General features: G+C 48.8%; 3 protein-coding genes across 3 annotated transcripts in view; all 3 read right to left on the bottom strand.

The window, feature by feature from the left end:
* Window positions 1–2,269: 2,269 nt before the first annotated feature.
* Window positions 2,270–21,852, bottom strand: LOC137306231 (uncharacterized). Its single transcript, XM_067975358.1, has 7 exons — window positions 21,300–21,852; window positions 18,783–18,854; window positions 15,979–16,032; window positions 10,246–10,266; window positions 9,411–9,494; window positions 8,115–8,235; window positions 2,270–2,528 (listed from the first exon to the last, which is right to left on the bottom strand). Exons 1-7 carry the CDS (start codon window positions 21,493–21,495, stop codon window positions 2,411–2,413), a joined length of 666 nt encoding a protein of 221 aa, XP_067831459.1. The 5' UTR covers window positions 21,496–21,852; the 3' UTR covers window positions 2,270–2,410.
* Window positions 21,853–29,583: 7,731 nt separating this feature from the next.
* On the bottom strand, window positions 29,584–36,791 carry LOC137306301 (sialoadhesin-like). Its single transcript, XM_067975469.1, has 4 exons — window positions 36,715–36,791; window positions 35,626–35,991; window positions 31,118–31,414; window positions 29,584–29,705 (listed from the first exon to the last, which is right to left on the bottom strand). Exons 1-4 carry the CDS (start codon window positions 36,764–36,766, stop codon window positions 29,584–29,586), a joined length of 837 nt encoding a protein of 278 aa, XP_067831570.1. The 5' UTR covers window positions 36,767–36,791.
* A 3,065-nt stretch (window positions 36,792–39,856) lies between these two features.
* LOC137306153 (sialoadhesin-like) overlaps window positions 39,857–60,948 on the bottom strand; it is a 49,521-nt gene continuing 28,429 nt past the window's right edge. Inside the window, exons 12-21 of the mRNA XM_067975212.1 lie at window positions 58,595–58,778; window positions 53,106–53,153; window positions 50,095–50,463; window positions 49,455–49,748; window positions 48,454–48,735; window positions 47,590–47,865; window positions 46,558–46,851; window positions 45,378–45,474; window positions 44,307–44,388; window positions 39,857–40,121 (exon numbers count right to left, since the gene is read on the bottom strand). Coding sequence (XP_067831313.1) covers window positions 39,873–40,121; window positions 44,307–44,388; window positions 45,378–45,474; window positions 46,558–46,851; window positions 47,590–47,865; window positions 48,454–48,735; window positions 49,455–49,748; window positions 50,095–50,463; window positions 53,106–53,153; window positions 58,595–58,778 — 2,175 coding nt within the window. The 3' untranslated portion in view covers window positions 39,857–39,872. The remainder of the gene's footprint in view (window positions 40,122–44,306; window positions 44,389–45,377; window positions 45,475–46,557; window positions 46,852–47,589; window positions 47,866–48,453; window positions 48,736–49,454; window positions 49,749–50,094; window positions 50,464–53,105; window positions 53,154–58,594; window positions 58,779–60,948) is intronic.

Here is a 60,948-nt window from a genome sequence, read left to right as displayed (position 1 = left end):
GATATTTTGGACTCTCGGGGAATCAAGGGATATGGGGATCGGGCGGGAAAGTGGAGTTGAGGTTGAAGATCAGCCATGATCTGATTGAATGGCGAAGCAGGCTCGAGGGGCCGAATGGCCGACTCCTGCTCCTATTTCTTATGTTCTTATTAAGAAAGAACTTGCATTTCTATCGCGCCTTTTACGACCTCAGGACGTCACAAAGCACTTTACAGCCAATGAAGTACTTTTTGAAGTGTGGTCACTGTTGTAATGTCCGAAAATAGGCAGCCAACCTGTGCACAGCAAGATCCCACAAACAGCAATGTGATATTGATCAGATCATCTGTTTTTTAGTGATGTTGGTTGAGGGATAAATATTGGCCCCAGGACACCGGGGAGAACTCCCCCTGCTCTTCTTCGAAATAGTGGCCGTGGGATCGAAAGACGACACCTCCGACAGTGCAGCGCTCCCTCAGTACTGACCCTCCGACAGTGCGGCGCTCCCTCGGTACTGACCCTCCGACAGTGCGGCGCTCCCTCGGTACTGACCCTCCGACAGTGCGGCGCTCCCTCGGTACTGACCCTCCGACAGTGCGACGCTCCCTCGGTACTGACCCTCCGACAGTGCGGCGCTCCCTCGGTACTGACCCTCCGACAGTGCGGCGCTCCCTCGGTACTGACCCTCAGACAGTGCAGCGCTCCCTCAGTACTGACGCTGGGGAGTGTCGACCTGGATTATGGGGCTAAAGTCTCTGGAGTGGGGGCTCGAACCCATACCCTTTTAAGGGAAAACTGAGGGAGGAGAGGTGTCCCACAATCTGAAGGTTCTGGGAAAGAATGGGTTAAAGTAGGAGATGGTGCAATGAGTCTCAGTTGTGAAACAGGGAGGATGAAGGCGATGTAGGACCAGAAACTTAACTGGACCAGCCATATAAATACTGTGGCTACAACAGCAGGTCAGAGGCTGGGTATTCTGCGGCGAGTGACTCACCTCCTGACTCCCCAAAGCCTTTCCACCATCTACAAGGCACAAGTCAGGAGTGTGATGGAATACTCTCCACTTGCCTGGATGAGTGCAGCTCCAACAACACTCAAAAAGCTTGACACCATCCAAGATAAAGCAGCCCGCTTGATTGGCACCCCATCCACCACCCGAAACATTCACTCCCTTCACCACCGGTGCACTGTGGCTGCAGTGTGTACCATCCACAGGATGCACTGCAGCAACTCGCCAAGGCTTCTTCGACAGCACCTCCCAAACCCGCGACCTCTACCACCTAGAAGGACAAGAGCAGCAGGCACATGGGAACAACACCACCTGCACGTTCCCCTCCAAGTCACACACCATCCCGACTTGGAAATATATCGGCCGTTCCTTCATCGTCACTGGGTCAAAATCCTGGAACTCCCTTCCTAACAGCACTGTGGGAGAACCTTCACCACACGGACTGCAGCGGTTCAAGAAGGCGGCTCACCACCACCTTCTCAAGGGCAATTAGGGATGGGCAATCAATGCCAGCCTCGCCAGCGATGCCCACATCCTATGAACGAATAAAAAAAGGACAGGGTAAAGCTGACAACCCTGGCTCAGTGGATCTCTCTCTCTCTCTCTTGCCTCTGTGTCAGAAGGTCGTGGGTTCGAGCCCCCACTCCAGAGACTCGAGCCCCATAATCCAGGCCGACACTCCCCAGTGCCAGTACTGCACTGTCGGAGGGTCAGTACTGAGGGAGCGCTGCACTGTCGGAGGGTCAGTACTGAGGGAGCGCTGCATTGTCGGAGGTGCTGTCTTTCGCATGAGATGTTAAACTGAGGCCCCCGTCTGCCCTCTCGGGTGGATGCGAAAGATCCCACAGCCACATTTTCGAAGAAGAGCAGGGGGGAGTTCTCCCCGGTGTCCTGGGGCCAATATTTATCCCTCAACCAACATCACTAAAGAACAGATGCTCTGGTCATTTATCACATCGCTGTTTGTGGGATCTTGCTGTGCGCAAATTGGCTGCTGCGTTTCCTACATTACAACAGTGACCACACTTCAACAAAAGTACTTCACTGGCTGTAAAGCGCTTTGGGACGTCCTGAGGTGGTGAAAGGCACGATAGAAATGCGAGTTCTTTCTTTCCTTCCCTCCAATTCTCAAACCTGTGGACTCCTCACAGTTACTGACTGATCCAATCTTGCCTCTTTGTTGAATCTCAGTGTTATCCCATCCCATGGGCTTGGGGAAACCTTTCCCTGAAATTTCACAATGACCATTTGAAGCGTTCATCTTCTTTTGATGTGTGTGCGATTTTATTTATTATCCTTAGAATTCTTTCTGGCGCTCGGAATCGGTCGAAACACTGGTTCCCTTTGTCCGGTCTGGGCTGCGGACGTTCGATTTGGGGCTGTGACTCCGACCGATTCCTGTCGTCGATTCGAGGTCAATAGTTAATATGTCGGAACCACAGTCTCATCTTCCTTGCGGTAGCGAAATCCAAGGCTGCATTTTGCCAAATTCTCCCGGGACTGTTTCATCCAAAGCAAGATAATTACCAACACGGCCACCCTGTAAAATTGTTATAAGATGTACACAGGACTGTTAAATCTGTGAAATCCCAGCCTATCACTGCAGGCACCACTGTACATTTCACATCATATACACTGCATATCATATACACATGTTCTCTAAATGCATGTTCTATACAACCTGCGTTTCTAGCACCTTTAACGCAGTAAAACATCCCAAGGCGCCTCACAGGAGCGATTATCAAACAAAAATTTGACTCCGAGCCACGTAAGGAGATATTAGGACAGGTGACCAAAAGCTTGGTCAAAGAGGGAGGTTTTAAGGAGCGTCTTAAAGGAGGGGAGAGAGAGGCGGAGAGGTTTAGGGAGGGAATTCCAGAGCTCAGGGCCCGGGTGGCTGAAGGCACGGCCGCCAATGGCATGCGCCAAGTATTATTCTGCTGCTAAGGGCACAAGTCTAATCGCAGAGATCAAAGCTTTAACTGGAGATTGGTGGTCGGCAGGGTTGCGGGGGAGCTTGTTAATTTTAGGCTCTGCATCAACGACAGAGAGAGAGAAAAAGAATATTTCGCATTTGTAGTCACGATGAAAGACACAATCCAATTATATCATATCAGCAGACCTCTGGTCAAATCACTCTAGAGGTATCAAAGGTCCGTTGCCTATCAGTGCATGGCAAATGTTTTATGCAGTGCGACACCCCCGCCTGGTGACAGCAATGTGTTTTTACAGCTTCAAACCTCATACTTTCAATTGCCAAATGTGTTTGCCTTTCTATAAAGGTGGGAGAGCAGTGATGTCTTGCTGGTTTCTCCTGACTTGTAGCCTGATCTCTACAAGCACCGCACCTCAGGAAGGATATATTGGCCTTGGAGGGGGTGCAGCGCAGATTCACCAGAATGATACCGGGGCTAAAAGGGTTAAATTACGAGGACGGGTCGCACAGACTAGGCTTGTATTCCCTCGAGTGTAGAAGATTAAGGGGTGATCTAATCGAGGGGTTTAAGATGATTAAAGGATTCGATAGGGTCGATAGAGAGAAACTATTTCCTCTGGTGGGGGGAGTCCAGAACAAGGGGGCAGAACCTTAAAATTAGAGCCAGGCCGTTCAGGGGTGATGTCGGGAAGCACTTCTTCACACAAAGGGGAGTGGGAATCTGGAACTCTCTCCCCCAAAAAGCTGTTGAGGCCGGGGGTCAATTGGAAATTTCAAAACTGAGATTGATTTTTTTGGGTGAGGGGATTAAGGGTTACAGAACCAAGGCGGGTAGATGCGACTGAGTTATAGATCAGCCATGATCTAATTGAATGGCGAAACAGGTTCGAGGGGCTGAATGGCCTCCTCCTGATTCCGATGTAACAGGATCGAGGGGCAGAATGGCCTCTTCCTGATTCCTATGTAACAGGATCGAGGGGCAGAATGGCCTCTTCCTGATTCCTATGTAACAGGATCGAGGGGTTGAATGGCCTCCCCCTGTTCCTATGTGACAGGATCGAGGGGCAGAATGGCCTCCTCCTGACTCCTATGTAACAGGATCGAGGGGCAGAATGGCCTCCTCCTGACTCCTGGATTCCTTTGTTCCGCCTGCCAATCGGCAACGGTTCCCTCTCCAGCACCACCAAACTCCCTTCGACCTCAGCACCTCTCCGGTACAGTCGGTGACAGCCCCTACCGACCGGGTCGGTTTTAAACGCAGCCGCGGTGAGCAGCAGAATAATACACGGCTGGACGGGCGTCAGAAACGACGAGGGTTGAGGAGGGCGTCGGGGTTTGTCCGCACGTCAAACGAAAAGACCGAACAAGACGGAAACCATTCCGGGGTGTGGGAGCAGGGCAATTGAAACCGAGCCCCTCCCTCCCCCGGAGGGACGCAGAGGGGATCGGGAAGGCCTCGGGAATACGGCAGCGGTTCGATCGCTGGACTAATAATCCGGAGAACGAGAGTTCAAATCCCCACCCGTGGGCAGATTTGAGAAATTAAATTAAAAAAAAAACAATCTGGGAATAAAAAAATCTGGTCTCAGTAAAAGTGACCCTGAAGCTGTCAGATTGTAAAAACCCAACTGGTTCACTGATGTCCCTTTCGGGACCTGCCGTCCTTACCCGGTCTGGGCCTACACGTGACTCCAGTCCCCGCACTGACCTGGTTGACTCTTAACTGCCCTCTGACGTGGGTCCCAGCGAGTCACTCGTTTGCATCAAAAAGGAAAAAAAATGAGGCAACCCCATTTATAACCGCACCCTTCACGGCCTCAGGATTACCACAAATTAAGTACTTTTTTTTTTGAAGTGCGGTCACTGTTGTAATGTAGGAAACGCGGCAGCCAATTTGCGCACAGCAAGATCCCACAAACAGCGAGGTGATAACGACCAGATCATCTGTTTTACTGGCACTGGCGGAAGGATAAACATTGGCCCCGGGACACCGGGGAGAACTCCCCTCCTCTTAGAATCACAGAAAGGTTACAGCACGGAAGGAGGCCATTCGGCCCGTCGAGGCCGAGCCGGCTCTATGCAACAGCAATCCAGCTGGTCCAACTCCCGCGCCCTATCCCCGTAGCCCTGCACATTTTTTCCCTTCAAGTACTTATCCAGTTCCCTTTTGAAGGCCATGATTGAATCTGCCTCCACCACCCCCTCGGGCAGTGCATTCCAGATCATAACCACTCGCTGGGTAAAAAAGTTTTTCCTCATGTCGCCTTTGGTTCTTTTGCCAATCACCTTAAATCTGTGTCCTCTGCTTCTTGACCCTTCCACCAATGGGAACAGTTTCTCTCTATCTACTCTGTCTGGACCCTTCATGATTTTGAACACCTCGATCAAATCTCCTCGCGACCGTCTCTGTTCCAAGGAGAACAATCCCAGCTTCTCCAGTCTATCCACGTAACTAAAGTCCCTCATCCCTGGAACCATTCTAGTAAATCTCTTCTGCACCCTCTCTAAGGCCTTGACATCTTTCCTAAAGTGCGGTGCCCAGAATTGGACACAATACTCCAGTTGTGGCCAAACCAGTGTTTTATAAAGGTGCAACATAACTTCCCTGCTTTTGTACTCTATGCCTCTATTTATAAAGCCCAGGACCCCGTATGCTTTTTTAACCACTTTCTCAACCTGTCCTGCCACCTTCAAAGATTTGTGCACATATACCCCCAGGTCTCCTTATTCCTGCACCCCCTTTAGAATTTTGCCCTCTAGTTTATATCGCCTCTCCTCATTCTTCCTACCGAAATGTATCACTTCGCATTTTTCTGTGTTAAATTTCATCTGCCACGTGTCCGCCCATTCCACCAGCCTGTCTATATCCTCTTGAAGTCTATCACTATCCTCCTCACTGTTCTCAACCCTTCCAAGTTTTGTGTCATCTGCAAATTTTGAGATTGTGCCCTGTACACCCAAGTCCAAGTCATTAATATATATCAAGAAAAGCAGTGATCCCAGCACTGACCCCTGGGGAACACCACTGTACACCTCCCTCCAGTCCGAAAAACAACCGTTCACCACTACTCTCCGTTTCCTGTCACTTAGCCAATTTTGTATCCATGCTGCCACTGCCCCTTTTATTCCATGGGCTTCAATTTTGATGACAAGCCTATTATGCGGCACTTTATCAAACGCCTTTTGAAAGTCCATATACACATCAACCACATTGCCCTCATCGACCCTCTCTGTTACCGCATCAAAAAACTCTATCAGGTTAGTTAAACACAATTTGCCTTTAACAAATCCGTGCTGACTTTCCTTTATTAATCCACTTGTCCAAGTGACAATTAATTCTGTCCCGGATTATCGTTTCTAAAAGCTTCCCCACCACCGAGGTTAAACTGACTGGCCTGTAGTTGCTGGGTTTATCCTTACACCCTTTTTTGAACAAGGGTGTAACATTTGCAATTCTCCAGCCCTCTGGCACCATCCCCATATCTACGGATGTTTGGAAGATTATGGCCAGTCACTCCGCAATTTCCACCCTTACTTCCCTCAGCAACCGAGGATGCATCCCATCCGGACCGGGTGATTTATCTACTTTAAGTACAGCCAGCCTTTCTAGAACCTCCTCCATCAATTTTTAGCCCATCCAGTATCTCAACTACCTCCTCTTTTACTGTGACTTTGGCAGCATCTTCTTCCTTGGTAAAGACAGATGCAAAGTTCTCATTTAGTACCTCGGCCATGCCCTCTGGCTCCATGCGTAGATCTCCTTTTTGGTCCCAAATCGGCCCCACCCTTCCTCTTACTACCCGTTTACTATTTATAAGCCTAGAGAAGACTTTTGGATTCCCTTTTATGTTGGCCACCAGTCTATTCTCATACTCTCTCTTTGTCCCTCTTATTTCCTTTTTCACTTCTCCTCTGTACTTTCTATGTTCAGCCTGGTTCTCACTTGTATTATCAACCTGACATCTCTCATACGCCCCCTTTTTCTGTTTCATCTTACTCTATCTCTTTCGTCATCCAGGGAGCTCTGGCTTTAGTTGCCCTATCTTTCCCCCTCGTGGGAATGTCCCTGGACTGTACCCGAACCATCTCCTTGTTAAAGGCTGTCCATTGCTTGGTTACAGTTTTGCCAATCTTTGATTCCAATTTACCCGGGCCAGATCCGTTCTCAACCCACTGAAATTGGCCCTCCTCCAATTGAGTATTTTTACTCTAGTTTGCTCCTTGTCCTTTTCCATAACTAATCTAAACCTTATGACACTATGATCACTGTTCCCTAAATATTCCCCCATTAACACTTGCTCCACTTGGCCCACCTCATTCCCCAGAACCAGATCCAGCAATTCTTCGAAAATAGTGGCTGTGGGATCTTTTACGTCCAGCTCAGGGGGCAGACGGGGCCTAGTTTAACGTCTCATCCGAAAGATGACACCTCCGACAGTGCAGCGCTCCCTCAGCACTGGCCCTCCGACAGTGCAGCGCTCCCTCAGCACTGGCCCTCCGACAGTGCAGCGCTCCCTCAGCACTGGCACTGGGAGTGTCGCCCTGGATTGTGGGGCTCGCATAAATGCATATCTGTGTTCTCTTTGCTCTGCATGTCTGTGCGTTTGTTGGCACACACGCGTGTTTGGATCTGTGTCTGCACTTAGAGTAGAATGGGCTTATACTCTCTGGAGTTTAGAAGAATGAGAGGTGATCTCATTGAAACACATAAGATTCTGAGGGGGCTTGACAGGGTAGATGCTGAGAGGATGTTTCCCCTGGCTGGAGAGTCTAGAACTAGGGGGCATAGTCTCAGGATAAGGGGTCGGCCATTTAAGACTGAGATGAGGAGGAATTTCTTCACTCAGAGGGTTGTGAATCTTTGGAATTCTCTACCCCAGAGGGCTGTGGATGCTCAGTCGTTGAGTATATTCAAGATTGAGATCGATAGACTTTTGGACTCTAGGGGAATCAAGGGATATGGAGATCGGGCGGGAAAGTGGAGTTGAGGTCGAAGATCAGCCACGATCTGATTGAATGGGGGGGCGGGCTCGAGGGGCCGAATGGCCTTCTCCTGGCCCTGTTTCTTACGCGCTCAGATGCACTGATCACCTGTGTGTGCACTGACGTCTGTTGATCCGAAATCCCTCACTGTCCCTGTCAACACACCGACGCCGATCGACAGAACAAACTGACACAGCATCAACTTACAGCATGATCAAGAGGATCGCAATCATCGGAAACATGATCATCTCTGCCAGCCTCCACTTCTCGGCGACTTGGGGGTCACTGCCCTCGACAGACCTCCTCTTCCTCTTCCTCCTCTCCAAGTCTGGAAGACACGAAGCGCGGGTGAAACACGGCAGCGAGGAGTGACTCCGGGTTAGGCCTTATCTGGAACTACCAGGGTCCGCTTTCGGCCTCCGCACCACTGATGGGGTGGAGGGATGGGCAATAAATGCCGGCCTTGCCAGCTACGCCCACATCCCCCAGAATGAATAGAAAGAAGACGGTGCATTTTAAAATCGGGCAGGGTGTAAATTCGGCAGCGCTGGAAAGGAAAAGGAAGGCAGGAAAGGGAGAAAGAAAAAGGAAGGAGAGAAAAAGGAAAGAGAGAGAGAGATTTGCATTTATATGGCGCCTTGGGTGATGTCGGAAGCCCTGGGAAAGGTCCAACAGGCGACCCACCAGAATGGGACCTCGTCACGCGCCATCCCGACTTGGAAATATATCGGCCGTTCCTTCATCGTCACTGGGTCAAAATCCTGGAACTCCCTCCCTAACAGCACTGTGGGAGAACCGTCACCACACGGACTGCAGCGTCACGGGGCTGGGAGTATTTGAGGGGAAACTCCGGACTATATATATTAGATTTATTCTGAATCAGGTTGTTCAAATCATTGATACAAGTAAGAACAGGGGAGTCTCTGTTTAGTACAGAGCTCTGGTCAGATCCCCATCTGGAGAGACTGCGTTCAGTTCTGGGCACCGCACCTCAGGAAGGATATATTGGCCTTGGAGGGGGTGCAGCGCAGATTCACCAGAATGATACCGGGGCTAAAAGGGTTAAATTACGAGGACAGGTCGCACAGACTGGGCTTGTATTCCCTCGAGTGTAGGAGATTAAGGGGTGATCTAATCGAGGGGTTTAAGATGATTAAAGGTTTCGATAGGGTCGATAGAGAGAAACTATTTCCTCTGGTGGGGGGAGTCCAGAACAAGGGGGGCAGAACCTTAAAATTAGAGCCCGGCCGTTCAGGGGTGATGTCGGGAAGCACTTCTTCACACAAAGGGGAGTGGGAATCTGGAACTCTCTCCCCCAAAAAGCTGTTGAGGCCGGGGGTCAATTGGAAATTTCAAGACTGAGATCGATCGATTTTTGTTGGGTGAGGGGATTAAGGGTTACAGAACCAAGGCGGGTAGATGGAGTTAAGACATGATCTAACTGAATGGGGAACAGGCTCGAGGGGCTGAATGGCCTCCTCCTGTTTCTATGAGTCTCCATACCTGAACAGATAATCGGTGAGTTACATTTCACGGTATTCACGGAACAATTGGCACAGTACATTACTTGGACGGGGTAATTATCATCTGTAGCAATGAAAAGAACAAATATCCGGCATTAATGAGGTAGTTTCGTTTATCCCTCCTTTCTGAAAGCACAAAGTGCCCTTACTTTTTATAACACAACAATATCTTGCATTTATATAGTGCCTTTAACGCAGTAAAACGTCCCGAGGTGCTTCACAGGAGCGTAAATCAGACAAAATTTGACACCGAGCCACATAAGGAGATATTAGGACAGGTGACCAAAAGCTTGGTCAAAGAGGTAGGTTTTAAGGAGCGTCTTAAAGGAGGAGAGAGAGAGGCGGAGAGGTTTAGGGAGGGAATTCCAGAGCTTAGGGCCCAGGCAGCTGAAGGCACGGCCGCCAACGGTGGAGCGATGGGAATCGGGGGATGGACAAGAGGCCAGAATTGGAGGAGCGCAGAGATCTCGGAGGGTTGTAGGGGCTGGAGGAGGTTACAGAGATAGGGAGGGGAGGGGAGGGGCGAGGAGACGATGGAGGGATTTGAACACGAGGATGGGAATTTTAAAATCGAGGCGTTCCCCGGACCGTGAGCCAATGTAGGTCAGCGAGCACAGGGTGGGTAATGGGTGAACGGGGCTTGGTGCAGGTTAGGATACGGGGACGGCAGAGTTTTGGGTGAACTCGACTCAACACAGCTCGAGGCAATTTAAGGTGTCCGTTCAACACTGCGTAATTCACCAGTAACAATCTTAAGGGTAAAACTGACTTTTAATTAGAGGCTAGCATATTAAAAGAGAAGGTTTCGTACTTACTGCAGTCATTGTCACAAACGGCTGGTAATGGGAAAAGAGGGAAAAAGGGGAGACAGTCAGTGATGAGAGATGTAATGGCTAAATCAGCCCCCTGACAATTCCAGTTGGGGCTGCACTTAGAGGCAAAGTGGGTCATAAAATCAGGACCAACCTTATCCCCAATGAATGCCCCCCCAATGAATGCACTTCCCAAGCTGGAAGCGGGGCCTTCTCTACGAGGAACAGAATACCTCAGTAACACATAACTTAATAATATAATATAATATAATCAGGAGCGGCTAATTTTATATCCAGCCCCATTTTTTGTTCCCGCTGAAGTCAATAGAAGCAAAATTCGGGCTGTTAAATCAACCCAGTAGATTAAAACAGATCATCGAGGTTCCGAAGCCATGAGATAAATCAACTTGTTGGGTTTTATTAATATCGACAAAAAGTATAAGCAGGTTATATGTCTATATACTCACTAGTGGGATATCCATCAGGACTAGGCACTATTAACCAGTCCAGGTGAGTTCTCACCACAGATTGCCAAAGCATGAGTGAAAGCAAGTCTATTTATGCACCGAACCTATCAGTTCTGAGATTATTGCCACATGATCTCCATGTGTCATATGTTACCCCACCAGTAGATGGCAATGTCTCACCAAATACATCGAAATACATCGAATGTACAGCACAGAAGGAGGCCATTTGGCCCAACTGGTCTATCCCGGTGTTTATGCTCCACACGAGCCTCCTCCCTCCCTACTTCATCTCACCCTATCACCATATCCTTCTATTCCTTTCTCCCTCATGTACTTATCTAGTTCCCCCCTTAAATGCATCTATACTATTCGCCTCAACTACTCATTCATTGAATCTCAGAAAATTACAGCACAGAAGGAGGCCATTCAGCCCATCATGTCCGTGCCGTCCGAAAAAGAGCCACCCAGCCGAATCCCACTTTCCAGCACTTGGTCCGTAGCCCTGTAGGTTACGGCTCTTCAGGTGCACATCCAGGTACTTTTAATTGAGTTGAGGGTTTCTGTCTCTTCCACCCTCTCAGGCAGTGAGTTCCAGACCCCCACCACCCTCTGGGTGAAAACATTTCTCCTCAGCTCCCTCTCTAATCCTTCTACCAATTACTTTAAATCTATGCCCCCTGGTTATCATAGAATCATAGAATCATAGAAGTTACAACATGGAAACAGGCCCTTCGGCCCAACATGTCCATGTCGCCCAGTTTATACCACTAAGCTAGTCCCAATTGCCTGCACTTGGCCCATATCCCTCGATACCCATCTTCCCCATGTAACTGTCCAAATGCTTTTTAAAAGACAAAATTGTACCCGCCTCTACTACTGCCTCTGGCAGCTCGTTCCAGACACTCACCACCCTTTGAGTGAAAAAATTGCCCCTCTGGATCCTTTTGTATCTCTCCCCTCTCACCTTAAATCTATGCCCCCTCGTTATAGACTCCCCTACCTTTGGGAAAAGATTTTGACTATCTACCTTATCGATGCCCCTCATTATTTTATAGACTTCTATAAGATCACCCCTTAACCTCCTACTCTCCAGGGAATAAAGTCCCAGTCTGTCTAACCTCTCCCTGTAAGTCAAACCATCAAGTCCCGGTAGCATCCTAGTAAATCTTTTCTGCACTCTTTCTAGTTTAATAATATCCTTTCTATAATAGGGTGACCAGAACTGTACACAGTACTCCAAGTGTGGCCTCACCAATGCCCTGTACAACTTCAACAAGACATCCCAACTCCTGCATTCAATGTTCTGACCAATGAAACCAAGCATGCTGAATGCCTTCTTCACCACCCTATCCACCTGTGACTCCACTTTCAAGGAGCTATGAATCTGTACTCCTAGATCTCTTTGTTCTATAACTCTCCCCAACGCCCTACCATTAACGGAGTAGGTCCTGGCCCGATTCGATCTACCAAAATGCATCACCTCACATTTATCTAAATTAAACTCCATCTGCCATTCATCGGCCCACTGGCCCAATTTATCAAGATCCCGTTGCAATCCTAGATAACCTTCTTCACTGTCCACAATGCCACCAATCTTGGTGTCATCTGCAAACTTGCTAACCATGCCTCCTAAATTCTCATCCAAATCATTAATATAAATAACAAATAACAGCGGACCCAGCACCGATCCCTGAGGCACACCGCTGGACACAGGCATCCAGTTTGAAAAACAACCCTCGACAACCACCCTCTGTCTTCTGTCGTCAAGCCAATTTTGTATCCAATTGGCTACCTCACCTTGGATCCCATGAGATTTAACCTTATGTAACAACCTACCATGCGGTACCTTGTCAAATGCTTTGCTGAAGTCCATGTAGAGCACGTCTACTGCACAGCCCTCATCTATCTTCTTGGTTACCCCTTCAAAAAACTCAATCAAATTCGTGAGACATGATTTTCCTCTCACAAAACCATGCTGACTGTTCCTAATTAGTCCCTGCCTCTCCAAATGCCTGTAGATCCTGTCCCTCAGAATACCCTCTAACAACTTACCCACTACAGATGTCAGGCTCACTGGTCTGTAGTTCCCAGGCTTTTCCCTGCCGCCCTTCTTAAACAAAGGCACAACATTTGCTACCCTCCAATCTTCAGGCACCTCACCTGTAGCGGTGGATGATTCAAATATCTCTGCTAGGGGACCCGCAATTTCCTCCCTAACCTCCCATAACGTCCTGGGATACATTTCATCAGGTCCCGGAGATTTATCTACCTTGATGCGCGTTAAGACTTCCAGCACCTCCCTCTCTGTAATATGTACACTCCTCAAGACATCACTATTTATTTCCCCAAGTTCCCTAACATCCATGCCTTTCTCAACCGTAAATACCGATGTGAAATATTCATTCAGGATCTCACCCATCTCTTGTGGTTCCGCACTTAGATGACCTTGTTGATCCTTAAGAGGCCCTACTCTCTCCCTAGTTACCCTTTTGCCCTTTATGTATTTGTAGAAGCTCTTTGGATTCACCTTTGCCTGATCTGGTTATTGACCTCTCTGCTAATGGAAATAGGTCCTTCCTATCCACTCTATCTCGGCCCCTCATAATTTTATACACAATTAAATCTCCCCTCAGCCTCCTCTGTTCCAAAGAAAACAACCCCAGCCTATCCAATCTTTTCTCATAGCTAAAATTCTCCAGTCCCGGCAACATCCTCGTAAATCTCCTCTGCACCCTCTCTAGTGCAATCACATCCTTCCTGTAATGTGGTGACCAGAACTGTACACAGTACTCAAGCTGTGGCCTAACCAATGTTTTATACAGTTCCAGCATAACCTCCCTGCTCTTATATTCTATGCCTTGGCTAATAAAGGAAAGTATCCCATATGCCTTCTTAAACCACCTTATCTCCCTGTCCTGCTACCTTCAGGGATCTGTGGACATGCACTCCAAGGTCCCTCACTCCCTCTACACCTCTCAGTATCCTCCCATTTATTGTGTGCTCCCTTGCCTTGTTTGCCCTCCCCAAATGCATTACCTCACACTTCTCCGGATTGAATTCCATTTGCCATTTTTCTGTCCACCTGACCAGTCCGTTGATATCTTCCTGCAGTCTACAGCTTTCCTCCTCACTATTAACCAATTTTTGTATCATCTGAAAACTACATGTAAGTCTAGTACTGAGCCCTGCCACTGAGCCAATTCTGGATCCAACTTGCCACTCTCCCTTGGATCCCATGGGCTTTTACTTTCCTGACTAGTCTGCCATGTGGGACCTTGTCAAAAGCCTTGCCAAAATCCATGTACACTACATGAAATGCACTACCCTCATCGACCCTCCTTGTTACCTCCTCAAAAAAAATTCAATCAAATTAGTCACACACGACCTTCCCTTAACAAATCCATGCTGACTGTCCTTGATTATTCTGTGCCTTTCTAAATGACAATTAATACTGTCCCTCAGAATTGTTTCCAATAATTTGCTCACCACCGAGGTTAGGCTTTGAGGTAGCAAGTTCCACATTCTAACCACTCTGGGTAATGTTTCTTAAGTTGCATTAACTTGACGCCTCCTGCTTACTGAGCACTCCCCTGCAGAATCCTAACGGCCCAATCTAAACCATGTTATAGCCTCTATTACATGCGATACAGTCTTGGTTAACGTCTCATCTGAAAGACGGCCCCTCCGACAGTGCGGCGCTCCCTCAGTACAGACCCTCCGACAGTGCGGCGCTCCCTCAGTACCGACCCTCCGACAGTGCAGCGCTCCCTCAGTACCGACCCTCCGACAGTGCGGCGCTCCCTCGGTACCGACCCTCCGACAGTGCGGCGCTCCCTCGGTACCGACCCTCCGACAGTGCGGCGCTCCCTCGGTACCGACCCTCCGACAGTGCGGCGCTCCCTCGGTACCGACCCTCCGACAGTGCGGCGCTCCCTCGGTACCGACCCTCCGACAGTGCGGCGCTCCCTCGGTACCGACCCTCCGACAGTGCGGCGCTCCCTCGGTACCGACCCTCCGACAGTGCGGCGCTCCCTCGGTACCGACCCTCCGACAGTGCGGCGCTCCCTCGGTACCGACCCTCCGACAGTGCGGCGCTCCCTCGGTACCGACCCTCCGACAGTGCGGCGCTCCCTCGGTACCGACCCTCCGACAGTGCGGCGCTCCCTCGGTACCGACCCTCCGACAGTGCGGCGCTCCCTCGGTACCGACCCTCCGACAGTGCGGCGCTCCCTCGGTACCGACCCTCCGACAGTGCGGCGCTCCCTCGGTACCGACCCTCCGACAGTGCGGCGCTCCCTCGGTACCGACCCTCCGACAGTGCGGCGCTCCCTCGGTACCGACCCTCCGACAGTGCGGCGCTCCCTCGGTACCGACCCTCCGACAGTGCGGCGCTCCCTCGGTACCGACCCTCCGACAGTGCTGCGCTCCCTCGGTACCGACCCTCCGACAGTGCGGCGCTCCCTCGGTACCGACCCTCCGACAGTGCGGCGCTCCCTCAGTACCGACCCTCCGACAGTGCGGCGCTCCCTCAGTACTGACCCTCCGACAGTGCGGCGCTCCCTCAGTACCGACCCTCCGACAGTGCGGCGCTCCCTCAGTACTGACCCTCCGACAGTGCGGCGCTCCCTCAGTACCGACCCTCCGACAGTGCGGCGCTCCCTCAGTGCTGGCACTGGGGACTGTCGGCCTGGATTATGGGGCTCAAGTCTCTGGAGTGGGGATTCGAACCTACGACCTTCTGACTCAGAGGGGAGAGAGAGAGACCCACTGAGCCAGGGGTGGCACGTAGTTTCTTTTGGGAATTTATTTCTCCGCTGGTGACGGTGTGAATTTGCCGCCCGCATGTTTATGCACAGTTGTCAATCTCAACTAGCGAATCAACATCGATTACTCTCGTGAAATCCATCGCCTCTCAGCCCAAGAACAGTGGGGTGTGGCATGGTGTTGGGGGGGCGGTGGAGGAAGAGGTTGTCTAGACATTGCTTTGGAAGTGTAAGTTGTCTAGACAAACATGGCAGCCATTCATTAACAGCAATGAGATGAATGGCCGGTTAATTTGCCTTTGGTGGCGTTGGTTAAGTAGAGTATGATGTTTCAGGACACGGAGAGAATTCCCCTGTGTGTTGGGTCATCTTTGACATCCATGTACGCGCAGCCCAAGTTTAATGCTTAGAGGGAGATCGATAATAATTAAGGATAACATTGCAGGGCCTGGCATATTTCTACAGACTTGGCGTTATTCACGAGAGAACGGTCAGTCCCGCCTAACCTGCTTTCAATTTCACTTGTAGAAAAGCATGCATCATATCGAGTGGTTCGTATTCTGTGGAGACAAACGGGAAGATCACCAGTCATTAAAATTCATTTTTCGCTTCAATGTCCTTCTACGGACAATGACGGGGACAGGTAAAGGCCCTCTGTCCACGCAACCATGATTTCGCACCCATCACGATACGCATATTCCCCACCCCACCCAGAAGGCATGTGACCCCCGGGGGAGGCGTAAAAAACAGGTTAAGATAAACCTCCCCGGGCCAATTAGGAGGGGGAAAAAATCTGGGAAATTCCTCTCCGACCTTTCAGGCGATCGCAACGGGTCCAGGAGATCACTGTGGCCCTGATTTACGGCGTGCGGTACCTCCCTCTTGCGAGAGGAGATCTCCGCCCCGGACACAAACAGGCCCCAGCTCTCGCTCGAAGGAATTCAGCGCATCGGGAACCATCGCACGATGCGGCAGCTTGTTCCAGAGGCCCGCAGCTCTCTCCTGTCCTGGGGGCACTGACTCCCTCACTGGGGAGTATCCCACATTAGGAGGCCTCGATCGGAGATACTTCACACCCAGGTGGCCGGTGCTTGTTTGTGAGACTTAGTGGTGAGTCGTTAGCAGCTTAACCCAGCGCAGGCTACAGACTGACCGGGGACTTTCTGGGCAATGCCACACAATGCCACAGTGTGTACACTGACTGAGACGATAGGTGGGGAAAAACCTTTATCCAAACTGTTTTATTTAAGGTTGTTTAAGACTTTTCATGACCACAGGACGTCCCAAAGCCATCAAAGTACTTTTCGAAGCGCGGTCACTGTTGGAATGTAGGGAACGCGGCAGCCAATTTGCGCACAGCAAGATCCCACAAACAGCAATGAGATAAATGACCATTTGTTTTTTTTTTGGTGATGTTGGTCCAGGGATAAATATTGGGAGAACTCCCCCTGCTCTTCTTCAAAATAGTGGCCGTGGGATCTTATACGTCCCACCTGAGAGCGACAGACGGGGCCCTCGGTTTAACGTCTCGTCCGAAAGACGGCACTTCTGACAGTGCAGCGCTCCCTCAGTACTGACCCTCCGACAGTGCGGCGCTCCCTCAGTACTGACCCTCCGACAGTGCGGCGCTCCCTCAGTACTGACCCTCCGACAGTGCGGCGCTCCCTCAGTACTGACCCTCCGACAGTGCAGCGCTCCCTCAGTACTGACCCTCCGACAGTGCAGTGCTCCCTCAGTACTGACCCTCCGACAGTGCAGCACTCCCTCAGTACTGACTCTCCGACAGTGCAGCGCTCCCTCAGTACTGACCCTCCGACAGTGCAGCGCTCCCTCAGTACTGGGCACTAGGGAGTGTCAGCCTGGATTATGGGGCTCGAGTCTCTGGAGTGGGGGCTCGAACCCACGACCTTTTAACTCAGAGACGAGAGTGCTATCTATTGAGCCACATCTATCCCCTTACATCTAACCCAAAATATTTTTCCCAACATGATAGTTTTTAGGGGAGATTTTATGGGATTGCGATTGGCACCTTGTTGATAGGTGTGAATATAAAGATTGGACTCACGATTCCATCACAAATATCGAACGCAAGAAATATTCCCCCAATTTCTTCAAGAAAAAAAGTGAAGAATTCTTGGATTCATACCCGGACAGTCACATCATTGATTCCCATCAACCAGAGCCCATAAAGGAAAGTTACATCGAATTATATAGAATGCACAGCACAGAAACAGGCCATTCAGCCCAACTGGTCTATCCCGGTGTTTATGCTCCACACGAGCCTCCTCCCTCCCTACTTCATCTCACCCTATCACCATATCCTTCTATTCCTTTCTCCCTCATGTGTTTATCCAGCTTCCCCTTAAATCCATCTACACTATTCGCCTCAACTACTCCTTGTGGGAGCGAGTTCCACATTCTCACCACTCTCTGGGTAAAGAAGTTTCTCCTGAATTCCCTATTGGATTTATTAGTGACTATCTTATATTTATGGCCTCCTAATTCTGGTCTCCCCCACAAGTGGAAACATCTTCTCTGCGTCTACCCTATCGAACCCTTTCATAATTTTAAAGCCCTCCATCAGGTCACCCCTCAGCCTTCTCTTTTCTAGAGAAAAGAGCCCCAGCCTGTTCAATCTTTCCTGATAGTTATAACCTCTCAGTTCTGGTATCATCCTTGTGAATCATTTTTGCACATTCTCCAGTGCCTCTATATCCTTTTTATAATATGGAGACCAGGACTATTGCACAGTGCTCCAAGTGTGGTCTAACCAAGGTATATGGAGACCAGAACTGTGCACAGTGCTCCAAGTGTGGTCTAACCAAGGTATATGGAGACCAGAACTGTGCACAGTGCTCCAAGTGTGGTCTAACCAAGGTATATGGCGACCAGAACTGTGCACAGTGCTCCAAGTGTGGTCTAACCAAGGTATATGGAGACCAGAACTGTGCACAGTGCTCCAAGTGTGGTTAACATGGAGACCAAAACTGTGCACAGTGCTCCAAGTGTGGTCTAACCAAGGTATATGGAGACCAGAACTGTGCACGGTGCTCCAAGTGTGGTCTAACCAAGGTTCGATACAATACAAGTTTAACATAACTTCTCTGCTTTTCAATTCCATCCCAATAGAAATGACCCCCAGTGCTTGGTTTGCTTTGAAGCATCTTTGAAAGACTGAAGGTGGATAGATTGCACAGTCAGTCAGTCAAGCTGCAACAAAAGGCTTCCCAAGTCACGGACTTCATTAAATCCCCGTTCCGTCCTTGGTATCACAATACTGAGAGCTTCCCCTCACAAAACACATACTTACCCAAGTTAAACATGAATGGATAAATCAGATCCATCAGTTTCAGGAAAGCCTGGATCATGGCATCAGAGTGGACTAGGGAGAAGAGGAGGAAAAAGTCTCAATTATTCACAATATTTATTAACGACTTCGATGAAGGCATAGAAAGTCTCATATCTAAGTTTGCTGATGACACAAAGATTGGTGGCATTGTAAGCAGTGTAGATAAAAACATAAAATTACAAATCGATATTGATAGATTAGGTGAATGGGCAAAACTGTGGCAAATGGAATTCAATGTAGACAAATGTGAGGTCATCCACTTTGGATCAAAAAAGGATAGAACAGGGTACTTTCTAAATGGTAAAAAGTTAAAAACAGTGGATGTCCAAAGGGACTTAGGGATACAGGTACATAGATCATTGAAGTGTCATGAACAGGTGCAGAAAATAATCAATAAGGCTAATGGAATGCTGGCCTTTATATCCAGAGGACTGGAGTACAAGGGGGCAGAAGTTATGCTGCAGCTATACAAAACCCTGGTTAGACCGCACCTGGAGTACTGTGAGCAGTTCTGGGCACCGCACCTTCGGAAGGACATATTGGCCTTGGAGGGAGTGCAGCGTAGGTTTACTAGAATGATACCCGGACTTCAAGGGTTAAGTTACGAGGAGAGATTACACAAATTGGGGTTGTATTCTCTCGAGTTTCGAAGGTTAAGGGGTGATCTGATCGAAGTTTATAAGATATTAAGGGGAACAGATAGGGTGGATAGAGAGAAACTATTTCTGCTGGTTGGGGATTCTAGGAGTAGGGGGCACAGTCTAAAAATTAGAGCCAGACCTTTCAGGAGCGAGATTAGAAAACATTTCTACACACAAAGGGTGGTAGAAGTTTGGAACTCTCTTCCGCAAAAGGCAATTGATACTAGCTCAATTGCTAAATTTAAATCTGAGATAGATAGCTTTTTGGCAACCAAAGGTATTAAGGGATATGGGCCAAAGGCAGGTATATGGAGCTAGGTCACAGATCAGCCATGATCTTATCAAATGGCGGAGCAGGCACGAGGGGCTGAATGGCCTCCTCCTGTTCCTATGTTCCTAGTGGATTTCAGCTCTGCTCAGAACGAGATAACTTGAATATTAAGCATCAGGATTAATGTTCTTTCCCAACCACCCAAACCAATTTTAGCCCTCCTCTTGGACGGTCTGTCTCTTGCTAGAGTATGGGTCCACAGTGCCATTTACTGTCCCATACCTTACTCAAGTGGTTATTCCTCATCGAGAAGATATTCGAATATAGGGCAATCATAGCTGAGCCCTAACCCACCTACACTTCATGTTCACATGCATGCACGTTCCAGCAGATGTTGTTAGATAGTCACCAGGAGAACGCTGGCTAATTTATCCACCCTTCCATTCGTCTCTCTTCCTCCCTCTCTCCTCCTCATCCCTCCCTCCCTCTCACTCTCTTCCTTCCCTCTCTTTCCCTCCATCTCTCTCCTTCCCCACCCCTCTCTCTCCATCTCCCCCACCACCCCTCTCTCCTTCCTACTCTCTCTCTCTCTCTCTCGCTCTTCTGCAGGAATGTAGGAAATGCAGCAGCCCATTTGTGCACAGCAAGATCCCACAAAACAGAAATGTGATAAATGACCAGATCATCTGTTTTTTTAGTGATGTTGGTTGAGGGATAAATATCGGCCCCAGGACACCGGGGAGAAATCCCCCCTGCTCTTCTTCGAAATAGTGGCCGTGGGATCTTTAACGTCCCACCCGAGAGGGCAGACAGGCGCCTCGGTTTAACGTCTCATCCAAAGGACCGCACCTCCGACAGTGCAGCACTCCCAATACTGCCCCTCCGACAGTGCGGCGCTCCCTCAGTACCGACCCTCCGACAGTGCGGCGCTCCCTCAGTACCGACCCTCCGACAGTGCGGCGCTCCCTCAGTACCGCCCCTCCGACAGTGCGGCGCTCCCTCAGTACCGACCCTCCGACAGTGCGGCGCTCCCTCAGTACCGACCCTCCGACAGTGCGGCGCTCCCTCAGTACCGACCCTCCGACAGTGCGGCGCTCCCTCAGTACCGACCCTCCGACAGTGCGGCGCTCCCTCAGTACCGACCCTCCGACAGTGCGGCGCTCCCTCAGTACCGACCCTCCGACAGTGCGGCGCTCCCTCAGTACCGACCCTCCGACAGTGCGGCGCTCCCTCAGTACTGGGCACTGGGGGAGCGTCGCCCTGGATTATGGGGCTCAAGTCTCTGGAATGGGGGCTCGAACCCCGACCTTCTGGCTCAGAGTGCTAAAACGACTGAGTCAGGGGCTGACAACCATCCATAAACGGAAATTTGAACTGCAGTGAAAGCTGTACCTCCAAAAATGGGACCCTCATTGACAGTCCCAAATAATTTACTGTACATCCAATGACCATTTCGAAAAGTGGGACAGTTGCAAACACAGGACGCCTGATACAAGTCGCTTAGGTGTTCCTAATTTACAGGTTTCACTGATGAATTGATTCAAGATTAATATTAAACCATCTCACCTAGAGTAAAGTCCTTGGTGTAGGTTAACACTGGCTGCAGCTGAGAAGTACATTCCTGCTCCGACGCAACTGCGAGGCACCTGTTCATCATGTCCAGAAACTTGGACCACAATCTCTTGTCGCAGTTCATACAGCAACCACACCGATTCACCAGCAAGGCCAAGAGAAGCAGGGCGGAGGCTGGAATCGCCTTCATTCTGAGTCGAGATGCCTGGGGTGGGTTGGAATGAGCTGGTGGTGGGGTTGGAGATGGAGATGACCCACCCGCGCAACAATGCGTCTCCAGGCACTGGTCAAAGCTGAATTCTCACCGTCACAATCTCACTCAAAACCATTATTCCATGTGCAAAGAAACACATCTGGGCAAAGACATAATCCCTGTGCTTGAGGAAGCGGTGGAGATGGTCCATTCGATGCCTCGTCATGCAGAATGTTCTCTAAATGTTGACTTGGACTGCATTTCAAACCAATATTCCGCCGCACCGATCCAATCGTCCCAAACAGCGTTGGAATGGGTGGGAATTCGAGAAAGCAGGGTATTAGCCAATGCCAATCTGAATGACATCCCCTGAGAGCCAATCGGATTAAAAGCGAAAGGAAGAGCTCTCAACCAATCCATCTCATTGGGTCAGGGCTTGCCGAGAATTTGGCTGGAGAGAAGTGGAAAGTGTGGTGGGAGGACTGTGACTGGAAATAACACCAGGAACTGGGAGCCCACCAAGAATTGGAGTGAACTCCAGGGATTGAGGGAGCCACTGACTGGAAATAACACCAGGAACTGGGAGCCCACCAAGAATTGGAGTGAACTCCAGGGATTGAGGGAGCCACTGACTGGAAATAACACCAGGAACTGGGAGCCCACCAAGAATTGGAGTGAACTCCAGGGACTGAGGGAGCCACTGACTGGAAATAACACCAGGAACTGGGAGCCCACCAAGAATAGGAGTGAACTCCAGGGATTGAGGGAGCTACTGACTGGAAATAACACCAGGAACTGGGAGTCCACCAAGAAGCTGGGAGGAACACACTAGAACCTGGGGAAATTGCCACAAAACTGGAGAGAACACCACCATATCCCCATCCTGCATTGGTTGAAGGAACAGGCCAATTGGCCCAATAAGTCCATGCCGGTATTTATGCTCCACACGAGCCTCCTCCCTCCCTACTCCATCTCACCCTATCACCATATCCTTCTATTCCTTTCTCCCTCATGTGTTTATCCAGCTTCCCCTTAAATCCATCTACACTATTCACCTCAACCACTCCTTGTGGGAGCGAGTTCCACATTCTCACCACTCTCTGGGTAAAGAAGTTTCTCCTGAATTCCCCATTGGATTTATTAGTGACTATCTTATATTGATGGCCCCAAGTTCTGGTCTCCCTCACAAGTGAAAACATCTCTACGTTGACCCTGTCGAACATTGATCTGAACTGGTCAAAATCCAGAAAGATGTCTGAATTTTGTATCTCAAAGGTTCAGTATTTAAGTTAATTGCACCGTTTAAATTTGCTACCATTTATATATAAATAAATAAATATATATATAATTTATTTCTAATGTGGAGTCTTTGGGATTTATGTATTGCATCGAGTTGGGAGGGCTGATCATTCATTGTCTCTGTTACCTCCTCCAGCCCCTACAACCCTCCGAGATCTCTGTGCTCCTCCGATTCTGGCCTCGTGTCCATTCCCCACACCATTGGGGGCCGTGTCTTCAGCCATCTAGGCCCTAAGCTCTGGAATTCCCTACCTAAACCTCTCCGCCTCTCTCTCCTCCTTAAGATGCTCCTTAAAACCTATCACTTTGACCAACCTGTCCTAATATCTCCTTCTTTGGGTCGGTGTCAATGTTTGTCTGGTTTACGCTCCCGTGAAGCACCTTGGGATGTTTTCCTATGTTAAAGGCACTGTATAAATACAAGTTGTTGTTGAATAGCCTGGACTTTTCAACATGCAGGAGCTGGGTTGTAAGAGATGGGTGGAGCGTTGAGAGATTTTAGTGACCAATGTGTTGTGTCTATTGTGATATCCTGACTGTCATCCAAATATCTGGGATTTTACCCTCGAGTTCCTTGCGGTGATGTCCAGTTTAATGAGAGAGATCGCAGAGAGCAATGGGTTTTTGTCTCTATACAAACCCCGATTAACGATCTTTATTGTAGAAGAAAAATAAATCATCATCGCTATCTTCACTCCCAATCACTTGGCAATGAAACGTGACAGTTAAAACAGGTGCCCGATAGTTAATCAAAACACGACCTCTAGTCAAACCGGACGCTCGATCGAAAACAGCATGATCGTAAGTTTGAAACGTAAAAGTTATTGGAGGTGATGGTTGGAGATACGGCAGCAGTTTTAACACTTGAAGACGAGGACGTAACAAAGTTGTGACATTACTGAGCTTATATTACGCAAAACAAGTGAATTATATTGAAAATACAGGAAGTAAATCTCCCTAATGACAAGGCTTTTGAATTCCAATAATGAACTGCTTTCTTTCTGCGGATGAATAGCTTAATTATTCGTTATAATGTCCCCAGTGCCATCGTCCGAAATGTTAGTAAAGTCCTCAGCCAACTCTGTGTGCCTTCTCTTGCTGGTGATGGACTTTTACAGGGGTAGTTGGCTGGTTTTATCTCTGCATATTCCTTAAGAGTACATCTGGGGAACGATTTAGAAATCCAGGATTTCATAATGATGAGTTTCCTCCTGCTCTGACGCTTTTGATGTTCCTTCCTCAATGAATAAATCAACCCAATCATTATCTTCTTTCGTGATCTGGAACAGAACAGAACAGAATGAATGTAGCAATCAGAGAACTGGGGCCTATTTTCTCTCGAAAAGAGAAAGCTGAGGGGTGACCTGATGGAGGTCTTTAAGATTATGAAAGGTTTTCGATAGGGGGAAACGTAGAGAAGATGTTTCCACTTGTGGGGGAGTCCAAAACTAGAGGGTCATAAATATAAGAGAGTCACTAATAAATCCAATAGGGAATTCAGGAGAAACTTCTTTACCCAGAGAGTGGTGAGAATGTGGAACTCGCTCCCACAAGGAGTAGTTGAGGTGAATAGTGTAGATGGATTTAAGGGGAAGCTGGATAAACACATGAGGGAGAAAGGAATAGAAGGATATGGTGATAGGGTGAGAGGGAGTAGGGAGGGAGGAGGCTCGTGTGGAGCATAAACACCGGCATGGACCAGTTGGGCCGAATGGCCTGTTTCTGTGCTGTACATTCGATGTAATTCTATGTACAGGATCAGGTCAATGCTAGTCAGTCAGAAATGCTGCACTGAATGGTATTTTGTCGCCAATTTAGCTTATTATTCTATATTGAGGAAATGACATAAGTACCATTGTGGAATGGTGAACAGGTGTGCCATTAGTGTCAGCTTGGGACAATGGGTCGCACTCTCTCTCACCTCTGGTTCAAACCCCACTCCAGAGATTTGAGCCCTATAATCCAGGCCGACACTCCCAGTGTCGGTACTGTGGGAGTGCTGCACTGTCGGAGGTGCCGTCCTTCAGATGAAACCTTAAATGAGACCAGAGGGAATCTTCCTCCTGTATTTACACTATCACTAACAGACTGAGACCCGAGGGATACATCCCTCTATATTGACTGTACCACAAGTGCAATTGACTTTTAGCGGGGTGAGCTATGGTTTCTAGGTCTCCAGGATTGTCCCTGGAGTCACCAGGAATTGAAGATTAATCTCCAGGGTGCTGAAATATCATAGGGACGTTTAAAAAATAAGATTTTTTTTTGAACACTTCTGTTTATTAGTTCTAAAAATATTGGAGACAGGAGTGTAATAGTGTGATCAGTAGTGTCTCCAATTAGGCCCGCATCCCCAGGCTCAATTTTGGGTTCAACTGGGTACAAACCTTAGGTGTTCCTGGTTGACATCCCAAATTACGGATCACTAATAGGCTGTCATCATCGTTTTCTTCTTTTGAATATTTCCTTGTGATTAACACAAAAAAGAAATGAAAAATAAACCACTCAGCAACCCGAACATTCCCACTAAATCTTTACAAATCTCTGGTTCGGCCCCAGCTGGAGTATTGTGTCCAATTCTGGACACCGCACTTTAGGAAAGATGTCAAGGCCTTGGAGAGGGTGCGGAGGAGATTTACCAGAATGGTCCCAGGGATGAGGGACTTCAGTGATGTGGAGAGACTGGAGAAGCTGGGATTGTTCTCCTTAGAGCAGAGAAGGTTAAGGGGAGATTTAATCGAGGTGTTCAAAATCATGAAGGGTTTTGATGGAGTAAATAAGGAGAAACTGTTTCCAGTGGCAGGAGGGTCGGTAACCAGAGGACACAGATTTAAGGTAATTGGCAAAAGAACCAGAGGGGGAGATGAGGAGAATGTTTTTTACGCAGCGAGTTGTTCTGATCTGGAATGCGCTGCCTGAAAGGGCGGTGGAAGCAGATTCAATAACAACTTTCAAAAGGGGAATTGGATAAATACTTGAAGGGGAAAAATTTGCAGGGGCTACGGGGAAAGAGCAGTGGGGAGTGGGACTAATTGGATAGCTCTTTCAAAGAGCCGGCACAGGCACGATGGGCCGAACGGCCTCCTTCTGTGCTGTAAGATTCTATGATTCTACGACTTGGCGATGGTCTGTGCATCCTGGAAAAATCGACAGCCGGTCGGGATTCTGTTGCTGGACCAGTTGGGGGAAGAAACAAGGGTTGAAGCTCCTGGAACCTCCCGCGAGAACGGGCACTCGCAAGGAGTGCTTCATGGGGAAACCGCGGGAGCACTGCCCCCTGAAACTCCGCCCGCGGTTCCCTCCCCTCCCCCCCCACTGCGTCACCCCCCGGCGACGGGGGCCCGAGATCGAGGCATCGCGACCTAGAAGGTCACATTCTCAATGGAGCTTTAGAAACAAAACAACCCAGGTAAGTAGAGAGCGATCTAGGGGTGCAGGGAGAGCGAGATCGAGGGGTGAAAGGGATCTAGAGGTACAGAGTGGGATCTAGGGGTGCAGAGAGAGCGAGATCGAGGGGTGCAAAGGATCTAGAGGTACAGTGTGGGATCTAGGGGTGCAGAGAGAGCGAGATCGAGGGGTGCAAGGGATCTAGAGGTACAGTGTGGGATCTAGGGGTGCAGAGAGAGCGAGATCCAAGGGTGAAAGGGATCTAGAGGTATAGTGTGGGATCTAGGGGTGCAGAGAGAGCGAGATCCAAGGGTGAAAGGGATCTAGAGGTACAGAGTGGGATCTAGGGGTGCAGAGAGAGCGAGATCCAGGGGTGAAAGGGATCTAGAGGTACAGAGTGGGATCTAGGGGTGCAGAGAGAGCGAGATCGAGGGGTGCAATGGATCTAGAGGTACAGAGTGGGATCTAGGGGTGCAGAGAGAGCGAGATCCAGGGGTGAAAGGGATCTAGAGGTACAGTGTGGGATCTAGGGGTGCAGAATGGAATCTAAGAGCGCAGCGGGCGATATCTAGGGGTGCAATAGATCTAGCGGATACTGAGTGGGATTTAGGGGTGCAGAGTGATAGAGGTGCAAGAGGATTGAGGGGTACAGAGTGGGATCTAGGGGTGCAGAGAGCAGGAGAACCTTTTTTCACGCGGAATGGTGTGAGGCTGTGGAGTGCTCGACAGGAGTTAGTGATTGAACAGAGGCCATGTCAACACTGAAGAACAGGTTTGGTGGTTGAGGGGGGGATAAAGGAAGATGGAGACAAGGTCATGTAGAGGGTAAATGACCAACACGGACTGATGGGGTCGAATGGCCTGTGTCCGTGTTGTAATTCTTGGAATTCATAAAGGGTTAAAGTGGCCTCACCTTTTGAACTGCAGATCGTAGAAACTCCAGTCACAGTAACGATAATCCACTTCATCGAGTTTCCTTCCCGGAAAACGAAACTTTCCCAGGATGGCTCGTCTAAAACAAAAGAACAGTGGGAATGGTCAGTGCTCTGCAAACGACAAATTCCTAAGTTACCGTCTTAAAAAGGGGGGGTGCAGGAACGGAGAGACCTGGGGGTGCACACACGCAAATCTTGGCAGGACAAGTTGGGAAGGCTGTTAAAAAAAAGGCATACAGGATCCTGGGCTTTATAAATCAACCCTTATATAGATAAAGCCTCCAGCCCCTACGACCCCTCCGAGATCTCTGCGCTCCTCCAATTCCGGCCTCTTGTCCATCCCCCCGATTCCCATCGCTCCACCATTGGCGGCCGTGCCTTCAGCTGCCTGGGCCCTAAGCTCTGGAATTCCCTCCCTAAACCTCTCCCCCTCTCTCTCTCTCCTCCTTGAAGACGCTCCTTAAAACCTACCTCTTTGACCAAGCTTTTGGTCACCTGTCCTAATATCTCCTTATGTGGCTCGGTGTCAAATTTTTGTCTGATTTACGCTCCTGTGAAGCCCCTCGGGACGTTTTACTACGTTAAAGGCGCCGGATAAATGCAGGTGGTTGTTGTTATTAAGTGATGTGTCCCAGGTCAATGTTACTACTTTTGTACCTTGCCCCACACAGAATGATTTGTAGGTCGGAAAGAAAGGACTTACTTCCTGAAACACTGAGATGCTACGCACAGTCCGATCCCGGCACAAAGGATCACGCACAGGGTTCCGAGGATTCCCAGCGTGGCAGTTTTCCAGGGATTGGCCTGTTTATCTGGAACAGTGGGAGGAGCAGCACAGCGTTAGTGTAATGGATAGAAGGGCACTGCTGAGGGAGAGCTCATCGACATTCATGGAAACACAGTCCAACACTGAGGAATGTACGAGTCTGTCTACCATCCATCCATCTGTCTGTCTGTCTGTCTGTCTATCTGTCTGTCTACCATCCATCCATCCATCTGTCTGTCTGTCTGTCTGTCTATCTGTCTGTCTATCATCCATCCATCCGTCTGTCTGTCTGTCTGTCTGTCTGTCTGTCTATCTGTCTGTCTATCATCCATCCATCCGTCTGTCTGTCTGTCTGTCTATCTATTTGTCTGTCTGTCTATCATCCATCCATCCGTCTGTCTGTCTGCATTAGGGTTAGGGTTAGGGTCTGTCTGTCTATCTATCTACCTACCTATCTATCTAACTATCACTTTATCTATCTCTCTATCTCTATATATCTATCTCTCTATCCATCTATCACTTTATCTATCTGTCTGTCAGTCTGTCTATCCATCTATCTCTATCTATCACTTTATCTATCTCTCTATCTATCTATCTATCTCTATCACTTTATCTATCTCTCTATCTATCTATCTATCTATCTCTCTATCTATCTCTATCTATCTATCACTTTATCTATCTATCACTTTATCTCTCTATCTCTCTATCTATCTCTCTATCTATCTATCACTTTATCTCTCTATCTCTCTATCTATCTCTCTATCTCTCTATATCTATCTGTCGACCTCTATTTGTTTATCTATCTGTGTATCTCTATCTGTCTATCTGACTATCTCTATATCTCCCCAGCTCCATGTGTCTCTCCCTCTCTTTATCTTTTTTTTAATTCGTTCACGGGATGTGGGCGTCGCTGGCAAGGCCGGCATTTATTGCCCATCCCTAATTGCCCTCGAGAAGGTGGTGGTGAGCCGCCTTCTTGAACCGCTGCAGTCCGTGTGGTGACGGTTCTCCCACAGTGCTGTTAGGAAGTCTCTCCATCTGTCTATCTCCATCTCTCTTTCTAACTCAATCTCTCTATCTCCCTGTTACTACTTCTCTCAATCTCCATATTTCCATATCTCTATCTTTAGTTCTTTACCTCGATGTCTCTAACTCACTATTTCTACCCCATCTTTCGGATCAGACGTTAAACCGAGGGCCCCGTCTGCCCCTCTCGGGTGGATCTAAAAGATCCCACAGCCACTATTGGAAGAAGAGCAGGGGGAGTTCTCCCCGGTGTCCTGGGGTCAATATTTATCCCTCAACCAACATCACTAAAAAACAGATTATCCGGTCATTATGACTTTGCTGTTTGTGGGATCTTGCTGTGCGCAGATTGGCTGCCGCGTTTCCTACATTACAACAGTGACTGCACTTCAAAAAGTACGTCATTGGCTGTGCAGCGCTTTGGGACGTCCTGAGGTCGTGAAAGGTGCTATATAAATGCAAGTCCTTCTTTCCTTCTTTCCTCCCTCTCTCCCTCCCTCTCTTCGAGCGATCCCGCTTACTCTCATTCTGGACAACGATCAGTGAGATATCCTGTGAGTCGACGTGTCCCAGTACATTCCCCGGGGAGCAGCGGTAGCGCCCATTATCCTGGGGCTGAATGCTGTCAAACTGTAGCATCCTTCCAGACCGCAGGTAAACTCCATCCTTGTATCACTTGTAACTGGTGACGATCGGCTCGCTGCGGCTCGTGTCACAGAATAAAGTGACGGGATTTCCTTCTCGCGGGTTCTTGGCGGTTGGAAATATCAGGACACGAACATCCTTGGCGGTATCTGAAGGAGAAGAGGCAGCTTCATCTCAAAAACAGATCGAGGGGTGAATGAATTTCCACTTTTCATAGAATGATATAGCTCAGGAGGAGGGCATTCGGCCCATCCTGCCTGTGCAGGCCCTTTTGAAAAGACCGATCCAATTGGTCCCATTTCCCCCTACTCTTCTGCCCCCGCACTTTCCCCTTCGAGTATTTATCCAGTTCCCTTTTGAAAGTTATTATTGAATCTGCTTCCACCGCCCTTTCAGGCAGCGCATTCCAGATCAGAACAACTCGCTGCGTTAAAAAAAAATTCTCCTCATCTCTTCTGTTGCAAATTATCTTAAATTTTGCCATTCATTCTGGGGATGTGGGCGTCGCTGGCGAGGCCGGCATTTATTGCCCATCCCTAGTTGCCCCTTGAGAAGGTGGTGGTGAGCCGCCTTCTTGAACCATTGGGTAGCGGGTTTTGATCCGACTGAGTGTCTCGCTGGCACCCACTCCAGAGGGCAGTTAAGAGTCAACCAGGTCGGTGCGGGGACGGGAGTCACGTGGAGGCCCAGACCGGGTAAGGACGGCAGGTTTCCTCCCCTAAAGGGACATTAGTGAAACAGTTGGGTTTTTTTTTAATGACAATCCGACAGCTTTACGGTCACTTTGTTACTGAGACCTGTCCTTTATTACCAGATTGTGTAAGTGTTTGTGTGTGTGTATACATTTGTGTGTATATATGTGCGTTTGTTGTATACATTTGTGTGCACTTGTGTGTGTGTATCTGTATGTGTGTATACTTGTGTGTGTGTATCTGTGTGTGTGTATACTTGTGTGTGTGTATCTGTATGTGTGTATACTTGTGTGTGTGTATCTGTGTGTGTGTATACTTGTGTGTGTGTATCTGTGTGTGGGTATACTTGTGTGTGTGTATCTGTGTGTGGGTATACTTGTGTGTGTGTATCTGTGTGTGTGGGTATACTTGTGTGTGTGTATCTCTGTGTGTGTATACTTGTGTGTGTGTATCTGTATGTGTGGGTATACTTGTGTGTGTGTATCTGTGTGTGTGTATACTTGTGTGTGTGTATCTGTGTGTGGGTATACTTGTGTGTGTATCTGTGTGTGTGTATACTTGTGTGTGTGTATCTGTGTGTGTGTATACTTGTGTGTGTGTATCTGTGTGTGGGTATACTTGTGTGTGTGTATCTGTGTGTGTGTATACTTGTGTGTGTGTATCTGTGTGTGGGTATACTTGTGTGTGTGTATCTGTGTGTGCAACTTCCTGCTCTGATCTGCATTAGTTACTGTCCCTTCTAACTTAGTGGGATGTTCGTCTCCCTCCCTCCCTCCATCCCTCCCTCCTCCATCTCCTCCCTTCCTCCCCCTCCCTCCTCCCTCCTCCCTCCGTCCCTCCCTCCCTGCCCTCCCCCTCCCCCAGCTCACGTCTCACACGCAGCCTGATTTCCTTCCAGCTGGACAAATGCAACCTTTCCACCTGGGCCACGCAGGTCAGGACCCGGTTGTGGTCGAGGTGCGTGGCCAGGAACGACAGCGTGCGGTAAATGGTCCCGTCGCGGCCGCTCCCCCCGTCGAGGGATGAGCCGTTGCTGGCGTTGTAACCCCGCCACTGCAGCTGTATGGGGTTATCGGGGCAGGAGTGAGAGATCGAGCAGGTGGCGGTGATGGGCTGAAACTCCAGGACATCAGTTATGGCGTCCACTGTGGGTCGCTCCAGATACTCTGTGTGCAACAAACAACAATTTGCAATTGTACAGCGCCTGTAACAGAGTATAAACATCCCAAGGGGCTTCTTAAGAACATAAGAAATAGGAGCAGGAGTAGGCCAATCGGCCCCTCGAGCCTGCTCCGCCATTCAATAAGATCATGGCTGATCTGATCCTAACCTCAAATCTAAATTCATGTCCAATTTCCTGCCCGCTCCCCGTAACCCCTAATTCCCTTTACTTCTCGGAAACTGTCTATTTCTGTTTTAAATTTATTTAATGATGTAGCTTCCACAGCTTCCTGGGGCAGCAAATTCCACAGACCTACCACCCTCTGAGTGAAGAAATTTCTCCTCATCTCAGTTTTGAAAGAGCAGCCCCTTATTCTATGATTATGCCCCCTAGTTCTAGTTTCACCCATCCTTGGGAACATCCTTACCGCATCCACCCGATCAAGCCCCCTCACAATCTTATATGTTTCAATAAGATCGCCTCTCAATCTTCTGAACTCCAATGAGTAGAGTCCCAATCTACTCAACCTCTCCTCATATGTCCACCCCCTCATCCCCGGGATTAACCGAGTGAACCTTCTTTGTACTGCCTCGAGAGCAAGTACGTCTTTCCTTAAGTATGGACACCAAAACTGTATGCAGTATTCCAGGTGCGGTCTCACCAATACCTTATATAACTGCAGCAATACCTCCCTGTTTTTATATTCTATCCCCCGAGCAATAAAAGCCAACATTCCGTTGGCCTTCTTGATCACCTGCTGCACCTGCATACTAACTTTTTGATTTTCTTGCACTCGGACCCCCAGATCCCTTTGTACTTTGTTCTTAATGTGGGTCCAGCTCTGAACGTGATGCAGGTGTGGCTCTGACGGGCTCACAACTTTCACTGCGTGTTTGTTAAAACTGAACTGGGCCCCACAATAAACACTGACACCTCTTGTTCCCTGTTCTTCTGCAATATTCGTCATTTCAGCAGGAAGGAGGAACATGAAGAACAGTTGCTGATAAGGAACTTCTATTATAGAAGCTCGCAGCACAGAAGGAGGCTATTCGGCCCATCGTGCCTGTGCCGGCTCTTTTGAAAGAGCGATCCAATTAGTCCCACTGCCCCCCCCCCCCTGACCCTGCTCTTTCCCCCATAATCCTGCAAAATTGTCCTTTTGAAGTATTTATCCAATTCCCCCTTTTGAAAGTTATTATTGAATCTGCTTCCACCGCCCTTTCAGGCAGCGCATTCCAGATCAGAACAACTCGCTGCGTAAAAAAACATTCTCCTCATCTCCCCCTCTGGTTCTTTTACCAATTATCTTAAATCTGTGTCCTCTGGTTACCGACCCTCCTGCCACTGGAAACAGTTTCTCCTTATTTACTCCATCAAAACCCCTCATGATTTTGAACCCCTCGATTAAATCTCCCCTTAACCTTCTCTGCTCCAAGGAGAACAATCCCAGCTTCTCCAGTCTCTCCGCACAACTGAAGTCCCTCATCCCCGTCTGGTTTCCTGGCCCAAAAACCCCAGAAGACAGATGATCTGGTCACTATCTCATTGCTGTTTGTGGGATCTTGCTGTGCGCAAATTGGCTGCCGCGTTTCCTACATTACAACAGTGAGCACACTTCAAAAGTGCTTCGTTGGTACTAAAGCACTTTTGGGACGTCCTGAGGTCGTGAACAGCGATATATAAATGCATGCCTTTCTTTTCTTTGATATAAATACCGTGAAAGGCACTACAAAGAAATGCTAGTTCTTTCTTTCAGAGTATAAGCAGAGTGGCCATTTTCGGAACAGTAAAATAAAGACATTTAAGAAAATGGGATCGCTGAATTCCCCAAATAAATACAGGGATTTAAAAAAAAAATTCCAAATGAATATGGAAAATATTTACATTTGCAATTTTCTCGAGAGCTTCTCTTGGCTAAAATCCTGCCCCTTTTTCCTACAAGCTGGCTGGTGCTGGAGTATGTGGACACTCAATGCCCTGCCCTGTCTCATCCAACTGGCCGTTCTGCATGCATGAGCCCGGACATTGAGTGTGGGCGCACTATTCCACCATGGCGGCATCACAAATGAGTCTTGAGCGACTGAGGTGGGGTAGGGGGAGGTGGGAGGAGGTGGGGAGGGGGGTGGTCACTGAATGGTAAGCTGGAGAGGGCCACTCTGGATAATTCTTCCCCTGTCTCTAGTCTGGGAGCCCCATTCCCAGAACCTCAGCCTCACTGAGAGAAGCAGCACTGGGCAAGCTCCCAAACCCCGGGAGCTCGGTGTGGCTCGTTAACTACATGAGGTTGCATAACGGCCACATCTCTCGTAAGAAACATAAGAAATAGGAGCAGGAGTAGGCCAATCGGCCCCTCGAGCCTGCTGCGCCATTCAATAAGATCATGGCTGATCTTCGACCTCAACTCCACTTTCCCGCCCAATCCCCATATCCCTTGATTCCCTCAGAGTCCAAAAATCTATCGATCTCAGTCTTGAATATACTCAACGACTGAGCATCCACAGCCCTCTGGGGTAGAGAATTCCAAAGATTCACAACCCCCTGAGTGAAGAAATTCCTCCTCATCTCAGTCTTGAATGTCCGACCCCTTATCCTGAGACTATGCCCCCTAGTTCTAGACTCTCCAGCCAGGGGAAACAGCCTCTCAGCATCTACCCTGTCAAGCCCCTTCAGAATCTTATATGTTTCAATGAGATCACCTCTCATTCTTCTAAACTCCAGAGAGTGTGGGCCCATTCTACTCAATCTCTCCTCATAGGACGACCCTCTCATCCCAGGAATCAATCTAGTGAACCTTCGTTGCACTGCCTCTAAGGCAAGTATATCCTTCCTTAGATAAGGAGACCAAAACTGTACACAGTACTCCAGGTGAGGTCTCACCAAAACCCTGTGCAATTGTAGTAAGACTTCCTTACTCTTGTACTCCAACCCCCTTGCAATAAAGGCCAACATGTCATTTGCTCATTACTGGTTGTACCTGCATATTAACTTTCTATGATTCATGCACAAGGACACCCAAATCCCTCTGACCACCAACATTTCTTAGACTCTCACTTTTTAAAAAATATTCTGCTTTTCTATTCTTCCTCCCAAAGTGGATAATTTGGAGTTTCAACCTGCATTGGACTCATTTCTCCAAACCGCATGTTTATTAGAGGGGGTGGATATTCGACTCGGACGGCATCGCAAAACGGGCAACAGTGAATCAGCAGCCTGATATACAGTCCGTCACTTTTCCATGCAATTGTGTGATGTGCCAGCCGTGACTCAGTGGGTCTCTCTCTCGCCTCTGAGTCAGAAGGTCGTGGGTTCGAGCCCCTACTCCAGAGACTCGAGCCCCATAATCCAGGCCGACACTCCCCAGTGCCAGTACTGAGGGAACGCCGCACTGTCGGAGGGTCAGTACTGAGGGAGTGCCGCACTGTCGGAGGGTCAGTACTGAGGGAGCGCTGCACTGTCGGAGGGTCGGTACTGAGGGAGCGCCGCACTGTCGGAGGGTCAGTACTGAGGGAGTGCCGCACTGTCGGAGGGTCAGTACTGAGGGAGCGCCGCACTGTCGGAGGGTCAGTACTGAGGGAGCGCCGCACTGTCGGAGGGTCAGTACTGAGGGAGCGCTGCACTGTCGGAGGGTCAGTACTGAGGGAGCGCTGCACTGTCGGAGGGTCAGTACTGAGGGAGCGCTGCACTGTCGGAGGGCCAGTACTGAGGGAGCGCCGCACTGTCGGAGTGGCAGTACTGAAGGAGTGCTGCACTGTCGGAGGTGACGTCTTTCGGATGAGACTTTAAACCGAGGGCCCCGTCTGCCCCTCTCAGGTGGGTGTAAAAGATCCCACAGCCACTATTTCGAAGAAGAGCAGGGGGAGTTCTCCCCGGTGTCCTGGGGCCAATATTTATCCCTCAACCAACATCACTAAAAGAACAAATCATTCATGTCGTTACTGGTGCTGTATGGTGCAGTGAATGAGAACATAACGGGGGGGGGGGGGCAGGGTGAAATTCGGCTTGGGGAGGCAGCGCGAAACAGGCGTCAGCGAATCGGGAGCCAGCTTTACGCCCCGTTCCGTCGGAGCCAACGGGCAGAGTGCAAAACGGCGGCTGCCAATTCGCCGGGGTTGGGGGGGGGCGGTGTGTGTGTGTGTGTGTTTCCGCGCTGCCTCCCCGAGTCGAATGGCCACCCTGCCGTCTCCGAGCGGAAGAGCTGCGGGAGTGGACACGTACCCGAGACATTGAGGTAAACGCCCTCGTTGTCCGTCCATCTGTCCACGTTGGTCACTTCGAACCGGAAGAAGTATTTAGCCTTGTCGCCCGCTCCCAAATTCCGGATCTTGCAGGTGCAGTTGAGATGATTCAGGTCCCCGACGATCTCAGCCCGTCCGGAGTAATCGTGGCTCACAGTGTGATTGGGGTCTGAGTGGCAAACAGTGACCCCTCCCACCGGCAGGTCTCGGTACCAGATCCCGGTTATCTTGTGTCGCCAGTTCCCGCTCCCAGGGTAGTTAAACGAACACGGTATCACCACGCAGGAGCCCTGCATGCCTTTCACTCTCGGTGGGTGCTGGACGTTCCACTGACTACAAACAGCGACTGAAAGTTAAACACGACACAGCCGATTACCGAGGCCCGTGAATAAGTCATCGCAGAATCCACACCGCACAGAAGGCGGCCGTTCGGCCCATCATGCCTGTGCCGGCTCTTTGAAAGAGCTATCCCATTAGTCCCACCCTGCTCTTTCCCAATTTTCTCCCCTTCAAGTATTTATCCAATTCCCCTTTTGAAAGTTATTATTGAATCTGCTTCCACCGCCCTTTCAGGCAGCGCGTTCCAGATCATCACAACTCGCTGCGTAAAAAAACATTCTCACCTCCCTCCTCTGCCTTAAATCTGTGTCCTCTGGTTACCGACCCTCCTGCCACTGGAAACAGTTTCTCCTTATTTACTCTATCAAAACCCCTCATGATTTTGAACACCTCTATTAAATCTCCCCTTAACCTTCTCTGCTCTGAGGAGAACAATCCCAGCTTCTCCAGTCTCTCCACATAACTGAAGTCCCTCATCCCTGGGACCATTCTGGTAAATCTCCTCTGCACCCTCTCCAAGGCCTTGACATCCTTCCTAAAGTGCGGTGCCCAGAATCGGACGCGATACTCCAGCTGAGGCCTAACCAGTGTTTTATAAAAGGGTTTAGCGTAACTTCCTAGCTTTTGTAGTCAATGCCTCTATTTAGAAAGACCAGGATCCCGTATACTTTATTATTTAACAGCCTTTTCAACTGCTCCTGCCACCTTCAAAAATTAGTGCCATTCCTACCTTGAAAGCAGCACGTCACCAGGGAAACAAACTGGACGCAGAACAGTCCCATTAGATTCGGAGAACTCCGCTCTATCCGAGGTCTAAAAGAGAAGGAAGGATAATTAGCAGAGAAAGACTTTGTATTTGAAAACAAGAGTTTTTGCACTTTCTCAGGACTTCCGAAAAGGCTTTGCAGATCAACGAGACGATCCCTCACCCTCTCCGCCTCTGCACCTCCCTCTCCTTCTTCGCTTTGGGAGGTGTTGTCACTGTTGAAATGGGGGCAAACGCCCGATTTGTGCACAGCAAGATCCCATCAAACAACGAGGCTAATGACCAGATCTGTCCGGCTTTGATTCGCTAGCCGTGGTCAACCACTCGCTCGCCGAGATATTATTTCCCCGCACGATTAATTTTGAACTTCTATCCCCTTCAATCGCGGGCCGTGTCCTCTGGTTTGAGGTTGAAACGGCCGACAAGGTGACGTTTGTGTGCCCCTTAGTAATTGGAAGAAAGAACTTGCATTTATATAGCGCCTTTTCAGGATCTCCCAAAGCCCAACAACCAATGAAGCTGCTCCTGTTGTGATGCAGGAAAATGCGATTTTGTTTGCGGAAAGCTGATCTGATTCGTGAATGTCGCATAACAGAGCTCAGTCCCCGTCTCACAAATATTTAACTGGTGGTAACGAGGAAGGGGACTTTGGAAAGGCAAACATAGTCTCTCTCTCTCTCTCTCTCTCTCCGAGCAGTGAATCTGTCAAAACAAATAAAACCCACGCTTGTGTTAATGCAACAAGCACGAACAGAGACCGAACAAATAATTCTTACCAGAATTGCACAATTTATCAAAGAAAGGACTTGCATTTATATAGCGCCTTTCACGACCTCAGGACGTCCCAAAGCGCTTTACAGCCAATGAAGTACTTTTTTTTTAAGTGTAGCCACTGTCGTAATGTAGGAAAGGCGGCAGCCAATTTGCGCACAGCAAGATCCCACAAACAGCAATGTGATAACTGACCAGATCATCTGTTTTTTAGTGCATTTATATAGCGCCTTTAACGTAGTAAAACGTCCCAAGGTGCTTCACAGGAGCGTAAATCAGACAAAATTTGACACCGAGCCACATAAGGAGATGTTAGGACAGGTGACCAAAAGCTTGGTCAAAGAGGTAGGTTTTAAGGAGCGTCTTAAAGGAGGAGAGAGAGGCGGAGAGGTTTAGGGAGGGAATTCCAGAGCTTAGGGTCCAGGCAGCTGAAGGCACGGCCGCCAATGGTGGGGCAAGGTGAGTGGGAGACGCGCAAGAGGCCAGAATTGGAGGAGCGCAGAGATCTCAGAGGGTTGTAGGGGCTGGAGGAGGTTACAGAGATAGGGAGTGGGGGGGGCGAGGAGGCCATGGAGGGATTTTGAACAGGAGGATGAGAATTTTATAATCGAGGCAATGTAGGTCAGCGAGCACAGGGGGTGATGGGCGAATGGTGCAAGTTAGGATACTCTATCGAGTCAGCCCTTCGATAGTTGGCCGATGTGCCCGTTCTTCAGGCTTGGGCCCAGTGAGTTAGACCAAACAAACAAAGATGGCGGGTTGGGGGGGGGGTGTGAAGATTCCCCCAGTCCCTGTGTGTTAATAATATCATAAACACAGTGGGACGATTTCCTCTGGGACCTGAGATGCAAAAACTGTGATACCACAGTGCCACCACTGGCCAGAGGTAATGATTACAGCGTGACAAGTTTACATAGAAAGTTTCCATTATAAATGTGGACATAGGAATTTACATCATGGGGGGCAAAACGCAACACAGGAAGTAATGTTTTGTCGACACGAATTGTGTACAGATGTAAGATGTTTAATAAAGATATAACTGTACATAACAGTCTTAGCATTTTATTCAGTTGTGTTAATAAATGTAATATTACACATAACCCCAATGCTTCTTGCAATCTTTCACAGCTTAAAAAGGAACAATCATCATAAAGAACATCAAAGTTGAGTGGCACCACATTTCAGAACATTACTATTCGACCATGTTGGCTGCACGCAGTAAGGTAGTGCCTCAGTTATGATGTGCCCACACAGCAGGGCTGGGGTGCACCAGGTTCAAAGGGCATCTTTATTTGTTGGCATGCAACGCATTTATTGCCAGCGTGGTACCCCCTGTAGCAAGACACCCGTTATCTGCGTGGATCAAAGTTACAACAACATCAACTTGCATTTATATAGCGCCTTTTAACGTAGTAAAACGTCCCAAGGCGCTTCACAGGAGCGTAAATCAGACAAAATTTGGCACCGAGCCACATAAGGAGATATTAGGACAGGTGACCAAAAGCTTGGTCAAAGAGGTAGGTTTTAAAGGAGGAGAGAGAGGCGGAGAGGTTTAGGGAGGGAATTCCAGAGCTTAGGGCTGAAGGCACGGCCACCAATGGTGGAGCGATGGACTGAAGCAATTGACGGAGAGAGATTAAAACCTGGGATTGGATCCAGGTCAGGGAGTGGGGTCAAAAGCCCTGGAGCCATTCAAGAGGCAGAGGGATGGTGTGATGGAAGATCCTGGGTTTAGGTGGGACCTTCAGCTAGATGGGTGGAATGGACTCTCTCATCTGAACTTACCTTGGTGAAATGCACGTTGGCCAGATGTGCGGGGAGACTTTATGCAGAGGTTTGTGAGGACATAGACTGTCCGACCAGGAACAGAGGAGGAAGCTGAAACCAGAATAGATTATAAAATGGGGGCAGAGAAACATTTGATACAGGAAGATTTTAATGTATGGGGAAAGGGTAGAGGATTGGGACTGAGGATCTTTCGGAGAGAGGGCACAGGGGCGATGGGCCGAATGGGGAAAGAGTGCAGGAATGGGACGAAGGGGAGAGACTCGATGGGCCAAATGGCCACTTCCTGCGCTATGGAATTCCCTGATTCTACGCAGGGAGCTCCTATCACCTCCTCCACCAGTCACATTTGATTATTGCATGAGGTTTGTGCTGAGAGAGACACACATTTGCATCTCCCGCCCCCAGTTTGAGCATCAAGTTATCCCTGATCAAGCATTTCATCGAAATCAGGCAAAGCGCAAAACCCTTTCAGTCACTCTCCCCCCCTCTCCCCCCAGCAGGTTGTCTGGTGTTACCAGGAATCTCAGCCCCCCTCCCTCCTCCCCCCTCGACCCGTTTCACGCTCAGTTTGACTGGAATTTGATTTGTGCGTATTCTGTGCCCTCCGCCTTGTGAACAGTCCCGTCACCGCTGGGCAGCTTGAGGAAGTTGATGTTGGCGTAGAGAAGGTCCTCCTGGTCCCTGGGCTGTTCCTGTCCGGTATCTCCTCCTGCAGGACCTTCAGGGAGGTTCTGGGCACCTGGTGTCTCCGCCTCGTTTGTTTCGTCACTGCTGGTGTTCCAGGGGTTAACAACCTCTGTGTTCTGGGCCTCCTACAAAGAAATTGGAAGCACGAGATATCGTTAGACCATTTACCACCTTTACCGGGACTATAAGGGTTAAATTATGAGGTTGCAGAGACCAACTAGTGTCAGCTGTGTCTCAGAGGGTAGCTCTCTCTCTCTCTCTCTCTCTCGCCTCTGAGCCAGGAGGTCATGGGATCGAGTCCCCACTCCAGAGACATCGAATCGCAACAGCACAGAAGGAGGCCATTCAGCCCATCGAGCCTGTGCTGGCTCTTTTTAAGAGCTACAGTTAGTCTCATTCCCCCGCTGTAGCCGTGCAAATTTTTTCCCTTCAAATATTTATCCAATTCCTTTTTGAAAGCCACGATTGAATCTGCCTCCACCACCCTTTCAGGCAGCGCATTCCAGATCATCACAACTCACTGCGTAAAAAACATTCTCCTCATCTCCCCCTCTGGTTCTTTTGCCAATCACCTTAAATCTGTGTCCTCTGGTTCTCGACCTTTCCGCCAATGGAAACAGTTTCTCTTTATTCACTTTATCTAAACCCGTCGTGATTTTGAACACCTCTATTAAATCTCCTCTCAACCTTCTCTGCTCTAAGGAGAACAATCCCAGCTTCTCCAGTCTATCCACATAACTGAAGTCCCTCATCTCTAGGACCATTCGAGTAAATCTTTTCTGCACCCTCTCTAAGGCCTTCACATCCTTCCTAAAGTGCGGTGCCCAGAACTGGACACAATACTCCAGTTGTGGCCAAACCAGTGTTTTATAAAGGTTCATCATGACTTCCCTGCTTTTGTACTCCATGCCGCTATTTATAAAGCCCAGGATCCTGTATGCTTTTTCAACCGCTTTCTCAACCTGTCCTGCCACCTTCAACGATTTGTGCAAATATACCCCCAGGTCTCTTTATTCCTGCACCCCCTTTCGAATTGTACTATTTAGTTTATATCGCCTCTCCTCATTCTTCCTGCCAAAACATATTACTTTGCATTTTTCTGCATTAAATTTCATCTGCTACATGCCCGCCCATTCCACCAGCCTGTCTATATCCTCTTGAAGTCTATCACTATCCTCCTCACTGTTCTCAACCCTTCCAAGTTTTGTGTCATCTGCAAATTTTGAGATTGTGCCCTGTACACCCAAGTCCAAGTCATTAATATATATCAAGAAAAGCAGTGGTCCCAGCACTGACCCCTGGGGAACACCACTGTACACCTCCCTCCAGTCCGAAAAACAACCGTTCACCACTACTCTCTGTTTCCTGTCACTTAGCCAATTCTGTATCCATGCTGCCACTGCCCCTTTTATTCCATGGGCTTCAACCTTGATGACAAGCCTATTATGGGAGGGCGTTGGGGAGAGTTATAGAACGAAGAGATCTAGGAGTACAGGTTCATAGCTCCTTGAAAGTGGAGTCACAGGTGGATAGGGTGGTGAAGAAGGCATTCGGCATGCTTGGTTTCATTGGTCAGAACATTGAATACAGGAGTTGGGATGTCTTGTTGAAGTTGTACAAGACATTAGTAAGGCCACACTTGGAATACTGTGTACAGTTCTGGTCACCCTATTATAGAAAGGATATTATTAAACTAGAAAGAGTGCAGAAAAGATTTACTAGGATGCTACTGGGACTTGATGGTTTGACTTATAGGGAGAGGTTGGATAGACTGAGACTTTTTTCCCTGGAGAGTAGGAGGTTTAGGGGCGATCTTATAGAAGTCTATAAAATAATGAGGGGCATAGATAAGGTAGATAGTCAAAATCTTTTCCCAAAGGTAGGGGAGTCTATAACGAGGGGGCATAGATTTAAGGTGAGAGGGGAGAGATACAAAAGAGTCCAGAGGGTCAATTTTTTCACTCAAAGGGTGGTGAGTGTCTGGAACGAGCTGCCAGAGGCAGTAGTAGAGGCGGGTACAATTTTGTCTTTTAAAAAGCATTTGGACAGTTACATGGGTAAGATGGGTATAGAGGGATATGGGCCAAGTGCAGGCAATTGGGACAAGCTTAGTGGTATAAACTGGGCGACATGGACATGTTGGGCCGAAGGGCCTGTTTTCATGTTGTAAACTTCTATGATTCTATGATTCTATGCGGCACTTTGTCAAACACCATTTGAAAGTCCATATACACCACATCCACCACATTGCCCTCATCGACCTGTTACCTCATCAAAAAAACTCTAGCAAGTTAGTTCAACGCAATTTGCTTTTAACAAATCCGTGCTGACTTTCCTTTATTAATCCACAGTTGTGCAAGTGACAATTAACTCTGTCCCACATTATCGTTTCTAAAAGCTTCCCCACCACCGAGGTTAAACTGACTGGCCAATAGTTGCTGGGTTTATCCTTGCACCCTTTTTTGAACAAGGGTGTAACATTTACAATTCTCCAGCCCTCTGGCACCACCCCCCGTATCTACGGATGTTTGGAAGATTATGGCCAGGACCTCCGCAATTTCCACCCTTACTTCCCTCAGCAACCTAGGATGCATCCCATCCGGACCTGGTGACTTATCTACTTTAAGTACAGCCAGCCTTTCTAGTACCTCCTCTTTATCAATTTTTAGCCCATCCAGTATCTCAACTACCTCCTCTTTTACTGTGACTTTGGCAGCATCTTCTTCCTTGGTAAAGACAGATGCAAAGTTCTCATTTAGTACCTCGGCCATGCCCTCTGCCTCCATGCGTAGATCTCCTTTTTGGTCCCTAATCGACCCCACCCTTCCTCTTACTACCCGTTTACTATTTATATGCCTATAGAAGACTTTTGAATTCCCTTTTATGTTGGCCACCAGTCTATTCTCATACTCTCTCTTTGTCCCTCTTATTTCCTTTTTCACTTCCCCTCTGAACTTTCTATATTCAGCCTGGTTCTCACTTGTATTATCAACCTTTTTTCTGCTTCATCTTACTCTCTATCTCTTTCGTCATCCAGGGAACTCTGGCTTTAGTTGCCCTATCTTTACCCCTCGTGGGAATGTCCCTGGACTGTACCCGAACCATCTCCTTGTTAAAGGCTGCCCATTGCTTGGTTACAGTTTTGCCTGCCAATCTTTGATTCCAATTTACCCGGGCCAGATCCGTTCTCAACCCACTGAAATTGGCCCTCCTCCAATTGAGTATTTTTACTCTAGTTTGCTCCTTGTCCTTTTCCATAACTAATCTAAACCTTATGATACTATGATCACTGTTCCCTAAATGTTCCCCCACTGACACTTGCTCCACTTGGCCCACCTCATTCCCCAGAACCAGATCCAGCAATGCCTCCTTCCTCGTTGGGCCGGAAACATACTGATCCAGAAAGTTCTCCTGAACACACTTCAGAAATTCCTCCCCCTCTTTGTCCCACTATCCCAGTCTATATTAGGATAGTTGAAGTCCCCCATTATCACTGCTCTATAGTTCTTGCACCCCTCTGTAATTTCCCTGCAAATTTGCTCCTCTATCTCCTTCCCACGAGTTGGTGGTTTATGGGATACACCCAGTAGTGTAATGGCACCTCTCTTGTTTCTTAACTCGAACCAAATAGATTCTGTCAATGACCCCTCCAGGACATCCTCTCTCTCCAGCACTGTAATATTCTCCTTAATCAATACTGCCACCCTCTCCCTCCTATCTTTCCTTCCCTATCTTTCCCAAACTCCGTGCATCCAGGAATATTTAAGACCCAATCCTGTCCTTTTTTTAACCAGGTCTCCGTTATCGCCATGACATCATATTCCCATGTGGTTATTTGCGCCTGCAGCTCACCAACTGTGTTTGCCACACTTCATACGTTTACACACATACACCGTAAACCTATCTTAGAACTTCTTGTATTCTCTCTTAGTCTGAGCCCCATAATCCAGGCATGACACTCTCCCTGCTGTTCCTTGAAACAGTGGCCTTGGGATCTTTTATGGCCCATCTGAGAGGGGCAGGTGGGGCCTCGGTTTAACGTCTCATCCGAAAGACGGCACCTCCGACAGTGCAGCGCTCCCTCAGGACTGGCACTGGAAATGTCGGCCTGGATTACGGGGCTCGAGCCTGTGGAGTGGGGGCTCGAACCCACGACCTTCTGACTCGGAGGCGAGAGACTGACACCCCACTGGGCCACGGCCGACACCACAGACAGAAACTCGTGGGCAAACCAACCGGGGAATCTCCGACAGGTGTCAACTACCTGCTGAGATTGAGGCTTTGGACAAGGTGCAAACAGGTCCCGTTACCTCGTGTATCCCAGAGAATGGACTGTTGGTCATTTCAACATCACTGGCCTCCGAAGCTCTGTTCTCAGTTGCTTCCTTCCTCCTGCAAAAGCAGAATATAACACTGTGGTTATTATATATCGGAGTGTCAGAGGAGGACATGTACAGTCTCCACTGTAACGTTACAGCATGTACTGGGCTGTCTCTGTCATTGCTTCTGTCTGCATACATAAAATCATAAAATCACACAGCAGAGAAGGAGGCCATTCGGCCCATTGTACCAGTGCCGCCTCTTTGAAAGAGCTATCCAATCAGTCCCACTCCCCCCCTGCTCTTTCCCCCATAACCCTGCAATTTTTCCCCTTCAAGTATTTATCCAATTCCCCTTTTGAAAGTTATTATTGAATCTGCTTCCACCGCCCTTTCAAACTGCGTAAAAAAATTCTCCTCATCTCCCCCTCTCGTTCTTTTGCCAATTATCTTCAATCTGTGTCCTCTGGTTACCGACCCTCCTGCCACTGGAAACAGTTTCTCCAGAACTGAGAGGTTATAACTATCAGGAAAGACTGAACAGGCTGGGGCTCTTTTCTCCAGAAAAGAGAAGACTGAGGGGTGACCTGATAGAGATCTTTAAAATTCTGAAAGGGTTCTTTTTTTTATTCGTCCATGGGATGTGGGCGTCGTTGCCGAGGTCGGCATTTATTGCCCATCGATAGGATAGACGTAGAGAAGATGTTTCCACTTGTGGGGGAGACCAGAACTAGGGGGCCATAAATATAAGATAGTCACTAATAAATCCAATGGGGAATTCAGGAGAAACTTCTTTACCCAGAGAGTGGTGAGAATGTGGAACTCACTCCCACAAGGAGTAGTTGAGGTGAATAGTGTAGATGGATTTAAGGGGAAGCTGGATAAACACATGAGGGAGAAAGGAATAGAAGGATATGGTGATAGGGTGAGATGAAGTAGGGAGGGAGGAGGCTCGTGTGGAGCATAAACACCGGGATAGACCAGTTGGGCCGAATGGCCTGTTTCTGTGCTGTACATTCGATGTAATTCTGTGTAAAATTAAAGTGAACAATTCTCACGTACTTTCTCACACACTTGAAGATTAAGATCCCGGCCAGTGTTCCACACAATGTGATTCCAGCACCAAGCAATGCTCCTTTCCATTCATGTGTTTCTCTACCTGTAAGAAACAACCATTAATTACTGCAGCCCGGTTTTAGTCCGATGCTCCGATGTAACTTGAGGAGTGATCCCATCGCTCCATTTTAAAAATTCATTCTGGGGAGGCGGGCGTCGCTGGCAAGGCCGGCATTTATTGCCCGTCCCTAGTTGCCCTGAGAAGGCGGTGGTGGGACTTCTTCTTGAACCGCCAATAGTGGGTTTGATCCGACTGAGAGTCTCGCGAGGACCCACTCCAGAGGGCAGTTAAGAGACAACCGCGTTGGTGTGGGGTCTGGAGTCACGTGTAGGCCCAGACCGGGTAAGGACGGCAGGTTTCCTTCCCTAAAGGACATTAGTGAAAGAGTTTATATATGTGATATCGATATATATCAACCAACATCACTAAAATAACAGGTAATCTGGTCATCATCACCTCGCTGTTTGTGGGATCTTGCTGTGCGCAAATTGGCTGCTGCGTTTCCTACATTACAACAGTGACTACACTTCAAAATCATTGTAAAACGCTTTGGGATGTCCTGAGATCGTGAAAGGCACTATATAAATGCAAGTCTTTTTTTATGTAATATCTACGTCTATAATATTTATATATGTAAAATCTATATGTGTAATATTTATATATGTTATATTTCTTAACCTCCAGTCTCTCCTTATTTACTCGATCAAAACCCCTTCATGATTTTGAACCCCTCGATTAAATCTCCCCTTAACCTTCTCTGCTCCAAGGAGAACAATCCCAGCTTCTCCAGTCTCTCCACGTAACTGAAGTCCCTCATCCCTGGGACCATTCTGCAACAATCCGCTGTCTTGTATCAGAAAAGAACAACAGCAAATTGCATTTATATAGTGACTTTAGCGGAGTAAAATGTCACAAGGCGCTTCACAGGAGCGATTATCAAACATAATTTGACACCGAGCCACATAAGGAGACATTAGGACAGGTGACCAAAAGCTCGGTCAAAGAGGTAGGTTTTAAGGAGCGTCTTAAAGGAGGAGAGAGAGAGGCGGAGAGGTTTAGGGAGGGAATTCCAGTGCTTAGGGCCCGGGTGGCTGATCGGAGACTGATTCCAGAAGGTTCTCTCACCTTTGACCCACAGATACACCTTGAACCTCGCCTCTCCGTGTTCGTTTCTAACCGAGCAGATGGCCTTCACCTCCTTCTCATCCTCTCGTCCCCTCAGGGTCAGTGTGCCCGTCACCAGATGCCCGTTGCTGACCCGCGACATCGCCAGATGGCCGTGCGTCTGGTTGCCGGTGAAGTTGCCGCGGGGGAGGTGCCACGTGAGGTTACCCGGAGGGTTGGATCTGGTCGCGCAGACGCAGGTAAAGCCCTGGTCCCTCCAAGCGCACTCCGACACATCGGAAATCTCCGGCTTATCTAAGGGCGTAAAACAGAACATATATTCCCATCTGACCAACGTAGAGTGTAAGGCAGAGGCTAACAATCAACTCTTTAGAAAATCCCTCTCCGACTCCCTCAGGCGATCGAAACCCACTCCAGGAGATCACACGGACCGAGTGTTATCGAAAAAGATACTTACCTTCTGTACGATGCGATCCCTGCCCCAGTCAGGGATCGGTCCAGCTCCCTCTCGAAGGCAAACAGAGAGTCAGCGTCAATCACACCAGCCGGAAACTCATTCCAGGGGATCATTACTCTCTGGGTTAAAGAAGAACAGCCCAACACCCGGTCTATTCCAACTGCCTGCGGTGTTTAAACCCTTCAGGGAGTCCAGACGCATGTCTTAATAAGTAATAGATTGCCTTATAAAATATACCCACCTTGCAGTCAGACAATCTGTCCTTATTCGAATATAACACTTGATTTAATAATACAATAAAATAGCACGATTTAGAGCAATTTGGGAAGTGGAGTTGGTCAGAGCCCAGCGCAGGCTGAGGAGCCGGGAGATGCAAGAAGTAAGTGCTACAGCGCCACCATTGGCAGGAGGGTGTAATTACAGCGTGACGTTTACATAGGCAGTTCCCATTATAAACGAGGACGTGGGCCATAATGGGAAACGTTGACACTGAAAACTTAATGACAGGAAGGAAGCGTCAGTGGACAGGAAGTGCATGAGTTTTTAATAAGATACAGATATAGTAAACTACTTACACTCCACACTCAGGTGTACAATGGGAGAGGTACTGCTGCCCAATGGGTTACTGGCTGTGCAGTAGAAATCAGCATCATTCTCCCGTGTTACGTTAGCTAAGTTGATGGACCGAGCACTTGTATTTAACTGGGCTCTCGTGTTGCCATCGATCCTGAACCAGATGTAACCAGAGGCCGGAGGAACACTTTCACTGGAACAGGTTAGCGTGACATTGTCTCCCTCTCTTATTCCGTGCATGGCTCGACTGAAGATCACTGCCGTTCCCTTGGGTGGATCTGAAAGAAGACCAGAGTCAACAGGGTCATGACTATTCCCCACGCTCTCCCCTCCGTAAACTTCAGCTCATCCAAAACTCTGCACCGAGTCCCGTTCACCCATCAGCCCCTGTGCTCGCTCACCGGAATTGGCTCCCAGTCCAGCAACGCATCCAATTAAATATTCTCATCCTCGTGTTCAAATCCCTCCATGGCCCTCGCACCCTCCCTATCTCTGTAACCTCCTCCAGTCCTACAACCCTCCGAGCATTCTGCGTTCCTCCAATTCTGGCCTTTTGTCCATCCTCCACATTCTTTGCCCCTTCATAGGCGGCCGTGCCTTTTGCCGTCTATCTTTGTGCCTCTCCACCTCGTTTCAGATGCTCAAAACATAATTTGACACCGAGCCACAGAAGGAAATATTAGGACAGGTGACCAAAAGCTTGGTCAAAGAGATACGTTTTAAAGAGCGTCTTAAAGGAGGAGAGAGAGGCGGAGAGTGTATGTGTGCGTTCACTTGGGTGTGCGTGTAACGCACTTTGTAAAAATCCACAGTCACTCATCAATTTGTTTGTATTTAGCGAGATGTGGAAGTATCTCCAGACTCACGTTCCACGGTGATGGTTATGGAACTCTCCACAGCCCCATGTTCATTCTCCGCCACACACCGATACTCTCCAGCGACCCTGGATGTCACGTGAGGAAGCTCCAATCGCACCTCGTTGTTGGAACTGCTTCTGTTCACTGTGACTCCGAGATGTTCCCACCTCAGATTGGAAGCTGGGAAGCTTTCGACAGAGCAGTGTAGGGCTGTAGAATTCCCTTCAGTTATATTGATCGATGAATCTTTAATCGTATCAAGAGAAGTAATTGAGAGATTCCTTGGAGCGTCTAAAGACAAATAGAGTTTGGTCAACTTCCATTGGCTGTGAAACACTCTGAGAGATCCTGAGATCATGAAAGGTGTGATATCAATCAATGCAAGTTCCTTCATCACAAAGCACAGAATCTGGGCCGATACTCACAGTGCAGTGGTGAGGGAGTGCTGCACTGTCGGAGGGTCAGTACTGAGGGAGCGCTGCACTCTCGGAGGGTCAGTACTGAGGGAGTGCTGCACTGTCGGAGGGTCAGTACTGAGGGAGCGCTGCACTGTCGGAGGGTCAGTACTGAGGGAGCGCTGCACTGTCGGAGGGTCAGTACTGAGGGAGTGCTGCACTGTCGGAGGGTCAGTACTGAGGGAGTGCCGCACTGTCGGAGGGACAGTACTGAGGGAGCGCCACACTGTCGGAGGGTCAGTACTGAGGGAGTGCTGCACTGTCGGAGGGTCAGTACTGAGGGAGTGCTGCACTGTCGGAAGTGCCGCCTTTTGGATGAGGCATTAAATCAAGGCCCTGTCTGTTCACTCAGTTGAAGGTATAACATCCCACGGCCACTACTCAAAGAGCAGGGGGAGTTCTCCCCATGGTCCTGGGGCCAATATTTATCCCTCAATCAAACATCACTAAAAAAAACAGTTTATCCGGTCATCATTACATTTCTGTTTGTGGGATCTTGCTGTGCATAATGTAGACATTCACTGGCAATGTAGAATAAAGGATGTTGGTACTTACATTGAACAGTTAGTGCGAGGGTCCGTTGCGATGAAACAGATGGAAAGCTGACTCTACAGGTGAGAGTCTGCCCGTATTGTTTGGGTGATGGGACCAGAGTCAGAACAGAAGAATATGTCAGAGTTCCACCATGCTGAGTTACACTGTTTGAGACAGACCCGGGAACATCAGTGGGATTGTCCCAGGTTAAGTCAGGTGCTGTTCCCCCGCACGTTGTGTTGAAGGTGCAGGTTATTTTGCAAGATTTACCCTCAATAATTTCAGGAGCGAATATTGTGGGTTTATCTGTGAAATCTGGCAGAGAATACATCCTTTTAGTTAAATATAACTTGGAGAATCAGTTCAAATATAAACCACAGTCCCACAAGGGGGTTTTTTCTCCAGAAAAGAGAAGGCTGAGGGCTGACCTGATAGAGGTCTTCAAAATCTCATAAAATTGACAATTAATGGACACGGTCAAGACATTGAATCATTGATTATAAAGTGAGTATTAACGGTTGCTTTAAGACTGAACTGGAAGGTATCGCCTGGTTATTGATAATCAGAAGCTGCGTTATTATAATGTTTTGTGTTAATAGTTTATATTATTTCCCATTGACTGTTGAAAGTGAATTGATGAGTAATTATAAACAGCACTTACCGGAAACGTGAAGCTGTGTTGCTGGGTAATAGTTGAAGTTTTCCCCGTTGCCAAATTCTACTCTGAAAAAATAAGGACCTGCATCTTCCGCTGTGATGTTGTTTATAATCAGGGAACAGTCGCCATCTTTCAGGTCTCCAGACAGACCGGTCCGATGTCTGAATCGGTCCGACTCGTGTCTGTGGTCCTTGGAGTGAAAGGCTAGGGGAGCCCATGGTCTCTCTTTCTCAGTGTTAAACCAGACTCCATCTCGCTGTTTGTTTGCCAAATTCGATGGATAACTGTAATGGCATGGAATCAGGGCACACAAACCTTTCTGTGCTCTCACATCTCGTGGGGTGTCGGCCTTCCACTCTTGTGACAATACAGCTGAGGAGAAAAAATATCGATATTTAGCACTGGATGGCTCGTAGATCCACTGGACTCGAGATCCACCATCCCCCCCTTCCATCACTGGCCTACTGTGGCTCCAGTGTGTACCATCTACAGGGTACACATGGAACTCCCCAAGGTTACAGTGACAGCATCTCCCTCCCCTGCGACCTCTACCGCCCAAAAGGACGAGAGCAGCAATGTTGGAGGTTGCTCATCACCTCCAAGTTCCCCTCCGAGTCACACACCATCCCGAGTTGGAGATATATCGGCCGTTCCTCCATCGTCGTTGGGTCAATATCCTGGAACTCGCACACGGACTGCAGCGGTTCAAGTAGGCGGCTCACCACCACCTTGTCAAGGGGTAACTAAGGATGGGCAATAAATGCCGGCCTTGCCAGCGACACCCACATCCCAAGAATGAATATAAAAAACAGCACAGTACATTCTGTGATTGGGGATGAAGGGTTGGGCAGTCAATATTATTGTGAAACCAAATATCGGATAGTCTCATATGCGTAATTTGACACCGAGCCACATAAGGAGATATTAGGACAGGTGATCAATAACTGGGTCAAAGAGGTAGGTTTTAAGGAGCGTCTTAAAGGAGGAGAGAGAGGGGCGGAGAGGTTTAGAGCGTGAATTCCAGAGCTTGGGCCCAGACGGCCGAAGGCATTGCCTCCAATGGCGGGGTGAAGGAAATCGGGGATGCATCAGAGGCCAGAATTGGAGGAGCGCAGAGATCTCGGAAGGTTGTCGGCCTGGAGGAGATTACAGAGATAGGGAGGGAATTGAAGACGAGGATGAGAATTTTAAAATGGAGGCGTTGCTGGACCGGGAGCCGATGTCGGTCAGCGAGCACAGGGAGGTGATGGTGAACGGGACTCGGTGTGATTCCAGTCTCAGCTCTGAACGTGATGGAGGCCCAGCTCTGACGGGTTCACAACTTTCACAGATGGTCTCACTGAGTGTTTGTGAAAACTGAACTGGGCCCCACAATAAACGCTGACAGCAGACACCTCTTGTTCCCTGTTCTTCTGCAAAATTCATCATTTCAGCAGGAAGAAGAGTTGCTGATAAGGAACTTCAATCGTAGAATCTTACAGCACAGAGGAGGCCATTTGACCCATCGTGCCTGTGCTGGCTCTTTGAAAGGGCTATCCAATTAGTCCCACTCCCCCCTGCTCTTTCCCTGTAGCCCTGCAAATTTTTCCCTTCATCCAATTCCCCTTTTGAAAGTTATTATTGAATCTGCTTCCACCGCCCTTTCAGGCAGCGCATTCCAGATCAGAACATCTCGCTGCGTAAAAAACATTCTCCTCATCTCCCCCTCTGGTTCTTTTGCCAATTGCCTTAAATCTGTGTCCTCTGGTTACCGACCCTCCTGCCACTGGAAACAGTTTCTCCTTATTTACTCCATCAAAACCCCTCATGATTTTGAACACCTCGATTAAATCTCCCCTTAACCTTCTCTGCTCTAAGGAGAACAATCCCAGCTTCTCCAGTCTCTCCACATAACTGAAGTCCCTCATCCCTGGGACCATTCTGGTAAATCTCCTCTGCACCCTCTCCAAGGCCTTGACATCCTTCCTAAAGTGCGGTGCCCAGAATTGGACACAATACTCCAGCTGAGGCCTAACCAGTATTTTATAAAGGATTTAGTATCTCTTCCTTGCCTTTATATGTCTCTATTTATGAAGCCCAGGATCCCATATGCCTTCTTAACAGCTTTATCAACTTGTCCTGCCACCTTCAAAGATTTGTGTACGGAAACCCCCAGGTCTCCCTCTTCCTGCACCCCCTTTAAAATTGTACGATTTGGTTCGTTTAGCCATATAATTGCCATTCAATATTTTCAATGAATCTCTTGCTGTCAGGGTGTGAAATCTGCCCGAATCTGATCCGGATAACGAGTCAGAGACTCGCTCGACGACACAACTTACTGATGTCAGTGAAGGCTTCGTTCGATCCGATCTCTACAGTTTCCTGCCCGATGGGTTCGGTTAGAATTACCCTCCCGATAGAATCATTTCCTGTTCATTCGAGCCTCAAATAAACCCTGTATTTATATAGCGCCTTTAACGTAGTAAAACGTCCCAAGGTGCTTCACAGGAGCGTTAATCAGACAAAATTTGACACCGAGCCACATAAGGAGATATTAGGACAGGTGACCAAAAGCTTGGTCAAAGAGGTAGGTTTTAAGGAGCGTCTTAAAGGAGGAGAGAGAGGCGGAGAGGTTTAGGGAGGGAATTCCAGAGCTTAGGGGCCCAGGCAGCTGAAGGCACGGCCGCCAATGGTGGAGCGATGGAAATCGGGGATGGACAAGAGGCCAGAATTGGAGGAGCGCAGAGATCTCGGAGGGTCGTAGGGCTGGAGGAGGTTGCAGAGATAGGGGGGGGAGGGGGGAGAGGAGGCCATGGAGGGATTTGAACATGAGGATGAGAATTTTAAAATCGAGGCGTTCCCGGACCGGGAGCCAATGTCGGTCAGCGAGCACAGGGGGTGATGGGTGAACGGGACTCGGTGCGAGTTAGTACACTGAGTCACTGCTGAATTTGGTCTCTCGTCATAACTCAATAACAATGATCGTTTGCACCGACTATTATCCATAAATATCTCCGACCTGACGATGATATTACCTTGGAGAAGTGACAGGAGGAAGTAAGGTTTCCTGATCATTGTCCACTCTCAGATATTTCATCAACTTCTCACTCTCAAGGTCTGAAAGAGAAACAAGTAAATGAGAACTCACCTCTTGCCCGACAGCTCTGCAGATATTAAAACTGCTTCTAGACAATGTCTTCACGGACTAATTTGATTCTATGTGGGATGATGGGTTGTCTGCAGTGAGTTACAAGGCTTTAAGAAAGAGAAAAAAAGACAGAACTTGCACTTCTACAGTGCCAGGAGAACTCCCCCTGCTCTTATTTGAAATCGTGGCCGTGGGATCTTTTACATCCCACCTGAGAGGGCAGACGGGGGCCTCGGTTTAACTTCTCGTCCGAAAGACGGCACTGAAGGGATTCGCAAAATTTCACATGTTCCCCCCACCCCGAAGATTTATTGGAGTTATTAAAGTAACCCTGGTGTGACTGTTTTAAAAAATCCAAGGTCTCTCAAAATGGCTGCAGTCAGACACATGGCCGAGGACCGGCAGATTTGAAATTGCATTCTCAACAACTCGGCAGGCTTCGTGTTTCAGACAGATTTGTTTAAACAATGCAGCTGCATTCTTGCCCTGAGGCAAGCTATCAACATGGCCGGCCAACACATCAAAATTCGAGCAGGAAGTGATCGCAGGACAAAAGGTGAACCATCAAGGTACATTCGGAACAATGGTAAAGCAGTTAGCGAACAGATCGATACAGGAAATGGCCATTAATGTAAACGGGCCAGAGATGGGGTCCTTTGTCTTAAAGCAGTTATGGAACTCAGAAATACAGGAATTGGCCATTAATGTAAATGGGCCAGAGATGGGGTCCTTTGTCTTACGTTTCGTGCTTAAATCAAACAATGAAGCAAGCTGATGAGGTATGAAAAAAACCTGTTACCAAGAGGGTATAACTGGGGCTGCCCAGTATCTCTCTTCGCCTCTTGGCCCCATCCTGTCTGTCTGCTAGCAACTAAGAAGGAAGGCCATCCAGTAAACCTCACAACCACATGTCGACGGCAGCAGCAGGCACAGGGGCCAGGCCTTTTCATCTGTTTTCATCGGTGAGCATTAATTTTCTGGCCGCCACAAGACAGCCTAGCATAAGTGTAAGGGTGGGGGTTAAAGGGGATATTGCTAAACTTGTGATTTTAGAATTTTCCCTCGATGTGTCCGTTTCTTTCAACCCGATAAGTGTAAGACTGTATTACATCCATAGCGATTTCTTTATCTTCTGTATTATACTGTTTACCTTGTAGTTTTAGTTTTCTTATTAATAAACATTGGTTTTCCTTGTACCAATCCACTGGTCTGTTTGTCTGTCTTTGTTACCACTCGATAAGTCCTCAGCTCAGAATCAGGAAGGGGTAAGCGATTCGCAACCGCACTGCGGGCAGGGCAGCTCAGGAAAACATAACTGGCTGACCTATTATAAGCCCGAGAAACAGTAAAAAAAGAAACCCCTTACAGGCACCTCCGACAGTGCAGCGCTCCCTCATTACTGGCACTGGGGAGTGTCGGGCTGGTTTGTTTGCTTAAGTCTCAGGATTTCCCTCGTCCTTGAATTGAAACATATCCTGTACGACAGACTGCACCCAGATCTCAATGAAAAGTAGAGATCTTTCGACAGCATAAATCTCTCTTTACAAAGTCACGACACCAACAAAGAGCGACATTGGTCGTGGAAGTTAATTACAATTGTTGCTTTACTTACCCAGGAGCTGTCCGACTGCTCGTGTGGAGAGTAAATGCCAGCACGCACTGCTTGGGCTGAATGGCCTTTTGCTGTGTTGTGACCTCTGTGTATTTCATTAGAAATGGTTGGTCTGTCGCTGTGAGTCAAATGAGGAAGCGGGGAAGCAGTGAGAAAATCCCGCTTTGCACAAATGAAGGACCGTTGTCTTGCGTAAAAAAAACGTTTCCCCTTAGTGACTTGACCCTGTGACGCTATCCAGTGTAAAGTTGGGGAACCTTTGAAATAAGAACATAAGAACATCAGAAATAGGAGCAGGAGAGAGCTATTCGACCCCTCGAGCCTGCTCCGCCATTCAATCAGATCATGGCTGATCTTCGACCTCAACTCCACTTTCCCGCCCGATCCCCGTATCCCTTGATTCCCCTCGAGTCCAAAAATCTCAGCCTTGAATATATTCAATGACTGAGCATCCACAGCCCTCTGGGGTAGAGAATTCCAAAGATTCGCAACCCCCTGAGTGAAGAAATTCCTCCTCATCTGAGTCTTAAATGGCCGACCCCTTATCCTGAGACTATGCCCTGGGAAATGGAGTTTCAGTCTAGTCTGCCGTGGCTTAGTGGGTCCCACTCTCGCATCAGAGTCAGAAGCTAAAGGGTTCGAGCCCCCACTCCAGAGACTCGAGCCCCATAGTCCAGGCCAACACTCCCAGTGCCAAGGGATTACTGCACTGTCGGATGTGCCATCTTTTTATGAGACGTTAAACCGAGGCCCCGTCTGTCCTTCTCAGGTGGACGTAAAAGATCCCATGGCTACTATTTTGAAGAAGAGCAGGGGGGAGTTCTCCCCCCGGTGTCCTGGGGCCGATATTTATCCCTCAACCAACATCACTAAAAAAAACTGATGATCTGGTCATTTGTCACAATGCTGTTTGTGGGATCTTGCTGTGCACAAATCGGCTGCCGCGATTCCTACATTACAACAGTGATCACACTTCAAAAAAAGTATTTCATTGTCTGTAAAGCGCTTTGGGACGTCCTGAGGTGGTGAAAGGCGCGATAGAAATGCAAGTTCTTTCTCTTCTTTTGAGTTTCGAATCAATGCTTAGTTGAGAGTGGAGAGGCCCTTCTGTGGATTCACTCTCTCCCCACCTGAAGGAGCAGATGGAGCCCAGACACTCCGGACTCCCTGGGAAATTCAGACATTGACACACAAAACGGAGCGATCTGGAGCACGGATTGTGCACAGACACTCTCACTCACAAGTACACGCTCTCACTATCCTTTGTCTTTCTCATTCACACAATCTCATTCACACACTCAGTACCCTCTTACTTACCCTCAGCACACACTCTGATTCACACACTCACTATCCTTCTTGCACTGTGACACACCCATTCATTCACACTCACTATCCTTCTCTCACACTGTCACACCCACCAACTCACTCTCATTATCCTTAACCTCTCTCTCACATTCTGATTCACACACTCACTATCCTTCTCTCACACTTCCCAACTCACTCTCATTATCCTTAACCTCTCTCACACACTCTGATTCACACACTCACCAACTCACTCTCATTATCCTTAACCTCTCTCTCACACTCTGATTCACACACTCACAATCCTTCTCTCACTTTCCTGCACTCACACCCACTCACTCTCATTATCCTTAATCTCTCTCACTCACACTAATTTACACACTCACTGTCCTTCTCTCACTTTCCTCCACTCACACCCACTCACTCGAAGTAATGTTCACTGTCACAGTCTCAGGAGACCAGAGGAAAGGGGGAATGTGAGACACTGGTGAAAGAGGGGGAGAGAGGGAGGATGAGAGGGAGGGCATGAGAGGAGAAGGGAGAGGGTGAATGAGACAGGGAAAGAGGAAGGGAAAGAGAGAAACAGGCCGGAGAGAGTGCAATCTTAATTCCAAGAACACGGTTGTGAATAAATCATGTGTAAAGCCACTTTGAGTGCCAGCTTCGAAATGTCTTGCTTGTTTCTCCAGCAGTAGCTGTGTTAACGGAGAGACTGTCTGTCTGCATGTTACTACACTGTACTTGGTAAGCATGTAATTTGCTCCTGGTATCGGTGTCAGCTTGGCTCAGTTGGTCGCACTCTCGCCTCGGACTCAAAACTGATGTTTGCTCTCGGTGGGAACAGCGATGGGGGTTGGGAGGAAGGAGGATATTTTTCCCCACTGTTCTCCCGTTCTCCCCCGTGATCCACGCTGGGTTTTCTGTTCCAGGGACACGAGGCTGCCCTCCAATAGTTGGCCTGTGTGCCTGTTCTTCATGCGTAGGCCCAGTGAGTTTGCCTGGTCCTGCCCTCAAGTTGTGGGGGGAAGGGGTTAAAATTTCCCCAGTCCTCTGTCTTAACAACATCGTAAACACAGCAGGAAGATTCCCCCAGTCCCTGCGTGTCAATAATATCGTAAGCACAGCGGGACGATTTCCTCTGGACTCTGAGATGCAAAAACCGTGACACAACAGCACCACCACCGGCCGGAGGTAATAATTACAGCGTGACACGTTTACATAGAAAGTTTCCATTATAAATGTGGACCTACGAATTTATACCATGGGGGGGGCAAAAGGCAACACAGGTTCTAATGTTTTGGAGACACAAATTGTGTACAGATGTAAGATGTTTAATAAAGATATAACTGTACATGAAGTCTTGGCATTTTATTTCATTGTGTTAATAAATATAATATTACACATTACCCCTATGCTTCTTGCAATCTTTCACAGCATAATAATCATAAAGGAGGTTCAGACCTGACATCAAAGTTGAGTGGCACCACATTTCTCTTCATCACTATTCAACCGTGTTGGCTGCACGCCGTAAGGCAGTGCCTCGGTTCTGATGTGGTCACACAGCAGGGCTGGGGTGCACCAGGTTCAAAGGGCATGCTTATTTGTTGGCATGCAACGCATTTATTGCCAGCATGCTCCGCCCCGTGGCAAGACACCCCTTGGTTCCGTTATGACTCCGTGTCAATCAAAGTTACAACAACAACAACTTGCATTTATATAGTGCCTTTAACGTAGTAAAACATCCCAAGGCGCTTCACAAAATTTGACACCGAGCCACATAAGGAGGTATTAGGACAGGTGACCAAAAGCTTGGTCAAAGAGGTAGGTTTTAAGGAGCGTCTTAAAGGAGCAGAGAGAGAGGCGGAGAGGTTTAGGGAGGGAATTCCAGAGCTTAGGGCCCAGGCAGCTGAAGTCATGGCCGCCAATGGTGGAGCGATGGGAATCAGTGCATTCAGGACTGAAGTAATTCACGGAGAGAGATCAAAACCTGGGATTGAAGAGCAGAGCTCTTTCGGAGAGAGGGCACAGGGGCAATGGGCCGAATGGGGAAAGGGTGCAGGAATGGGACTGAGGGGAGAGCTCCTTCAGACTCGATGGGCCAAATGGCCACTTCCTGCGCTATGGAATTCCCTGATTCTACGCAGGGAGCTCCTATCACCTCCTCCACCAGTCACATTTCATTATTGCATGAAGTTTGTGCTGAGAGAGACAAACATTTGCATCTCCCGCCCCCAGTTTGAGCATCAAGTTATCCCTGATCAAGCATTTCATCGAAATCAGGCAAAGCGCAAAACCCTTTCAGTCACTCTCACCTCCCCCCCGTCTCCCCCCAGCAGGTTGTCTGGTGTTACCAGGAATCTCAGCCCCCTCCCTCCTCCCCCTCGACCCGTTTCACGCTCAGTTTGACTGGAATTTGATGTGTGCGTATTCTGTGCCCTCCGCCTTGTGAACAGTCCCGTCACCGCTGGGCAGCTTGAGGAAGTTGATGTTGGCGTAGAGAAGGTCCTCCTGGTCCCTGGGCTGTTCCTGTCCGGCATCTCCTCCTGCAGGACCTTCAGGGAGGTTCTGGGCACCTGGTGTCTCCGCCTCGTTTGTTTCGTCACTGCTGGTGTTCCAGGGGTTAACAACCTCTGTGTTCTGGGCCTCCTACAAAGAAATTGGAAGCACGAGATATCGTTAGACCATTTACCACCTTTACCGGGACTATAAGGGTTAAATTATGAGGTTGCAGAGACTAACTAGTGTCAGCTGTGTCTCAGAGGGGAGCTCTCTCTCTCGCCTCTGAGCCAGGAGGTCATGGGATCGAGTCCCCACTCCAGAGACTTGATCTCCATAATCCAGGCGTGAGACTCCCCATGCTTTTCTTCGAAATAGTGGCCTGTGGGATTTTTCACGTCCCACTGAGAGGGGCAGATGGGGCCTCGGTTTAACTTCTGATCCAAAAGACGGTACCTCCGACAGTGCAGCACTCCCTCAGTACTGACAGTACTCCCACGTTTCCGACATTACAACAGTGACTACACTTCAAGAAAGTTCTTCATCGGCTGTAAAGCACCTTGGGACATCCTGAGTTGGTGAAAGCGCGACAGAAATACAAGTTAGTTGGTTCTTTCTCTCTATCTGTCTCCCTCTCTCTCTCTCTCCACATGTCATTTGCTTTCGAGGCTCAAAGGTTCATCTCCGCCCAGTGCGACCTCCCATCCTCTGAGGTGAGACACCAAACTCACGGCTTTTTCCTGCACTGTCCCTGGTCTTGTGCTGTGACAGACGACATCCTGTCTGGAAACCTTGCTTTGTGTTGACTGTGGTGAGATGAAAGATCAGCACTTTCCCTTGTCCCACGACCAAGGGACATGAAACACAGAAGCAGGAGGAGGCCATTCAGCCCATCGGGCCTGCTCCGCCATTCAATCAGATCACGGCTTGATCTGCACCTCAACTCCACATACCCTCACCCAACAAAAATCTATCGAGCTCAGTCTTGAGAATTTCAATTGACCCCGAGCATCCACAAACTTTTGGGGGAGAGAGTTCCAGATTCCCACTCCCCTTTGTGTGAAGAAGTGCTTCCCGACATCACCCCTGAACGGCCTGGCTCTAATTTTAAGGTTCTGCCCCCTTGTTCTGGACTCCCCCCACCAGAGGAAATAGTTTCTCTCTATCGACCCCATCAAAACCAATGGCATTTGAAACACCTTGATTAGATCATCTCGCAGTCTTCTATACTCAAGAGAATACAAGCCATGTCCCCTGACGATCGAATCCCCAATAACAATTCCATTTCTGCCCCCCTGTGCAGCCGAGTCTCCCACGGTGCCGTGGATTTGCTCCTGGTTGCACTGCCCCGAGGTGTCATCTCCCTCATTGTTATTCAACACTGAATTCTGGTTTGTGAGTGTCACGCTCCCAGGGGACTCCTGCACTGCCTGCCTGTTCCTCTTAGTCTATCTGGTGCTCACCCGCTCCCTCTCCGCCTGAACTCTCTGCAGCAGCGGGGTGACCACCTCCTGAAACGTGCTATCCATGAAACACTTCCCATGTTCGCTGTACTGACACCAGCCGCCCCTCAATCTCAGAAACTCTGAGCTCGAGCTCGAGCAGTTGGCGGCACTTCCTGCACATGTGGTTTTCCAGGACGCACAAAGTTTACACAACCTCTCCTCGTAATTTAACCCTCTAAGTCCCGGTATCATTCTGGTGAATCTGCACTGCACCCCCTCCAGGGCCAACATACCCTTCCTGAGGTGCGTTGCCCAGAACTGAACGCAGTGTCTCCAGCTGGGCTCAGGAGTAGGAACCCGGGTTAATTTTCTATTCCCCAACCCAAGGCCCAATCCTGGTGCCTTTCCCCTGGGAATCAAACATTGCCGATTCCTCAGGAGAGATGGAGACTGTTTCTATCAGAGATGAACCCAAAGAATCCTGGGCCTGAATAATGGGTGGAGCCTCGGTTTAACCTCTCATCTGAAAGACGGCACCTCCAATAGTGCAGCGCTCCCTCAGTGCTGACCCTCCGACAGTGCAGCGCTCCCTCAGTGCTGACCCTCCGACAGTGCGGCGCTCCCTCAGTACTGACCCTCCGACAGTGCAGCGCTCCCTCAGTACTGACCCTCCGACAGTGCAGCGCTCCCTCAGTACTGACCCTCCGACAGTGCAGCGCTCCCTCAGTCCTGACCCTCCGACAGTGCAGCGCTCCCTCAGTACTGACCCTCCGACAGTGCAGCGCTCCCTCAATACTGACCCTCCAACAGTGCAGCGCTCCCTCAGTACTGACCCTCCGACAGTGCAACACTCCCTCAGTACTGACCCTCCGACA

The sequence above is a fragment of the Heptranchias perlo genome, chromosome 42 (assembly GCF_035084215.1).
Source record: "Heptranchias perlo isolate sHepPer1 chromosome 42, sHepPer1.hap1, whole genome shotgun sequence".
Lineage (NCBI taxonomy): Eukaryota > Metazoa > Chordata > Chondrichthyes > Hexanchiformes > Hexanchidae > Heptranchias > Heptranchias perlo.
This window is presented reverse-complemented; position numbering and strand designations above follow the sequence as displayed.

Coding starts and splice junctions, on each gene's coding strand:
- LOC137306231 (XM_067975358.1), bottom strand. CDS start 21,495: ATGAAGGCGATTCCAGCCTCCGCCCTGCTTCTCTTGGCCTTGCTGGTG. Junction 18,855..21,299: donor CACCAAGGACTTTACTCTAG/GTGAGATGGTTT, acceptor TCTTCTCCCTAG/TCCACTCTGATGCCATGATC. Junction 10,267..15,978: donor ACAAGTGAAATTGAAAGCAG/GTTAGGCGGGAC, acceptor TCCCATTACCAG/CCGTTTGTGACAATGACTGC.
- LOC137306301 (XM_067975469.1), bottom strand. CDS start 36,766: ATGGGACTGTTCTGCGTCCAGTTTGTTTCCCTGGTGACGTGCTGCTTT. Junction 35,992..36,714: donor GGTGACGTGCTGCTTTCAAG/GTAGGAATGGCA, acceptor TTTAACTTTCAG/TCGCTGTTTGTAGTCAGTGG. Junction 31,415..35,625: donor CGTTTACCTCAATGTCTCGG/GTACGTGTCCAC, acceptor TGTTGCACACAG/AGTATCTGGAGCGACCCACA.